Here is a 72,089-nt window from a genome sequence, read left to right on the forward strand (position 1 = left end):
TTGCCCGACCTTACCCATACCCCCTTTTTCCAGTGGCAATCAAAGTTTGTCGACCCTATTGTCCTTGTGTCCCATCCTTTTTTTTCATTTCATTTTCATTTTATCATCCATTTCATGTTCATTGTCTGAATATGGCTGAAATATTGCTGCTCGGACGTTAAACCCCAACAAACAAACAAACAAACAAAATCAACGATGTTACTGAATATTTTCCACTTTTGCCGAACTTGTTGATTGGAGGTGTAGGAGATAGATGAAGCATTATGAAAGAAAAATAAATGCTACATGGCTATACTAGGAAATAATAAATATTTATTTATAAATATATGTATCTTTCTTGTCTAAATGATTTTTTTTTAAATTACGTCACAAATTTTTTTTGTATGATACGAGGAATGAAAAATGAACACAAGTATGCTATCTTACTCAGTAATTCATTATTATTATTGTTATTTGGAGCTGCTTCGTATATACAAGTACATGTAATAGACGTTCGCGAGTTGTCAAAACGAGAACTCTGTTGTTTTAATTGTTTTCAGAGCAATTTCATTAAAATTAGTTCCATTTAGTCACTGCATGTTACTGAACGGAACAGTTGTTAGGTCCTATTTTGATTAGATCGTTTATTGACCACTTGATTGTTTGCATGGAACTTAATGTATTTCTTGTTTTCGATTTTATGTACATGTAGTAAGTTTAATTGCAGGTTTTACTTCATATACTAAATGTATAACGGAGAAAATTGGAGATAACTAATTCATAATTCTAATTTATAAGTCTAAAAAACTGTAGTTTGATTTACAGAACAATTGTTCTCACGTGGGGGGACTTCCTATATACATATATCAGTATATACAGACGTGGGGGGACTTCCTATATACATATATCAGTATATACAGACGTGGGGTTACTTCCTATATACATATATCAGTATATACAGATGTGCCAATTCTAGAATTAAAATAAACATGCTTGATTGGGTCATATTTTTTTCTCTTTCCTACATGTATGTCAATGGGCTTTCATTTCTGAGCTATACTATAGCAATGGGTCATTTTATTTCTCTAGATATTTTCTACAGTTAAATGCATAATTACTGATTTTTTTGCAACCTGCTAGAGACCTAAATGGTCTTATAATTCAAAAAGATGTTAGCTACACACAGGGAGTGTAATATAAAGTCCCTGGTACACAGTAGCATTGTATGAATTGGTATGTGTTTTTACAGACAAATATAAGATTGGTGGGTGTTTTTTGTTCAATACTAGCTGCACCCCCGCACCGAATTGTAACAAAAATGACCCCCGGGTGATAAAACAATATTTGACCATGCATGTTACTCATCAAATACTCTTCTAAATAAATCTGCTTGTACAGCGTGCTGTTTTTACCTTAAGACATTTCCACGGTACATCACAGTTAACCCTCTTTGTATGCATTTGTATTGCGTTGGTAAAATTGAGTAAATGACTCCCATTGCTTTTAGTGCAACGCTCTTTTTATGCTATACCTCTTCTAAATAAACCGTTAGATATCAAGAAGTTTTATATTTAACTGCCTTATTGTGAAGTGTAAAAATCTGTACAAATTATATAAGAATGATCGTTAATATTATTCAATCCTACGGCCAACAATCTTCACTTGCTTACATATTTTACATCAGTAGGACTGGAGAGCGAAAGCATAATTTCACGAAGTATTGGACTATTGTAAATTAAGTAAGCGGCCAACTTTGAAATCGCAGCATCAAATCCCTGCGTTCTCTGATAGTGTATGTTCCGATCAACATAAATAACGGATCAATGGGTGTTCGCTTTTTGGAACAAGTCTGGTTCTTGCTGTAATAGTTCCGACTGGTTTCCTGTTATGAGGAAGACTTGGACATTCACGTAAAGTATTTTATGTACTACTTACAGGAATATGTAATAACTCAGCTTACTAATCTATTTTAGATCTCCATCATTTCTGATATCGAAAAAAGAAAATTAGAAAAGAGCTCACTCATTTAAGATGGAGATAGAGGTGAACATGAACCCGACCTTTGAATGACTTAGCTAACATTTGTCAGAATAACAAACAAGATGCCTGCCATTTGATACCCTGTCCTTGGGCATATAATTGCATTGAAAACAATTAATATGAAAGAAAGAAGTAACCATTGCTAATGTTTATTATGGACTGTTGTATTTTCTGGAAAAAAATTGGTTGTTCGATTAATTACTCTGACTTTAATTACTTTAATTAATTGGACATTATATGTAAGCATAACAACCCATTAGGCTGGCCATGGACCAAGCTCCACGCAGCGGCAGGCGTTCGATTTCTCTCTTACTAACCGCTGGAGAAAGGCCTTTTGAAATTCAAATCATATATCCTAATTATAAGACAATCGGATAACTTAGCGTATAATTAATCATTTTTTCCCGACTTTGCAATATTCTTGCATTTTCTGAGAGGGCTAGCCGCAGCGTCTAGAGTGAATTTCGAAAGTCAAATGCCGTTTGCTGCTTGGCCATTGGCATCCTTCCATTTCTTACATGAAAAAGGCATATTTGTATACACCAGTTTCTGTGTCTTTTTACAGTCTTGTCTTATCCACTAAACAAACTTATTGACATTTGTTAAGTTAAACAGTGATTAAACGAAGGGCATGGGTAAAGGCGATTAATTTTTAGCTGGTGGCCTAAAAAGCAAAATTCCTAGGAGCACGATTCTACTGTGTTGTTCTGGTTTCGACGTCATTAGAAAATAAAAGTATTACAGTAGGACAACTGCAAGTGCCTGCGTAGAAAAAAATCCAATCACAGGTGGTTGCTGAAGAAGCCGGTATGGCGTTGTTTTTTATTGCAAAAATTAAGGAATCCAGATTTTTCTATGTAACCAGTCAGATACTGCTAAAAATCAGATTTGCCTTCTGCACGATGGATATTAGATAACCATAATTAGGTTAGTGTAAACTCAACACTATAAGAATAATCTTCCAATATCTGGCTAACATTCCGTGCCCAATATTAGTAGTTCTTTTTTGTTATATGGCAAAATCCTAAGCGACAAAGCTTCTAGACTCAACAAAGGAGTATCTTCACTAAAATCGTGAGATTTCGAAGTTTTTGATGAGCCCAAAAATTGATTAAATCCGGGGAACATGTAAATTGGAAATTGAATAAGGGTAACAACAAAATTGTCGAACACTAAACCGATTCATAATCAAATCAAGTCGAAAATAAATGTAGCAAAATAAATACTACACCACCGGCGCTGCTGGTACCGCAATGGTCCTGGCTTGGTACATGCACTTCAAACGAAATTTGTGGGTTAAATGTAGGTTTTACTGCGCGCTAAACTTCCCTGTTCCTTTGCGGCCTGACAATAATCCACAATACTCTTGTATTGTAAAAAAAATATCAGGGCAATGAAAAAGATTATGTTATTTGCCTGGTAAAGTGCTAATTCAAATAATCGAGTTCATTTTAACAATAATGCACATGTTGGCTTTTCTTTATACATTCATTGTAAGTTTTATAAATTTGTTATGTAGTTTTAATTTCAAATCATTTATTACATTTTAAGACGGAAGAGCACAGTCTTTTGGATTGTCAGTAATCATGCAAGCCCGACATGGTTATACAGCTGTCGAATTGGTTTGCGTATACATATATGTATATGCTATTTTAAGTGTGAAATTCACGGCATATGGAATGTTGACCAATTAAATTTTGCTGTCTCTTGCTAGTTCAACTATACAGTAATTATGATGCTAAGTAAGGATAACATTAATATGTTTTAATTTGATTAACAACCATCATCAAAAATGCTTAATATGTGAATTTGTTTTAGTTTGTACGAAACAATAAAACTTGAAAGTAAATTTAAAAGTATGCCTCTGGGAGTTTTAGTATCTATGGGTCGCCGGCAATTGTTCTCTCCAGTCATGAAAATTCTTATTTTTCATCTCAGGAATTTAAAAAGTTCTACATTTGTGCTTTACAGTGGCAGGCCCAAACGCTTTGAAAAGGAAAGGTGACAGAAGACAGAAGGTGACTAAGACAAAAGGGTTGATGCTAGGACATTATTTATCATATATGTGGATCAAATTTACGTACGAAAATGACGATTTTTCCTATACATGTATAAAGGAGGGGTACTAGCTCCCGGCACCCTTGATCTGCAAGTGCTTCATTCGAGTTATGACTGTAAAACAATTGGTTTATTTATGATATGTTTAATTTACTATCATAGTTTTCCTCTTCCATGTTCCATGCACGTTGACGTTTTATGAAAATACGGCGATTGCTTCTTAGAAAGCAGAGGATGATTATCCTACCGGTGCACCTGTTCCATGCTACAAGTTTTTAGTGCGACCGGGTTGCTCATTTTCTTTTATTTCTATGTATTATGTTGTGTCTGTCCTGGATTATGTATTTTTTATTAGCGTGCTATCTTCTTTTCCTTGCATTCCCTTATACAAACACTTCGTTTTGAAAATCGGTTGATGAATTTTCGCAAGCAGATTTATTGCCCACAGATCGCATTTGACCGTATTAACGATAACTTTACAGGAACAAATACAGATTTTTTTTTAATTTAAAAAGGAGAGGTTCAGATTCAAAACGTTATAAATCATTTTTGTGATTGCCAAAAGTATGCACAGTCAATAGAAACACAATTTCAATTAACAGAAAAGGCGTTCAACCCCCGGAACCGTTACTGATTAATCTGAGAAGACAGATACATTGGTATATATTACAATTCTTTGAGACTTACATAATGCACTGGCAACCATTTTTACATGCTACACAATGAAAACGCTAATCAAGACTCGAAATTAAAAAAGAAGTATACAGAGTATCAACAACAAAAACAATAAATACATGTTTGGGACATAATCTTTTACTTTTATTTAATTTCAGATCAAGGCGAGTAAAGCATGGAAACAACGGACTTCCGGGGTAAATTATAGTTGTATCTGTGTCCTTCGATATTGATCGTAAATGATTGGGAATACGAATGTGGATTCATAACTACAGCCGCGATTGTTCCGTCTGGATTTTTGAAGGCTACTGAACGTAATCCGTTCACATTATCCGTAGATGAGATTCTCACTGCTTGTGTTTGAACGACTTTTGTCATGTGGCCTATAATGTAATACTCAACTTCCTTCTTGTAGCGATCACTTCCGGAAAAAACTGTCACGACACCCCTACAATTTTTACAACCGGAAACTTGGACTTGCGGGCCCCATTGTTCATTAAGTGCAATATTCCACAAAAGAACTGCCTTAACCCAGTTTCTAGGTTGATGAATAAAAAGGTTATCAAAATTCCACACAAGATTGTCGTCAAAATTTGGAGAGCTAGCAAATCCAGAACACTCGGAGAAGTACTGATCTACACTTGGAAACTTAGAATGGAAATTAGACGGCTCTGACTTATCTCCACCGTAACAGTGCCATGCGACGCCACTGATGTATTGAGCTGCATCGTGGTCTTTTACGACGTTTTCTGGATATTCATGCAAGTCCCAATTGTGGTCCAGTAAAAGAATTCTGGTATAAATATTGTTTTGTAAAAACAAGGGCCCCAAGTGCCACTTAATTAAATCGCGCTGGATCTGCCATGACATAGTCATTGTAGGGTACCCGGATGTTTGATATTTTGGCTCATTTTGAATTGTAATTGCGTTTATATCAATGCCTTCGCTTTTATACGCCTGTATAAACTTAACGAAATATAGCGATAATGCTTGCTGATATCGACCGTCGGGATCGTAATGAAAGTCGCCACCGTATAGTGAACCAGACGATTTCATCCAGGCAGGGGGACTCCAAGGGGTAGCCATGATTTTCAGATTCGGGTTCAAACTCAGAGCCTCCTTGATTATTGGTATGAAAAATGCCCTATCCTTATTGATACTGAAACGGTCCATGTTAAAGTCTGTTTGACCCGCGGGGATGTCATTATAGGTGTAAGGTGATACGGCTTGCAGATCAGATCCACCCATAGTTATCCGGATAAAGGAAACACCTGTAAATTATAAGTTCAGGTTCATTAGTTTATGCTTACAAATGTTTTTGTATAATATGATTTTTCAACGGATGTCTCCCTTGACTACGTTATATTTCTCATTTAATGGTATTAAGGGAATGGGATACCGGAAATAGGGAAAATAACAGATTTGAAAGGAGAGACGTCGCGCACAAAGCTGACTCCACGAACGTAACGTTTTCAAATCACGTTTTACTTTTTTTTAATTGACCATCGAACATTACCTCATTTGCAAGCATTTTTTCCTGTTCACTACCTGAACCAATTTTTATATTGTATGATTACATGTGTTTGTTATAAAGAGAAGATTCTAGAGGTGATGCTGTTGGGTATTTTTAATAGAGGTTGCACCGAAAAGCTTCAAAACGCGATGTATACATGTGCAATTGATTGAGGCTATGATGAATTGGGGCTGTAGATGTAAAAGTAGGTATTGATGCAACAAAGATTTAGGTGTACAATAAATGGAAATTTTACACCATCAGAAACCAGAACAACACACTGTGGAGTAGTATGCAGAGTCGTTAGAATTTTAACGTATAGAAAACATTCCAATCGCCTTGTAATTTCAACTGTCTGTTTATAGTGAGTATTGAAGGGGGAGGTAGACCTAGGGAAAGGGACAGCTGTAACTCTTGACATGTTTGTTCCATATTAAATTTCATCAAAGTTTGTCAAGCAAGGCATTTGAAAAAACACAATATTTAATCAATCTTAATTATTTGGATGTTGATTTTATATTAATGTTAAATGACTGACAAACGTATAAATAATTTGGAAGAGTTATGTCCCTTGAATTAGGTCTACTTCTTTGTACTTGCCATGTTACCTATTCCGTCAATAGGACTAAATAACTGTCTCATGATTTCATGTCGTTTTGGGCTGTTGTAAATGACGTAGGCGGCTGAGTTCGAAAACGCGGCTCCAAACCCTTCCATTCGTTGATATTCTGCCTTGTCTATTAGTATTTCAGGGCCATTTCCGGCAGACGGATACAGATCTGGTTCCTTTGAAAGAAGCTTAGACTGGTCGCCAGTTGTAAGCAGTACTTGTACCTTGTGTGGCGATTTTGAATCAAGTAGAAAACCATAACAGACATTTACCAAAGCGATAAACGCTGCAATAAAAATGCATGCATTTGTTTTAAGCATTAAGTTTTAAAAATTTGATAATAATGTAACATATTATCTTCACAGCCAAAACAAATTAAAATGTGATTTACACATTAATTACCATAAATGAGAGAAAGATACAAACACAGCATTTTTATTTAATTTATTTTATTTTTTTTTATTATTATTTTTTTTTTTTTTGGGGGGGGGGTCTATTTCTGAATCATTATACAATAAACTTTCACTTCTTGTTTTCATACCATAACTTATATTTAGTAAGCCATAACGGGCCGGTTCCAAACACTATCTTTTTGTTTTGATGTACATACATTTTTACACATATTTATATTTGTACTGCAATCGTTTTTATTTTAAGCAACTAAAATGCATTGACGGTATATACGTTCACTGACTGCTTTCCTACCCTTACATGGACTACCTGTTTATCATAGCGTCCCTATAAGGTCAATACTTGGGACGAAATGTAAAAAGTACGTCGTATAAAATTTTAAAAAATGATAAGGATCGCAGTATAAAGACCATAAGATTACATTGATCATAAATTCCGCACGATCGGAAAGAAGCTCGACTAAGCCTTGCGATAATTATATATTATGTTTTAAATCAATACACTGTTTTTGTCTGTATATCAGGCAAATGTACATGTATTTGTTTCCATAACATAAAGGTTACTAATTATGCTGATCCAGTTTATAAAAAAAGTAAATTGTTGAACTATTATAAAGGAATTTTAATACTAGAAAAGAAATAACGTTGTTTACTTACTAACTATAGATCTTGGTCTCATGCTGCCCTTATGTGGTTTTTACAATGTAACTGTTCGGTCTTTACACATACATTATAGTTCTTATCACTGTTTAGTAAGCATACAAATATACCAGAAAATGACCTTTATACATGTCAATACTACCAGTCTGTACTTGAAAAGTTGATCAAATGTAGTAATAGTGACGTATTCTAGTATCCGTCTTTTTTAATAATCAAGCAGTTGAAAATCATTTTTCTCAAAATGGTCTTTTTTGTACCTCAATTTTATTCAATACATCTGGAAAACAACTTCAATAGTACATTTCAACTTATTTTCTTAACTTAATAAAACAAACTTTGAAGCCTATTTCTGAGGTTATGAGGTATAGATACTTCGATAATGCAATATAATTTCCGCGTTTGTTCTATTAATCTGCCACACCATATATGCAATTTGCCCGAATCTTCAGAAGGCATAAATTCGACCGCGAAGTGATTTCTTTGTTCGAAAATGTACATGTAGTATGAACTGCAATCATGATATCCTCAATGAACTTTCTTCAATTGGTGTACTGACTCTTACTTATCATATGTATCTTGCCGTTAATTGGCCTGATCCGAGTGTTGTAATTATTTGTACAACTAAAACAGCTATATCGCCAGCTTTTTTTCTCCTCTAAACTATTTTTTTATTTTAAATAAACACAATGTACCGAATAAATTACTTTAGACTTTTTAATTGCCACAATTGTTATCTTCTCTTTTAAAAGAATAATTCAAACGTCTGAAACACATCATTCACTGTCCAGACTCCTTGGTCTAATACTAGTTAAATCACGAGGTATCCTGCTTGCCTGAACTTTATTTATGAGGAATTCTATTTTGAAATTTAATGGTTGGAATATTTTTTTGTCTTTAAAACATCTGTTTTAATATTATCAAATTTAGATAATTTATCTGCAGTACTATAGGATTATTGCATGAATACTTGGAAATATTATCCCGAGTAGAATTTCATATTGCACGAGTTTACGAGTATAATTATAATATTCCACAGTATTCTTTCAATAACCCTTTAATCGTACATATGTATGGCGGTATAATACAGTCTAGTTTCAAGTTAATTTTTGTAATGGATAACGTCACAAATTTGAACTATATTTCCACTAATGCAATATGGAAATTTATTACACGCTCACGTTGCATTCTATTAGGAAATTATATTGCTATACAATAAATCAGAAAGTCACTCTCGTTCAAAGGTAAGAAAGCAGTATAACCCGTATTAGGCAAAATTAACATCATTTTTATACCTTTTTTTTTATTTTAAGATTGGTGTTTCCTTATATAGTTTTCTATTGTCCTTTCCCGCTTGCTTAATATCAGGAAATGGTTACATTCCTTTTACTCTAGTCCTGGTTCCTGGTTGCCTTTTTTTACGTTGTGTCAGCAGTTTGTCCTCTTTTTTTAAATTGAAAAGATGTGTTGAGAATTTTGCAAGTTGTTTGTATGTTAACCCGATGATACTTCCATCAGATCAGACATTATTTTGTCATCGTCACAATTTTAATTACTGATACCGATGTTTATATGTACCAGATAAGATACCAAACTTTATTAACTTATCGCTTACTCTATTCTACTCACTTGCAGTGTACATGTGTTGCATGTAGGTGCTAATTGCAGGGGTCATATTGCTCAAGTTTAAAACATGATGCCATGTTTTATTTCGGTTTTAATATTTTATTTTATTTTAATCTGTTGTATAATTGCTTGTGGACTGTGTCTGTTTCCTGTTGTCATGATGTTGTCATGTCTCTGAATTGTCCTCCTGTGTTGATGGTTAGGAATTTTGTTGAAAATATTTAATACACTTATTGGCATAACAATGACTTATATATTTAAGCAGATTATAATTTATTTCAAAGGGTAATCAAGGGAACCAATATTCTAACGGAAATCAAAAGAATTTAATCAAGGAACAAAGACCATACATGGAAAACAGACATACAACAAAGAACATAAAATAACCAAATTAATACATACTGTACAAAGTAACAAAAGTAAATAAGCAACTCGGACTCCACTAAAAACTGGGAGCATGGACCAGGTGCATTGGTAGGGTAAGCATCCTCTGCTTTCCTAGTAACACCCGCTGAGTTGCTCATAAAAAGGCAATCTAGGGTAGACGAAAGAGGAAAGGAAAATTATGACACGTTGGACAAAACAGTTCTCATGGTGCAGATGGATACACCGTAACGATCCACGAGTTCATAATGACGACCTTAAAGTAGTGATGCTTTATAGCAACATAACTTTGTTCCAGTAGCATAATTGTAGGGCGCTTAAGTCTAGCGCGATACAAAACGTGCGCGTAGTTACTGCAAGCTGCACCAATTAAGTACCAGTATATTTAAAATTAGACACCACCTTTTGTAGAAGTGATTCATGGTGTAGAAAATCTCTGCGTTGAAACGATTTTTTTCTCAGTACTTATGGTATATTTCTCCTTTTTAACATCTGAATGTTAAAAAAAAATATGCATCTACCATTCACAATATCTAAAATTCTCCTGCAAAGTGTCAATTTCATACAATGAATATAATTTTAATCTCAAAATTGCTACACTTATGATGATTTTGGTGTCTATAACGGTTTTTGGAATAAGAATAAAAAGTAAATTTGGGCTTTTTACATGCATGAATCACCTCCTGTCTAATATACGGCTACAAACAGAACGTTTTTGCGAATAACAACATAAGATAAAATAATTCTTTTTACACCTTTTTTTTCTTAAAAGCCATGTCCAATCAAACAACCAATATGATGGACTGCTCAGCTAAGCTTTAAGTGACGATAGAAATTCCCATTCGGATGAGTAGTTGTTTGTTTGTCCACTCTGTACGGTTTTTAGTGATGTTAAGGCTGATACATTATTAGTATCTGGTACTATTAAGCGTTTCGTTTAATTTGATAATAAACAAAATGATTTATTTATGTGAGTTTTTCATCATTGTCACAAAGTTGTAAATAATACTACATCCAAACTCAGTTCTTGTGTATGCAGGAACAATGCAGGTCCTATAATATGAGTGACACAGGGTAAACTTTTCCCCATCGATATCCTGTTTCAATATAATGTTAAACTCATTATGATATCAGAGGGAACATGGATTTTTCTGTATCAAAAGTGGTTGACTCAGAATATATAGCCAAATGTACCTCACACATTGACGAGATTATGAATAGATCAAAGTGTTATTCCCATTATTCTAGAGATTATATTGCTTTCTATGTTATATATGTCACTATTATCATTTCAGTTTATTTCAGTCTAGATGGACAATATTCATCTGTTAGAAAACGTGTTTGTGATCCCTAATGAACGAAATTTGTTTTTGAAACAAAGTTTTGCAAGAGCCACCCAACGTTGGCGTCTTTCATGGATATATTCTTAAACAATAGAACAGATTGATATATGATTGGCATATTAACTTGTGTGTTCTGATTAAATCATTTGAAGATCTTCCTTGGAACAACGACCTAAATTCTGTGATGCACTTTCTCGATGTATACTATTTTCTTGCAGTTTGTACATGTTAAATATATTTCAATTTTATGATGTACTTATCTATTTATTCATTTTACTATCAGTTATATTTTGTATTTTAAACAAGACTTTAACAATTACCGTTCCCATAACAAGTTCCCATTTAACGTAGTGATAATGTATTTATTTCTATGTTAGATTTCAATAAAAAATATAATTACAATAGTCAATCGGAATTCTTGAGGGAAAAAATAAGCAAGACAACACAAGTAACGGTTAATTTTAATGAAAAATAAATCGTGATTATTGAGACTTATGAAAGAACAAATAATTTAACAAGTTGTTTGAAAACTATCTAACATATTTTTAGTTACTTATAAGATACATATATCGTGGATTTCGTTGGCCCTTTTTATCCTTCAAAACTAAACTGTACTTTGATAATGGAGACAGCATTTTATAATTAGTGATTCAAATGCTACATAGCTTGAATCATACGAATAAGATATCCAAGACAAAAATACGACTTGTTTATAATTCGACTTCTATTGGTACCCCAAAATCAGGATATAATGCAAAGCGTAACAGATTAAATTTTTAAGACAATAACATATTAATAAAAAATCTTTTTATATTTTCATTATCTTCTTAATTACATTTTTTTATCAAAGAAAATTTCTAGTATATACAGCCAAGCAAAATTGGTAATTTGATTTGTTCTTGCATTTAGTTAACGTTGTCTTAAAGTGTAGGATGTGTATATCATTAAAATTAGAAAAAACGATTTTGGTATGCTTTGTTTACTGCAAGAGTAACGCATACATATTTCTTTTGTATATATTCAAAGATATACATACAATTGAAAGTGAAAAGAACCTAAAAACGGAATTGTAACTAAATTGACTATCATATTTTTTTTGTACTAAATATAAAAGTGAGTTCTGACTTTTTTAAAAGATCTGCAAAAAAGTTTTAATTCTAAGAGCAAAATAAAATTCAACATAACAATAAGCTATACAAATATAAAATATCGGCTGCCAACCAGGGCTATCAAAACAGTCGATGAAAAATGAAGGTATGTTCAATCCGGAATTTCTTTGACCGGATTCAGTTTTGGTAACTACCGCACCTTCCTTAATAGTTCGTGGTAGCTAACATCACCGTCGCCTGCAAAGAAAACCACATAGAAATAAGACAATTAGAAATTTAAGTATGCTGCATGGCCTGTGATTTTTTTTTTATCATTCTTAACCTGTATTATTTCATGCTCTTGAAATGTGATATAAAATTAAGGTAAATCTCAGTTTAGACCCATAGTTTTCCTATGGTCAATTTATTAATATCTGGGCCTCCTATCGGGAAATATATTCTGCATATACCTGTAAAGATGCACGAAGGAATAAAATTACCATCGGTACCTTTTGTACCATCACAACACCTGAAAAAAGATTTTTTTTTTGTTCATAGCTTGCGTTTTATATTTTCGGATTAAAAATATAACCCATGATCCTCCCATTTTTTTTGGTGAATATTGTTTAAAAACTGCACAGAAGCATAGTTTTGTGCCCTCCTTGTGACTAATTTATTACATAACAGTAATATCAGTATATTATTATTCAGATAGTATTTTGGCTTTAAAATAGGCAAACAGAAAATTTCAAATATTAAGTTGAAAATTTGGAAAAATAGTAGGACTGATACTAGTGTTAGTGAATTTACCCCTTTAGATAACCTTGGCGACGCGGTTCACTCTATTCTTGTAAGGGAGACGTGAAGCGTAAAATCTTATCTTATATAATCTTCATTGTCAGTAAGTAGGTCAACCGTTTTTATTGTCATGTAAATTTTCATGACCACAATATTCATATAAGCACAATTTGTGAATCGGCTCACACAGGTAGATTTAGAATTTTATTTTGAGAAGAGCTTATGAAAAAACCTTCTTTTTTTATAATGTTTGCATAAAAATAGGGAGCTAGGGTATCGCATTTCGCCAGTAGTTAGACCTCGATGACTTTTTTTCAAAATGTGCATCGTTTTAGACGACCACCAAATAATGACAAAATTCCACACTATTGTAAGTGCACGCACACACATAATAAGGGACTTTTAACCACATCGATCGACAATATGTGCAGAGGGATGTGACAATCCTGCAATCTGTAGTTCATTTTAAGAAACAGCTAATCTAATAAGTATTAAATTATTTCTTTTTGTCACCATCAGTATAATTACAACTGTTATAATTTACTTGTGTTTAAAATAATTTTGTAACTGATTGCTCCAGGATGCTGTCAACTTTTATTGCATTTTCCCAAATTCATAACATAACGACATCTTTTTTAATGTTTCGAGAAACATATGACTCTAATATAAGCACTTCTCCAAAAAAAATGTAGCAATCGTCTTTCGACATTGTTTTTTAATCCTTAGACCTATTAATTCCGAGGGACATTTAAACTTAATTATCGTTTATATTTGTTTTAAATTATCCTTCAAAACCATGTGCCATCTAACAAATTGAAAGTGCACGATTCGTTTATTTAAGATCGCATCGCAATCTACCACGCGCAATATTGATTCCTAATAAATCATTCCACAGTCATTAATCTCTAAATCACATACGAAGTGAGCAACAATTTCCGGCTCTGCATTATCTTTTCACTGACGTGTAAATCGGAATTTTACGTTAATTAGATACTTATTTAATCAATTTTGAAACTTTATTGCGACTTATATGTTTGTACAATTGGAACAAAGCGTGATATTTTGGAGTTGAACTTGTCGTAGATAAGCACTGATGCCTATTTCCTGGCTAGTACCAGAAAAGAAAGTGCTTCAATGCAATTCATTCAGAATAAGGAATGGAGTTTGTTTTCGTGTTGTAACAATGACAAAATAATTTTGCAAAAACAAAACTACCTATGCGTAGAACCCAGTGTTTGTAGTTCATTCTTGAAGTTACTTTAGTACCAAATCATATGAAAATAAGACCCTACCAATGGAATGGTAGAAGTGATTCATGGTGTAGAAAAAAAACCAAAACAAAACAAAACAAAACAAAACGTCATACAAATGAAGGTTTTTCGATCTAAATAAGTCATATTTTTCTTCTTCTTTTTCCGTATTCAGATCTGTATTTTAGAGAAAACGTATCATTCATATCACTTCTCCCTATTTCCAGAGGCAAGCAAAATTTGTCGACTTTTGTTATCATTGTGTCCCATTCCATTTTTCAGTTCTTCATCATTTCATGTTCATTTTATTATCCATTTAATGTTCACCGCCTGAATATAGAGTTGTTTTATTAATCTCAAAAGTGCAACAACCAAATACAAAATTGAGGTTGGTTATGTATTGTGTAACTGTTTCTCTATTGAAAATATTACTGACCTTAATTTTGGAGGTTTTAAACAGGCTTTAATCGTCTCCTAATTGATTTTTAGACAGGCTGCAACTTAATACAAATATGTTTTCTTACACAAGTAAGTCGGACACTTACCGTTAACATCAATAAATTTTCGTACAATGGCTTCGGCTAGTACGTCACTTTGCATAATATGTCGTACCAGATCTTCCACTGTCATTAAATCGCTGCAATAGATATCAAAATACAAAAGAAACATTGAAAGAAAAACATACATTAAATTATTTGCTATCTTTCCCCTCCTTTCTTTCATGCTGATGTGTGTATGTTGTTCGATTTATGCTAGCGTCTTCGGTTGTTTTTAAGTATTATTTAAAGGCCCATTGTTCAACATGTAGCAATGAATCTACCATTACGTTGAAATGTTCCGTATTGAACAATATTCCCTACTTGTGGAGACGGGTTCAGCCATATTTTATCCTGTTTTTGCATAGTTACCTCCCGTAAGAGCAGGTGTAATTTCGAAGTCTCTCTAATATGGTAATTTATTTTGAATATTAGACGGTGTGTCTTGTCATTTAGTTCGTTATGGTATATATCATTTTAACGATTGTTGAATGGAATTTCTTTCCTTTTGTTTCTTTACTGTCATTTTGAATATTAGACGGTGTGTCCTGTTATTGTTTTCGTTATGGTATATATCATTTTAATGATGGTTGAATAGAATTTTTTCGCTTTTGTTTCTTTACTGTCATTTAAATTGTAAAACATCCAAAAAAGAGGGATATAAAGACCTTTTATGTGTTACGGGGTCTTATGCCATATCCCTTATTTTTGTCATACTATTACGAGGACCACAACGATTACACATGTGCCGCATTTAGACATCTTTAAATGGTTTCAAATTGCTTTTCTTATCAGCCATTAAAATATTTTCTTTCATTACTCAAAAAAGATCATGTGATTAATATAAACGGCGATTGATTTGATGTTTGGTCAGGTTTCTGATATATTAAACAGTGCAATACAATCAACAATCCAGTTTTGATTAATTTGAACAGTTGTTGGATAATAAATGACCAATTAGATTTCGATAGACATTTCAAGTTAACAGTAGTGACAGAGTAATCAAGGGAACCAAGGTTATAGCGGTAATCAGGGGAACCAAGGTTATACTGGTAATCAGGGGAACCAAGGTTATAGTGGTAATCAAAAGAATGTATTTTAACACCGAGGCATTTTTTGTGCCTGTCCCTAGTCAGGAATTTTGGCCTCTGTATGTTTTGGATTGTTTAGAACTTTTAAAATATTCTACGTTATTTGAGTAAATAGATGCAAATATATCGCTGTTTCTATGTATTGTGTTGTTTTTGGGATCGGCTACAGCCGACCCAGTGGTGTAAAAGATTAATCAAGGGAACCAAGGTTATAGCAGTAATCAAACGAATGTAATCCAGGGACAAAGACCAGACATGAAAAACAGACATACACAACAAAGAACATAAAGTAACTAAAATCATACATACAAAGTAACAAAAGTAAATGAGCAACTCGGACTCCACTAAAAACTGGGAGCATGGACCAGGTGCAACGGTAGGGTAAGCGTCCTCTGCTTTTCGAGAAACACCCGCCGAGTGACAAATGATAAAACTTAAGTGTCGAAATAAACATCTCAACTGATTGCTTACAAAACACATCATAAACATTAGGGCATGCATTCAAAATCCAACCTGCCTGTATATTGCAGGCAGGCTGCTAAAATTGAAATTAGTTCGAACATACAGCAATTCAAACAAGGTATTTATGTTATCAAAGATAGCGACAAATACCCCCCCCCCCCCGAATAAAGTATAAAGGGAACAAAACAACACAAAACGAAACAAAATTTAAATGAATTATTTTTCACGGAGCATAAAAGGAATTCTGATAATTGTCACAGAATCATCATGTACTTTTCATTAAAAAAATTGTGAAACCTATACTGTTGAAATTAATAAATTGAAATGTTCTTGTCTAAATGGAAGTTGACATAGATGAAAGGAAGTTGACAATACTTAATTAGATGTCATCACGTTTGTCGTATTGTAGCTTGATCAACAGTTTTCCTTTACCATGGATCTCTAAGTGTAAGAAATGAAAAGGACACTTTAGTACAACCAAGGAGGTAAGAATATAAGTTGTGCTTTTGAAACTGATATTGAAAAAAAATAATAAATCATTTTTCAAAACGGTTAAAACGTGTATATCACTGCAAATATAAACACATTATATGAAAAAAAAATTAGATTTTTTTTCAAGCACATAAAATGTACGTTGCAGTAAAGTTTCTAGACTGGAATAAGAACGATGTAAACCTCCAATTATATTATCAATCATGTTGAATATATGTTTACATTGCAGAATTACACGTCAAAGCGTGGCGTCGAGTAGTACAGTGTTGTCTGTTATATCAATCGGTTAACTATCATTCATATACCCCAACACGTAATTAAAATTTCTACTGGATATCGTACTATTCTTTGTACAGTTCTATATATAATCAAGTGAAAAAAAACAAAAACAGATGAGATCAGTTCTTACCACTCACAAAACTTTCCTAGAAATGTTCTATTACAAATTTAGAACAGTTATAGAGTGCTAGCTCTATCCTGACAGTTCTAGCAGTAGGACCTGCTCTACTATAGAACTGTCCTGGTAGAGTCGGCACTGCTAGAATTGTTAGATGAGCTGGCTCTAGTAATAAAACTGTCATGATAACTGGCTCTAGAACTGTTCTATAAGACGGATTGATATCATTAAATGTATTCTTTATAGTATATTACTCTCTCCCAGGCCATACAGAGCTGCTGGAGTTTATCTCAATTGAAATCCAAACCAACTTAAATTTAGGCGTATTGTTACTTTCAAATTAAGTTTGAGGACTTCAAGGCTGAACCACCTGACTGTTCTTGCAAAAACTCTCCATTCAAATATGATCCTCCTGGTCATGTCGTTACGGGAGATTTTACCACCATCGAAAACAAATCCCTGCTTAATATAAATCGGAATTATAGCTTTGAAGTTCTTATTTATGCCGTCGATGACTATGCAAGAAATTCAAAGACCCCTATGTAGAAAAACATTGTCTAATATACATGACAAATATGTTGTCGTACCAGCAGACCAAACCCAAAACAACATTGCTTTTGTCTGCAAAACGTTTTATATCAAATGCTTATTATCAGAGGTAGACGTAGAAAATAATAGCAGTGATAAGACCTATACTGCTACCACACTCTCCAAAGAAGAGATTGTGGAAAACTTATGGTCTCTCTACCAAGGACGATGATTGTGATTTACCGTCTATGTACTGGATTCCTAAACTCTACAAAAATCCACACAAACAACGTTTCATAGCTGGATCTGCAAAATTTACCACTAAACCTCTCTCAAAACCTTTGACTTCTATACTCACAACTGTCAAAGAGGGTCTGCAGTCCTACCACAACACTTTTATTCCCGTAGTGGTATTAATTCAATGTGGATCCTGAAAAAAATTCGAAAGATCTTTTGGAGACAATCAGTTCAAGACTATTATCTGAATATAATAGCATGAAAACCTATGATTTTTCAACACTTATATTCCCCATACTTAGTTAAAATCCCGACTTAAAAACATTATACATCGTTGTTTTTGCAAAAAAAAGATGGTACACCTAGATACAAATATATAGTTCTTGGTAGAGATTCCTCATACTTTGTAAGAAATAATTCCAAGACATCTTCCAAATATACAGAGGAAGATGTTTAGAAAATGCTGGAATTTTTAATCCACAACATATTTGGCCAGTGTGGTTGATGTGTTTTTCAACAAACGGTCGGCATACCAATGGGAACAAATTGTGTTCCTTTAGTTGCTGACCTATTCCTTTACTCTTATAAGGCTGACTTGTAGGTGATTTGATCCGGAAGAAAGAATATCGTTTGCCTAGATCCTTTAATCTCAGTCCGCTATATAGATGACGTATTATCTTTAAACAATCCTAATTTCGGGGATTTGATATATCGCATCTACCCAAAGAACTTATAAAGGATACTACAGACAATGTAAGGTCAGTCTCATATCTTGACCTACACTTAGACATCGATGGTAAAGGAAAACTATTGACCAAACATTACGACAAACGTGATGACTTTTCATTCAGAATTGTCAACTTTCCTTTTATCTATGGCACCCCTTCAGCACCTACGTATAGAGTGTTCATATCACAACTCATACGATATGCCAGAGCTTGCCGAAACTACGCAGATTTTTTTGTATCGCGCTAGAACTCTAACTAATAGGCTTCTGGAGCAGGATTATGTTGCTACAAGATTGAACATCATGAACTCGCGGGTCGTTATGGTGTATCCATCTGCACCATGAAAATTGATTTATTCAACGGGTCATAGTTTTCCTTTTCTCATTTGTCTACCCCGGACTTGACTTTTTATGAACAACTCGGCGGGTGTTTCTAGAACAATAAACAGAGGACGCTTACCTTACCAGTGCACCTGGTTCATGCGTCCAGTTTTTAGTGGAATCCGAGTTGCTCATTTGCTTTTGTTACTTTGTATGTATGATTTTAGTTACTTTATGCTCTTTGTTGTGTATGTCTGTTTTCCATGTCTGGTCTTTGTCCCTGGATTGCATTCTTTTGATTACCGCTATTACCTTGGTTCTTTTGATTACTCTTTGATCAGATATGAATAAATGGTCTGTACGGTGAAATGATAATGCACATGTATCGGTCTTGAACAAAGAATAAATATCTGAACAGCATACGACGTTTTATCATATCCACACTCTTTAATCTAATTTGACAGGCATGTCACAATTTTTCGTGTATAGTCGACATCATTTTTAGCCCATTACTGATTTAAGAGGTTGTCCATTTAGAAACATACAGTTCCTATTTTATGGGAGACACATGGTAAGTTTTATCCCACTACATTTTTTGTTCTAATGTATTTTTTATATCATATGTTCATCTATAAGTATACAGACGTGTCGATAAATTGTCGATTTAAAAAAAACAATTTTTGTGCTATTTGACATACATATGATATAAATATTACATCAGAACAAAATAAGCCGTTATATAAAATTTCCCATTTGCCATCCATATTATAGGAGCTGCTTTTTGTTTACAAGGACATTCGCTTAATGTTCAAATAAGATATAAAATCATTTGATACTACCTTGATCATGACACTTAGACACATATTGCTAAGCAAAATCACAAGATTGATGTATTACCGTAATGGCATCAAAACTGAATCTTTGTAACACGGTGTTCATTACAGAGGAACATCAAAATATAATCAAGTTATCGAAAAAATGACCAAGAAAGTGATCTCATAACGATATACAAGGATGCCTAATGTGATCGCTAGATTTACTTTCGTCTGCATTCTTGTACAATAAATACAATTTCTTATACTTGATACTTCCGCCTCTCGGTTGTCAGTAACAGGAATCCATTTACCCGATTCGTTTTAAAGATCATTCTAGTTAAGTAAAAGATTCGTATTTTGTGAAAGAAACTAAAAAAAAAAAGAACATTTAATTGTATTTTTTTTAGATTTTGGTTTTTAATAAGGATGTCTCTGTTGTTTTTAACTCGTTTTGTAAGATGTGTATATGGAGTAAAATTTTATAAATATTATAAATACGTACACATTTATGCATGCGTCTCTATGAATAATTTCTCATCAACAAAATTATAAACAAATAACGGCAAAGATTAATCAAGGTAACAAAGATTGTAGCGGAAATCAAACGAATGTAATCCAGTGACAAAGACCAGACATTGAAAACAGACATACACAACAAAGAACATAAAGTAACTAAAATAATACATACAAAGAAATAAAAGTAATTTAGCAACTCGGACTCCCCTAAAAACTGGGAGCATGGACCAGGTGCGGCGGTAGTGTAAGCAACCTCTGCTTTTATAGAAAGACCGGCCGAGTTACTCATCAACGAAAGAGGAAAGGAAAACTATGACACGTTGAGCAAATCAGTTTTCATGGTGCAAATTGATACATCGTAACGATGCACGAGTACATGATGACGACCATAAAATTTCCATAGTGATGACTTCAATCTTGTAGCAACATAACTCTGTTCCAGAAGCCTAATTGTAGGAAGACAAGCGCGATACAAAAAGCCTGTGTAGTAACGGCAAGCGCTGGCATAACGTATGGTTTATGATATGAAAACTCCATTCGCAGGTGCTGAAGGGAAAAGGTGAAAGATGAAATGAAAAATACAGAATTATCAAAGACAAGTTGGGACAATTGAGAAACATCAAAAACCAAGTACAAAGCCATATTGTGAAAACAGGAAACAAAGACGACCTTCATACACACTTTAGCGAATGCATGTACATGTACCATTTGTCAGTTGTATTAATGAACCGTAATTTGTAGTGTGTATCCCTTCAGTTTGTAAAATGCCTTTTTTCCATTTGTCGTTTTCGACCTTTGTGACGAAGTATCTAGAGGTATAGAATTCCAGTTTTTTTATTTCATTGTATTTTTTGTTTAGATTTAACTGGAAATAGAAACTACCATCTACTGAATCATATATATTATTTTATTTTGGCTAGTTCAAAAGGGTGGTATTTTAGTGGTATACATCATTTGAAAATTGTACATTCAGGTTCTTTTCTAAAAAATAATTTACTGAATTTAGTAAAGTTTCCTTGACAGGAGTACAAAGAGTTCCTTCCCAACTGTGATTTTTCAATATGCTCCCTTACATTTGTCTGTATTCAATTAAAATGTTTATATGGAATGTCATTAAATCTTGATTACACAATACTTATATTTTACTATCTGGAGTATTAATATTTCATAATTGAAATAAAAAAAAAATAAAATAAATTTTACCAAGCTATTTTGGTATTTTTATACTTTCACAGTAAGTTTCCATCTTTCATGAAATTTGTTAAAATCGAAACCTGAAAAATCAGGTAACCTGTCAAGATCAGACATCATGTAAAGTTAACTGGTAATATTTCTTCAAATCGGTTACAATGCAGTCTAAATCTGTATGAAATCAACAACCGTCTCATAACAATGTCCAAGAACTCAGTATTAGTCCCCAAGTGTTAGGGGCGGGGTATAAGTCAAATGGTTTAAATATGCAATTGGCTACATGTATCACGCAACCCCTAAAAGCCACAGACTCTTCGAATGCATCTTGTGTGTGCACCTGCAATTCTGGTTGGACAAAATTTTAGATATTATAAAAAAATATGATTCATTTATTTATTGAATATAAGTTTTTCAAGCCCAATTTTGGCGTGTAAATGTAACTAAAATGTTTATAAGAATTCCCTACTACCTATGTACACGTCGGTAGATCTAAGGTTAACTTTGTTTAAAATTGGCTGTTTAAAAGATTAAAAGATATGTTCTGGCAGCTGCAAGATGCCTACAAAATATCAAATACTCATTTGAGGATACATAATTATGGACATAAATCTTTTTTGCAACTAACACCTCTCTCTTATCAATAAAGCGTTGATTGATTTTGGCGTCATTTATTTTCTTGCTCGTTATATTATCAAAATGAATCGCTCGCAAAAACAATTGACTTATATTGGTTGGATAAAACTTATATGCATTTTTAAAATTTCATCATTGTCTATACGATAATATAATTGTCAAACTGCTGAAGCATATTGTTTAACCCAGGTGGTGAATACGACGTTTGATAAATGGAATAAATATTTAAACTATGAGGATCAAAAATCAAAAGGTTTATGATTTGTGTTGAAGCAAAAACAAACTAACAAACTAAATAAATCAAAACAAAACAAACAAAGAAAAAAAACAAACAAACAAAAACAAACCAAAAAAAACATAAAAAAGGAATCAAAACAAAACAAAAAACATGTTTTCATTTTTTGAGAAAAGGAATTTGTAATCAAACAGGCTATAAACTCTTTCTTGCAAATTATATATTACTTTTTTAAGCTGGTTTCATCATTTTCCTGTTGGACAGTAGTCAGGGTAACCAAGATACTAGCTGAAACCAAAAGAATGTACACCAGGGACAAAGACCAGACATGGAAAACAGACATACACAACAAAGAACATATAACAAATAAAATGATACATTCAAAATAACAAAAGTGAATGAGCAAATCTGACATCACTAAACACTGGGAGCATGGACCAGGTGCACCGGAAGAGTAAGCGTCCTCTGCTTTTCTAGATACCCCCACCGAGTTGCTCAAAAGTCGAATCCAGGTATACGTAAAATTGATACACTGAAACGATCCAGAGTTCATGATGACGTTGAATCATCCAGACCCACAAAAATCCATTCATACCAAATAATGAAAAGTTTAACACACTTTTATGTCTATTAAATAATATCATCAAAGTGCATCATACGTAAAGTGTATGAGTGGAAATATACTGCACAATACATTGGCAAACTCAATTATAAAGCAAAGAATTTCTTTGCAATTGAAAAGTTAGGATACCCGACAATTTTAGGTATCTTTGGAGTCAGTTTGACTGTTCTATTTAACTTTCTTGCACTTACATGTTTTGTTAACCAGAGTCACATTTTGTAAGATTTTATATTTAACCAAGAAAAAAATAATACAAAAAAAAATAATAATAATAAAGCAATTAAATAAAAACAAGTACTATCTTTAAAAATAAAGATAGCCGACGCATTGAATTTGTTATTTTTACTTATAGTTTTCTATACTGCGTCGGAAAAATAAAATAAAATAAAAGGTTTGTCGCCTTCAGGTTTACTCCTTCAAACACTCATGTTTCAAACTGAAGCATTCATAAAGTGTTTATCGTGCCTTTGCTAAGCACGATTGAACCATTCATTCACACGCACGATATATACGTTCGTATAATATCCAATAGCAATATGATTATCTTATAATAACGTTTAAGATCAATGTGTTGTATACGGTAGGTGTTTCTAGTGAAAAAAAAGATGTGTACCTTGCTCATGCTCCCAGGTTTAGATTGAGACCCAGTAGCTTATGTTTTTTGTACATGAACTTTTTGTTTCTTCATTTTCTATATTGTGCGTGTCTATTGTCCCGTTTAGTCTAATATCCTTATAATATATTATTTTGATTATCACTCAAATCTTGTTTCCGTTGATTACTCATTTATACCAATGTGTTTCTTACATTGCACTCACCGTAAGAAGAATAAGAACTTGCCTACCTAGAATTACAACAAATTCAGATAATCTTCAAACGTCAAGTAATTCAAGTAATTGGTTCGGAGTGGTCTCTTCCAAAGAGTCAAAATTATCACTCACTAGCGACGTTGAACATCATATCGAGCGAAACTGATTAGAAACATTTTAAGAACAGATCATTGTAAAAACCATGTAAATTTTTTTAAAAGTCTGAAACATGCATGCCATAAACCTACTGATTGCACTATAATTTTCACTCAAAAAATCTCTTTTAGGTTCTTTGAATAACTTGAGATGTTAGGAGTCTTTTCAATATATTGTTACAAAATTGAGATGAGTGTCAGATTTTTTTCCATAGAATGATTATTTGGGCAACATTTCAATGAAGTTATAACTCGTTTTATGAAATATGATGCGGAACATCTACTCCTTGCTCCTCTTAAGGTACACATAGACAAGTTAAACTTTGAAGAAGCGGATGATTGTGTACCAAGTTTTACAAATTTCCTGATTCTTTCAAAGACTGATAATTAAACAAACATGATTGATTTTGACTGCAGACCAGAGATAGCATAAATCAGAAAATGTAATTTTATCTCTCAGGGATACATCATTACGCACTATTAACTTTTTGAATGTATCAGACAGAAATATTTGACTACGGTTAAAAGTGACTAAACAGAACGCATTTTTACTACAAACTATTTTAAAGAAAAAGAAATAAAGTTGTTCATTTCGCTTCCGTAAGGTTTTTGCATATTTGTATTTTTAAATCTGTTACACCCCTTCAAACATTCACGTTTCGAATTGAAGCATTCATAAAGTATTTTTCGTGTCTTTGCTAAACACGATCGGACTGCTCATTTAAACACACTATAGCAGCGTTCGTATCTACAATAATAGAAGCGTGCACTTAAGCGCACAACTGGAACGTTCGCATACAAGCATGAAACAGCGTTTGGATACATGTACGATAGAAGCGTTCGTTTAAGTGTACGGTAGGAATGTCTGCATACAAGCATGAAAACAGCGCTTTAGACACATGTGCGATAGAAGCGTTCATTTAAAGAAGTTTGTCGATATTGGTCATATATATCACGATATTACAGATGCTATCAAGTCGTATTATAATAATGTTGAAAACAGTATGTTATTAAGAAAAAGTATATGAATTAATGCCGTGTTTAAGAATCTACAGTATTAAAAATATAATTCTACATGATATATTATAATTATGCATTAACCCGATTAGTTGTAGGAAAAAGAAATCTTACGATATATTCTTTAAATCGTTATTTTATTTAGGTGTCAACCAGAGGGTAACAAAGAGAACATTTTGTTTTCCGTCGATTTTGTTTAGACAATATAGGTTGTGCTTTAACAATAAATCTACCGCGAAATTGTCTAAATTTGCACTTCAAAATATCGGGACTAGAAAAGTTTCTGCCCGTTTAATTACCCCGTTGGTTATCGTGCGTCTAGGTATGGAGAGTGTGGGAAACCTAAACTTCAGAACGGGTGTTAATGAGTTCCCTAGCATATTGTCATTGAACAAGTTCGATATTGTATTGTTTAAAAATTTATTGTATTAAAATTGTTTTATGTTTCTAGGTATTAAATTATAATGATGATGTTAGTAGGAAGTTACTCCTTGACTCTCTCGTATTGCAATTCGTTTTCTTTTGATATTCTTATTCATTTATTGCAGATATTAGTTTTTTTTTCTATAAGACAAGAACATTGTTGCAATTTGGTGCGCTCTTGAGCTATAGAATATTACATTCACTCGAGTAAAATTATTGACGGCAAATTTTACATTTGAAAGAGTAATCAAGGGAACCAAGGTTATAGCAGGAATCAAAAGAATGTAATCCAGGGACAAAGACCAGACATGGAAAACAGACATACACAACAAAGAACATAAAGTAACTAAAATCATACATACAAAGTAACAAAAGTAAATGAGCAACTCGGACTCCACTGAAAACTGGGAGCATGGACCAGGTGCACCGGTAGGGTAAGCGTCCTGCACAGAATTGATCGCAGGTTGACACATGGTAGACAAGTATGTTATTTAACCAATTAATTTATATAATGCAGTGTAGCGTTTTTAGCACTGTTTCAACTTTTTACTTAACCACAGTGATTTGTATTATGATTTGTGTTGTCATTGAATGTTTGTATCACTTTGTTCTACGTTGTTTAAAAATAGAGAAAAAAAAATGATCGTGGATTGATTAAAAAAGAATCTTGCCTACAACAAAATGACCATGTATCTTTGTGACTTATGCATCAATTAGTTGAGGTTATAAAACTCTAAATTTATCAATATAATAGGGTAATTATGAATTTTAAGCTCATTTATAAAAAAAACTGTTCAAAATTTAAACAAACCTATGGTAGCTTTTAAAATTTGAAAAAAATAAGAGTATTGATTCCCGCACCTCCTACTCAGTGTGTCAGTATTCTAAAATTATTATTTTTTTTGTTTTTTTTTTTTTGCACAATTTAAAGTACGCCCACATGTATTTCAATATATTAAAATGAATTCGTACATCTTTACAGCTCTATATAACATATACCCTCATGGACTAATTTGTATTACTAAGAACAGGTCTTAAGCGATAAATGCGCAGGGATCGTTAAAAATAATTACTTTTCGAATCTCTTATGACTATTTGGGGATTTGATATGAAACACATATGCAATTACAAAGTTCAAATGACTCAGCTAATATATCGTTTTGTTAATATATTTAAGGAAATATTAGATTATAACACGTGCGTATGAAAAAAAATAGAATGTACTGCCGTAAATATTCGAAACCATGTCGATCATTGCTCAGCCTAGTTCTGAAAATAAAATATGCACTTCAAGGAAATACATTATACCAATTCAGTAAAAAGCTGTCTTTTCCGAAACTATGATTAATGTAAATTTGTGTTATGCGTTTATTGTAAAATATTTTCTTCGTATTTTTATGTTTTCAAATCATTTAATTCATTATGAGAAAATAATTTTGTAGGTGAGCTAATGAACATTTTAAGAAAGTGTAATAAAAATATTTGACATGGTGACATGAATATAAGGTATTCAAAGCGGTAGACCTAGGGTAAGGGACACAACTCCTGTAAATTTTTGGAACTTTTTTTTTCTTCAGTATTTTACATCTATCTCATGTAAGCGTCAAAGTAACTTGGACTGATTTCTTTCTGTTTCAAATGAAAGCGGATAGGCTTTGGTGAAATTTATTATGATGAAACATATCAATGAGAGCATATGCAACGGTGTTTTCCTGTAACAAAGATTAATTTTAAATCATGTTTTATTGTGATATACACATATGTCTTTATTTTTCAATGTAATTTCAAAATACACACCCTGTTTCAACAATCGTAGCATATGAATTTTAGTTTTGGCAAAAAATTAAAACAGCATTTTTTTGTCAAGTCAATTGCACGAAAAAGGATAACACGAATACCAAAATTAATTAAAAATGTAGGAAGTGAACACATAAAGTTTCTCATCTGAACAGATTTCCCTTCCCGATCACTCTGTACTTATCTGAAAAAGGCAATGGACACTAACAAACTAAACGGAAATCCATTATAAAGTGTTTCCCGATTAATCTAATGCTAATTGTTAAAAAACGCTTTTTTTATAATGAATGATAATTTTGAATTCCTCTAAGCAATTCTCAGACTGTATAAGAATAATCAAGGGAACTAAATTCTTGAGGAAATCGAAAGAATGTAATCAAGGGACAAATACCAGACATTGAAAACAGACAAACACAAACGTACACTAAATTACCAAAAACAAAATAATACAAGTGTTGACATATTTCTGTAATAGCGTTTATAGACATGACATAGGCCAATCAAGCAGTTCCGGTTTGGAACGATTGGTTAAGGTAGACACCATAATCAACCGATAAAATACAATATCATCATTCATTAATTAGGTAAGTAAACAATTTGATTGAAAAGCGCAATCATGCTTTTGAGTTATTGTGACATACTATACATCATGGTTTCATTCACTGCAAAGTTTCATTTTGACGCCCCTGTGACCATACATTGCAATAATCATGTCTCATCAATAAACATTACAATGACCATGATTAAACCGAGAATGAAAAACAATGACGGAAGAGGCTTGTTACTGACAGAAATCTCCGGAGATGCCACGCAGTGATAAATAAGACAAAAAGTACAAGCTTTATACCCCATTAGAGGATATTGAATTACAGTTCTGCATCATTTGATAAAATTGGCGGGAACAAGGCGACAGTAGCTAGACCATGTTGGATGATGCTATAATCCTTCTATATTCCCGGTCGATGATAATGGAATGATTCTTTAGACAGCATAGCGATGGAGTAAGAAGAATAGATGGATTAATATCATGATAAAATATCCATGCCTAATTAAACGTAATATACCTTCTACTATTTATACTTGGTATCTCAACCTTGTATATTGTAGTTAATACCGATTAAAATTTCAATTTGCTGTTTAATTGGAGGATTTGATTTACGGGAGTCAGACATGTGGAATAAACGGACGATGTAAAACAAAACAAAAATATATATTCTTCTAAAGTCACTGGTCTACTTCTATAGAAAAGAAAGTTTAGAATGAGTAAGTTTTCATATTATGATATTTATTACTCTTTAAAAACTACAACCCAGGGCCAATGCCTCACGCTGTAAGATTCAAAAATAGAAACCCTTGGTCGAGTATTCGAGGCAACGAAAGACATAGGTCATTATACGAATTTCGCTGTTGATACCCTTATCTAAAGGTCTTCAGATTATTGATGTCTTGTGTGGTTTTTTTTCATTACTTTATGCACTGCTCAAATTTTGACACAATAATGAATAGAAACATGTACGATTTCCCATTTTTCGTCCTGATATTATCATTTGTTAACGGACTCTTTTCAGCTATTCCTTTTGTTATTGTCTAGAGTTTATCTGTACGGCAATTTCGTTATTATCCTCCACCAAGGTAATAATCTGGCAAATGATTAAACGTCAGACTTTGTTCAGAAAATGGCGTCGCAAAACATGTACTTATTACACCTAGAAAACACTACATAAAAACGATTTTTCCCGGATGGTGTGTGTCGAGAATGTAGTTCTACTGGTTGAAAAGTCCTCGTAAAGGCTTTTATACCCAGAGTAACTTGTTTCACTCAGTTTCTGACTAGATATGGTCTGCTGTACAAATTCAAAAGCTGTAAATATGGGGAAAAATCGGCAAAAAAAAAACATTTCGTCAAATGTCTACTTTGACCTAGCTCGACACCAAACATAGGTGAAAGATCTATCGATGATGCCTCCCTAATTCACATTTTCACTACAAACGTTTCAGGGTCGTCATATTGTACTCGTGTATAGTTATTATGTATCCATCTGCACCATAAAAAACGATTGTTTATCGTATCATACTTTTCTTTTCCTCTTTCGTCAACTCTTGACATTTTATGGGCTATTTCGTGGGTGTTTCAAGAAAAGGCAAAGGACGCTAATCTTATTATGCCCTCCGTTTTAGTGGAATCCGGTTTGCTCGTTTACTTTTGATTTAGTGTACCTGTTATTTCGCTTATTTCATATTCGTTGTTGCGTATGCTTATTTTACCCTGTCTTGATATTGGGTTTGGATTTTGTCACCCCCGCTCCATTTGAACCGTTCGAATCCTAGGTAACTTGATTTCCCTTGATTACCTTTTTGATAACAAATCAGTTGTACCTTTCTCATATTTCAAACATTACAAATGTATAGAAGAGTTTACATACATTGTCAAATACATACTAGTAATTTCTTCTTTACCATCATCAATCTTACTAATTAAATATACAGGGATTTCATCATGAACACATTTTGTATTTATAAGTAAATAATAAATTGTTTTGTTTTTTGTTAATTTTTTGCTTAGAATATCCTTAAATGTATCGGCGAACAACGTTTGCTTTGCGTTATGTTCATCTTGAATCATCATGAATTTTAATTGTGGGTGAAATCTAATATAAAATGTACAAGATGTTGGATATTTTTCCTGAATTAGTAGCAGTTTATTCCACACAAAATAAACTCTCTACGTAATAAAGGGAACACATTTACGTAGCTGTCTTTGTAAGAATCATGCAAAATCTGGAAAATGTGATACACCATATTTTTATTTTTGTAATTAAGTTGTTTTATGGGTATATACTATGAAATGCGTATTTATTTATTCCAATCTGCCTGCTCTTAGAAGATAATCAATATTGAGAATTCAGTAGATTCTATTGTATTTTAGCTTCAATTACAGAGTTATCTCCCTTAATTTTGAAATCTATAGTGCATTCTATACAATTTGTATCTCCTAAGAACACGGGTTTTATGAGAAACTACATGCTAATGTCTGTTTACTATGACATTTTAAACAAAATATAAAAAATAAAAATAATAAATAATTAAAAATAGTAAAACATTTTTACCAATGAATCACATTTTGCATGATCCTTAGCTGGAGTGCTACATAAATACAATTTGATATTTGAAAGCTGATAGTCAAAGGCGCATCAAAGTAGACCAATGAATTATTGTATAAAGATTGGGGTTACATAAAAAAAATATATGTCAAATTGACTTTGAATGCTTAGAATATAAGGGTGCGTTCGATGTAATTTTCAACTATTCAATTATTCCGAGAAAATGGTTTAATTAGCTGAGATCATGTTGGTTCTTCTATGCATCATTTACTCTTCAAAGTGTATTTGTTAATTGTAAATTGAAAGGCTCTACTTCTTAATAATTGATTTTAAATTTCTTGTATTTGTTAAATAAAAATTATCGCGCGAAATTACGTAATTTAGTATAATTTTGATATCTATTCAATTTCAACAGAAAATGCGAAAATTAGTTTCATTTCAACGTTGTCAAAAATGATTTAAATAATTTGAAAGATAAAGCCCGAAGTGGTATGATCATTTAAAACAAAGGACAACATGCATGTTAAAGGGGGCACTTTTTCGAAAAGAATCAAATATCAATTTGTACTGTTTCTTGTTTTTTCCAAAACGATCTTAATTTTTTTAGAAGAAACATAGAGCAAATAGGCAATCATGCAAGGTATAGTAATTGTTTTTAAGAAATAAGAGATGCTGTATGATTGATCAAAAGAATGTCAGCCACCCAATACCAAGAAACGAACATTTTAACTTATACGGGTCACCACATGGTCTTCAATGATAGGCAAAACCCATACATAAAGCAAGCTGTAAATGGCCCAAAATTGATAATGAGAACAGCCACCTGACTACAGGTTCTTGGCTTTTGACAGATACATTAAGTATGTGGCGGGATTAAACATGTTTCTGAGCACTCAACCCTCCCACTATTCTGGGACAGTGGCGGGAAGGTAACCTGCTTCAACTATATCACGAATGTACCGAAAATCCTTCTCAACAAAAGTCGTTTTGAATTCATTTATTACCAGTTTAAATGTTGGTTTGAACTTTGGTAAACCGAAAAACTTTCCAAACTTACAAAATATTCAAGAAGTGGTTCGGTATAGACTGGTTTATCTGGGAAAGTTGTGAAATACAAAACGTCACTGAAAAGAAAACAAGTATACTATAACTATCATTTTGACAACTTATAACTCCTACAATCAGTTTATGAAAATAGTTTCATAGGTTTGATGGAAGACACATTTCGTGAAAAATGAAAAAGAACTAATGTTATTTTTTTTTCATTTCGAACCTGTCACATCTTGTTCAACCTAATATTGAGATTTGCTTCCATTATTACTACAGACACTGTGAAGTCAGCATCATATCTTGACCTACACTTAGAAATCGATGGTAAAGGAAAACTATTGACCAAACTTTACGACAAACGTGATGACTTTTCATTCAGAATTGTCAACTTCCCTTTCATCTGTGGCAACATCCCTTTAGCACCCGCGTATGGAGTGTTCATTTCTCAACCAATACGTTATGCCGAATGCAGAGCTTGCCGAAACTATGCAGACTTTTTGTATCGCGCATGAACTCTAACAAATAGACTTTTGGAACAGAGTTATGTTGCTACAAGATTAAAGTCATCACTACAGAAGTCTTCTGGTCGTCATCATGAACTCGTGGATCGTTATGGTGTATCCATCTACACCATGAAAACTGATTTATTCAACAGGTCATAGTTTTCCTTTCCTCGTTTGTCTACCTCGGACTTGACTTTTTATGAGCAACTCGGCGGGTGTTTCTAGAAAAACTGAGGACGCTTACCCTACCGGTGCACCTGGTCCATGCTCCCAGTTTTTAATGGAGTCCGAGTTGCTCATTTGCTTTCGTTATTTTGTATGTAGAATTTAATTACTTTGTGTTTTTTTTTTGTGTATGTCTGTTTTCCATGTCTGGTCTTTGTCCCTGGATTGCATTCTTTTGATTCCCGCTATAACCTTGGTTCCCTTAGTTACTCTTTAAACAAGAGAAATCAAGGAGTCTACCGAAAATCAATACAGTGTAGTCCAGGAACAAATACGGGACAGGGAACAGAGACACACAATAAATAACATAAAAAACTAAAATAAGACATATAAAGTTAAAAAAAAATATGAGAATCTACTAAAAACTGGAGGCATGACCAGGTGCACCAATAGGATAAGCGTCCTCCGCTTTTCTTGCAGCACCCACAAAGTTGCTCCTAAGTAGTCAAGTCCAGGGTAGACGAAAAGTAACAGGAAACTATGACACATTGGACAAATCACTTTTAATGGTTCAGATGATACACCGTAACGATCCACGAGTTCATGATTACGACCATAAAATTTATGAAACATTATGTAGTGACTTTAAACGTGCAGCAACATAGCCGTGTTCCCGAAACCTTATTGTAACAGCTCTAGCGCGATACAAAAAGTCTGTGTAGTAACGGCAAGCTCCGGCATAACGTATGAGTTGTTATATGAAAACTCAATACACGCGTGCTGAAGAGAAAAAGGGGGCTAAAGCTCATGATAACACTTTTTCGTAAAAACCCCGTGCAGGTCTTGGTGTCAAAAGAATAGGCCTGCAGCAGCGCTAAGCTTGTCGTAAAAGGCGACTTAATAGTGCTCAGAACCTTAGCCGGGGGCTAGGGCGCTCTGCCCACAGAGTAACTGGGTTGTGTGCCCCAGGTGGTGGAATGGTGTACCCCTGGCGTGTTACATGCTGGGGTTGTCAGGCTATAATACGGAAAACCTGACCGCAAACCATAGTGGTGCACCGTGTTGGCAAAGATGCCACCGTCCTCGCACCTTAAAGAACCCTGCTGTGGTATTCTCCCGGAGTAGGAACCATAGCTCTCCGCCACAGGAGGCTAAATTGCCCCACCCTCCCCACCTCCCCCTATTTCCAGTGGCAATCCAAATTTTTGTACCCCATTATGCTTGTGTCCTATCCCATTTTTCATCTCATCATCATTTCATGTTCATTTTATCATCCACTTCATGTCCATCACCTGAATATAGATGAAATATTGCTGCTCGTGCGTTAAACCCCAACAAACAAACAAAACAAATATTTCGTTAAAATTATAACAAAGAATGATCTAATTAACTAGTGCTGTCCTACTGGTTGTCTGTTTTGTAAACGTATTTGCATTACAAATCTATCGTTCAAAATGATGACATAAGGGCATTCAAAGTTAGTTGCCATTTTCACGAAACCCAACGACATCATGTTACTGACCTAAATTTGCCGAATGAGCTTTTCATATTGTGCATAGACAGGATACGTAACGAATTAAGTTATTATTTCGTTTTGATTTTCTTAACTTCCCAATACAAATTTGTAGAGGCACCAACTTAAGATATGAGGGACGGCCTGAGCAACAACTAATTAAATTGTGAGTATGTCATCAACGTAAAATTATTAATTCAAGAATTCAAGACTGTTCTTGTCAATGTGCAATAAAGAACTACACAATAACATTGTTGTACAAAATCACATATACCATCTGCTAATACAAATATAATACATCCCTCATGAATTATAATTTTATTTTCTATGGTAAAAGTGTCGTTTACATCCGTTATATCGAAATATTGTAATGTATTTTGAAATTTTCCTAGAATTTCATATTCGTCCTTTGGCAATTTGCTATTATGATACTAAATAGATAACTTTAACAATAATGAGAATACAAATGCTGTTATTGATGGTAGATTTATATTACAAATGCTAAATGAATGGTATGACTAATATTCGACATAAACACAAAACAATCTAAACATTAGTCAGTTTTGATCAAGTTCAATATGAGTTGATCTATCCCTAAAATCAAAATCCTGAACCAACCTTTGCCCAAAATGATAATTGATCAGATCTTTATACAACCCTTGATAAATGAAGATCGTTTTCATCTTTACTTTACGCCTAATCTTAAACTTTGAATAAAAAACCAGAATTTAAACCGAGTTTATCGCTCAATTAAAACGCTAACAATTATAACATATAAATTTGAATAATTTACACCACATGAACAATTATGCTTATGCAATTTAGCCATAAGAAAGGATAATAAAGCAAAATTACCCACTGAAATGTTGATAGTATGTATTGTACTCTGAAAAAAAATATTAATGGCGTCAGTTCCAAAGGGTTCATTTACATCGTACCAAGTTTTGGTTGTGACGCAATAAACCGAAGTATAACTATTCTTTCATTATTGAATTCCTACAAATATGATATTGTTGCAACAGTTTATTTATATTATGCTTAAGCATCACGTCCTCTTACACCTTTTTACTTATTTTGTAAGATTTAGTAACCCTGGTTACGATTAATCCAAGAGCACAGACATGCAAATATTTTTATCAAACCCTCTGGTATAAAATTTGATAGGGACGACTTGACGCTTCCTTTTCCTTGATTTATTCTACGGTAAACACCATTTTTATGATGAGATTGTTTATCGCATAAAAACAATAAAATGAAACGTAATGAATAAAACTAAGGTAAGTAGCAATCAAAGTATCATATTCATATGAAAATTGTTTTAAGCTTGTATAGTAAACAATAAAATTTACAACTTAAGTCATACAACACGTCAAGTCTTGAAATAATGTTTTATTATACTCATGCTTAACCATACATTATATGCACTTTCGTTTGATTGTCTAGACTTTAACATTAAGAAAATGCATTTGTTTTCAAATTTGGTGAAGCAAGGCATATTTTGTTGATTGAATGGGTTACATTGTTAGCATTGATTTTGAACAAATGTGTTTTAAGCTTTGTCTCTGTATTTCCAACGGGTACATTACGAACACATTTCAAGGCAGCTTTAAAGGTAAAGGATATTGAAAGTATATTAAAACCTTTAATAGGAATATTTCTGGTGGTATACAGAGAGTTTTTTCGTCGGAATAACATTGCAATGCTGGAAAAGAAACGGTTTATTGCGATTGTTGAACTACGTGTTATTTCAATTCATCCCAAGAATATCGAAAGGGTTTCGTCAATTTAAATCAAAAGAGGCAAGGTGTATGTTTTTTTTGCTGTTGTAAGATTAACTGAGTCGGTGAGCATTTTGAGCTATAGTAGAGCAAAATTAAATCAAGAAAATAATTTCAGAATGGTGCTCATCGCCACCTAAAACATTTCGAGCATCAACCAGTCCACATAGTTGAATATGCAATTAGTTCCCAATTTTCACATCGTCAACTTGTATTAGCTATCAAAAGGGAATAATTTGTTTGGGTTGCATAATACCATCATATATAACTTAATTTGAAATATTGTCAGAGATATGAGTTATTAAATGGTGAGCACAAGATGATACTTAAATACAAATACATGAAAGACATCAGAAATGTTTAAAACAAAAATTTAAAATAATCCATCAACATAACTTTTGTTTTGTTTAACAGACTTATTTAAGGCCAAATAAAATAAATCGTTAAGTTCTTTTCCCTTTCCGCCTTCCTGAAATTGACAAAAATAAATAAAAATAAGGCGAACATTTCAAAATCAGAATTTCCCGTCTCGTCAGTCAACTGTATTAAAATACTGTAGCACACTCATCTTTCATTTCTTGGTCAATGAAACGACATGTCTTCCCTATGGATATTAATTAAGATCATATCTATACTTTTAATAGATTCAATTAGGCTAGCAAATATCATATGGTAGGACACATAAATTCCTCCAACCTGTTTAGTAAAGGGCCACGTTTTGAGCTGTGCATCTCTGGAGACCTTTTGCATTGTTTAGAATCGAACGTAAAGAAAGTTACTGTTCTTAAACTGTTTAGTTGAATATTTTAGTGAATATATAACTCCCTGTACCAAAGAAATGCATCAAAAAATAATTTCTATCATATCTATGATTATTCAAATACTAAAGTAGTACAATTACAGTGTCAGGCGGACTTGTTTTCTTGACCATGTTTCCATCAGTGTCCAACGCTTAAACAGACTGACTTTGAAACTTGTGTATTCATATTAATATTGCTTATATTCTTTTACAACTATCAAATGTTCAACGTAGGACAAATGATGACATGACAGGTCAATCACACCATGCCTATGGTAAAACGTTACAGATTTACTGTAACACCGTTATATACATATCATTTACAGTCATATATAGAAAGGGAAACTTCCGTTTTTATTTTTATTTATTTGGTAAAAAATCTAACAAAAAGGGAGTGTATGCCGTTCAACAATTGATAGATTTACTGTTTTTTTTTAAAAATCTGCATAATAAACTAGAAATTACAGTTGTACAGTTTATAAGTTAAATATGTTTTTATTTTTGGGAGGGTATTCAATGAGTTACTCGTGTCTACGTCGTTTTGCGTTTCTGTCCTTTGACAAAATATGCATTATTCAATCTAATCCAATCAAAGTGTAATATGACGCATTTTAACGTTTTAACAGAAGGTCTAAATATAATATCAAAGTGACAACTGATATCTTAATCCATTTGCATCGATATTTTGAAATAAAACCATGGATTAAAACGAATATTTAATTGAAACATTAGCAAAGCACCGTGTTTTTTTTTAATAGTTGTCTGAATTAGATGTTTAGTAAATTGTGCAATTAAGTTTAATTACAATGAAAGCATTTTTTAAAATAAAAAATAAAGATCAATTTGGCAGATAGTGTTTCTGAATATACATATATTAAGCCAAGCTTAACGTGCCACAAAGCAATATACAGATTTTCAATACTTGGCTATATATTAATTATCAAGTGTGTATGTCTTATTAATATAATTTTCATGAATGGACTGTTCAATATCTTTTGAAGTATTTGGCTAGCGCACTTTTGCTTCCCTCTTCAAAATGTGTATCTACCCGGCATATCAATCAGAAAAAATCTACATCCATAGATAATTGTCAAAGCAGAAATTCTAGTTGTCTAGCAAGTATTTTTCATGTTTCATTGGATAGATTAATTTATTATCAATTTCATCTTTAAAGTGGAAACAGTTTTGCACTACGATATACACTTTTGACAATTTTATTCAAAAGACCCGACCATGCAAGTTGATTAATGCTTCATTCCTGCTGTATTTGCATAAATGTCTTTTCATAAATTAAAACAAAATAACAATACACTACAACAAATTCCTGCACAGCACCTGTACAATTCTCGAAAATCATTCTGTGTAGCTGTAATAGTATTAAAGACACAATTTAACCGGCCCAGCAGTCTGATCAAAATTTAAAGGTCCCTGAATAGGGTGTTTCAGTTGTAAGTCAGAACATACATTCACCTGTGTTTTTTGTTTTTGTTTTGTTTTTTGTTTTTTGGTTTTTTTTGGTCAAGGAAATAATTGAGATACCTGATGTATGTGAAACTGAATTAGTTTGCAATCCATACAATATTACATATTCTAAAACAATATATAATATATAATATGTCTTCTGAAACGAAAAACGTTAAAAAAAATAACGTATAATATGGTCATTTTGTTTTAAAAGGCCTTGCCTATAGAGGAATATCGATCCCTTGTTCGATGTACATTGCATGACTCGATGAATGATAAAAATACACTTGCCAAAAGTCTATGCCAGCAAAACAGAAATAAAAACGGATAATTCAAACTCAAACTAACAAACTTGTGTTTTAACTAATTATTACATTAAAACACTATTAAAGTGTCTGGTTCTGCTGTATTAGCTCCCAATAAAAATGATGATTTATTAATTATGCTTAACAGCGGTATGACTTTATAACAGTTACGGTTTTAATCAAAATAACCCAATGTATCATTAAAATTAAGCATACTTAACACCTGAGGCGAGCTATCAAATGAAGAATTAATTCTAAATATTGATGTTATGTTTAGGCAGTGAAAATGGAGATGCAATGCACTACCGATTAATAAAATGCAAATACTGTGAGTAAATGCTATGATACGGTATAGAAGGAGACGTTAAATCGACTATTAATCTACAATAAAATGGAGGCTAAAACATAGACGAAATAAAGAGTCTCGATTCAAATTTTACTCATAAAGTTCATTAAAACTGAGTAAAATGATTTGGTTGATGTGTTTATCTAAATATATATTTAAACTCATCTACATGTTTTATTATACCAATGATAACCTAATAAATTGTGAAAGAACAGTTTAGTCATTTAGGACAAATTAAGAACTGAGGGGACCATGATTCTAAGGGAAATCAAAAGAACGCAAAACAAATAACATGATATTACTAAAATATCGCGTATAAATGAGCAACTCGAACTCCATTATATCCTGGCAGCATGGACATGGTGCACAAGTATGGTAAATATCATACCCACCGAGGTATTTATTATTAGGTTTAGTCGGGGTAGGGGAAAGAGGAAAGGAAAACTATGGTAAGCAAATTGGTGCAAACGGAAACAAAAAATTGAAAGATCAATTAAATTGATACACACAAACACAACAATCAGTTCACCATAAACTTTAAGGATGTGCTGAAATCCTAAACTTAAATAATCAACGATCCAAGGGAATTTGGTGAAACCACGAGAGTTTTCATCAATAAATACAAAAAATCATTCATTCTACAGAGTAATAGTGACACTGTTTCACAGGTTTGTATTCGCTTTATTAGTAGATATGAAATCAACAATTTTTCTTAAAAAAAAGCTCCCAGTCCATAAAGGGAAAAAAAAACAAAAACAAAATAACCAGATTATAAGGATTAATTTATTATTCATCGAAATCGTTGCTGTTTTGAACTATATTAATTGTTATTGTATGCATGCATAGATGACCCATTCTGATATTGGATTTGTATTTACCATAATTTAAGAGCATTGTGCACGATCTGGATGGTGTAAATTGTCAAGTTTAATAAAGCATGTATAGTTCTTGATTTGAAATAACGCTGTTGTAGTCAGAACAATGCAATAACAGTTTAATATGCACATTTTCATAGCAATTTCTCAATACATTAACGCTCAGATTTGCTCAATTTCAAATTTTGAATAATTGAAAAATGCTAAATCTGAAAGGCCTTTGTATGCATCCTAAACCTCTTATTATTACACTCGGTCGAGCTATACAAAATTATTTCATGGAAATTGAGTTACATGTGTACAAAGGAAAGAAATAAAATTTGTCCTTCATCTTCATTTTATCACTTTGCCATATTCTGTTATGTTCGTATTGGATCATTTGTGTGAACTTTTCAATGGCTTATAATCTAAATATTTTGGTAAATAACCCTTTATATAGGATTTGGACTTTAAAATAGGGATTAGGTTAGTAGGTATTGGGGTTTGTTATTATGTTTTTCAATAGAAATCGTAGTTCTGAATTTGATTGAGACGAGGTTTTCAGAGGATCAAAATAAAAGGTATCGAGATGGTACTGATATGTCTTTAGAAAAAAATATAAATGATTTATGGAGGTAGATCTAGGGTAAGGGACATTGAAATCTCTTGAAATCAGTGATATGTTTGTTTCATATTCAATTAACTGAAGCCTATCACGCTTTCATTTGAAACAGAATGACATCAATCCAAGTTACTTTGATGCTTACATGAGATTGGTGTAAAATTCTGAATACAAATGTTCCTATGATGTGTAAGAGTTGTGTCTCTTACCCTAGGTCTACCTCCTTAAAATTGAAAAAAGTCATTTGAGTATTAAAAAAAACACACAATAAATACGTGGAAGTCGGACAAAAAGTATGTTATAAAATAAATTGGGCTTTCGCAGAAGCTTGATGGTAGTTTTTTTAATAAAATTAATATTAATTTAAAACCAAAATGAAATAACATGAAATACTGTAAATAGGTATGTTCTAAGGTATGTGTCAATTGAAAAGACCGATAAAATAATATATTCTATCAGGTGTTTCCTTGGTTTCTTAGTTATCATTTCATCTTCCGATGTACAGTCGCTTCTCCAAAGCTTTTACTCACACTACCTTTTCAGTTATTAACAACACCAGTTTATACATATTTGAACAGTATTACTGATATAGTTTTACAGATTTGCAGTGATCATAGTCGAATCACTTGAGGCACAACTTATCAATGTGCGGAGGGAAACGAAGTATAACGGAAAGTAGTTATTAAATATGTATGGTTGTATGCAATGAGTCAATTATTTTAATTTCTCGAAATCAATTATCTCGCAATTAACAAATAGTACTTCAAAATAAAGTTTATAAACTAATGCTTTGTTATTCTTTAACATGTATTTGAATTGAACGAAGAATCTTTAAAATAGTAGTCCGTAGGAGTTTCCAGGCCAGCGTCAGTTTATTATAGCTCACGTTTTGCACATAATTAAAAAAAAAACCGTCCTCCAACAAAAAGGGGTTTTCTACTCTCTCCCGTTGGAACCGCCAATGAATAGCTAGTGTAATTACTTACTCTTTATCTATATCTTCCAGGTAATCTGTTAATGAAGGATCTGTTCGTTTACCAAACCCATGTCCCATTCTGTCATGTACACCTGCTAAAAATCCTCGTTTATGCCGTATCAATCCTGGTGCACTATCTACGATAACAACCCATAAACTAATTAAGGCAAGTACTCCACAGAATCGCATGGTTAAGTGTCTTTCTTGTTATTTCTGAAAAAAAAATAAACAAGTTCTAATTACATGTTTGGAAATGCTCACTTATTTACAACCACGAGTTAAACAGAACAACATATTTGGTTGATTGTCATTGTTAAACGATTTAAAAAAAAATAATACAAAATTTGGATCTACAAATGAACTGCTATTGTTCAAATCAGATAATTAAAAGTATACATAAAATATTGTTTGCTCTTAGTTAATTTTAGTACAAACTGAAATGTATTTTGGTAACCAATTAATAAATAAATAAAATACATTAAGGATAAATTTAGAAATATTTGAATCGAGATCCATACATTGTGTATTATTGGTCATGGTATTGCATTATTGTTAGTGTGATTTAAAATCTTCTTGGTTACATAGGGACACACAGAAATATTCAGGGTCAAAAATGTTCTAATACTCAGAAAGGGAGGTGATTGATACATTTAAAAAACCCTCACAAAACTACTTCTTGTTCTAATTCCGCAATATTGACCGACCATATACATGTAGTCAGTCTTGGGGAAAACAATCTTTATTCGGTGGGTTTTCTACACGAGCACTAACATCTTCTACAGACAGTTTCTGTATTTTGGTATGGAATGGTACTTACATTTCCTGTATTTTTGTATGGAATGGTATTTACATTTTCGTTTTAACAGGAATCAGGTGAATATTGACTTTGGTTCTAGAAAAGCAGAGGACGCTTACCCTACCGATGCACCTGGGCCATACTCCAAGTTTTTAGTTGAGTCCGAGTTGCTCATTTGCTTTTGTTACTTTGTATGTGAGATTTTAGTTACTTTATGTTCTTTGTTGTGTATGTCTGTTTTCCATGTCTGGTCTTTGTCCCTGGATTACATTCTGTTGATTACTGCTATAACTTTAGTTCCTTTGATTACTGTTTGCATATGTACCTATTTATGTTTACTTGTAATTGGTTATTCACAAGATATATTATCAATAATTCGCGTACTTTCCAGTTAGATTGCAGATGTACTCAGATGAGTCACAACATTATTTTTATCCATATTGAAAAAAAGTTCTGTGCTGCAAATAAAGATTTTACCAAACTGATTGTACTTGAAGGAAACTATAAAAGATATAGTTTGAATTGTTATTATAAACTAGCTGCCAAAAACTCAAGACGATATGCACTTATTCCACATAACAGCTGATAACAAAGCCTTAAAGTCAATCTTACTATATGTAAATATAATTGAAAGATAACGTACAAACAGTATTACCACGAATATATCTTTTGAAGACTTTTTATGTGCTTGTGTACTATTGCTTCCGAGTGTTATAGGTTAACTGTGGATTGAAACAAAAATGATCGTTTTTAGAAAGCTTTTTAGATTATCGGTAATTAAACAAACAGAAACGCTACTGATGGACTATTTGAAACTTGCCCCCTGATTCATAGAATCACCTTTGGTTAATTAAAATTATCGAACTCTCCTCGCGGGAATTAAATGTCAAAATATGATTGTTTTGATGAAAAACAAACATTTTTCACTTCAAATTGTCTCTCAAAAATATCCATATAATGTCTATTCAATTGATATATAATTACTTGGAGCTTTGGACTCGATAATCAGTCACAATGTCATGAAATATTATTTTCATTACAGCTTTTCAGATCATTATTTTTCTCAATCTAATGACGGGGGCGTTCATTGAATGTGATCTAGAGTATTTAAAATATCAAAAGAATTTAACACTCTAACCTTTTTCACATAACAGAAACTTGTTAAATTGATAGTTGAGATTAAGTTAAATTAAAGTTGTATTTAGTTTGTAAGTTAATTCATAAACCAAGCAATTTTTGTTACTATTTTTGTAAACCTGTAATTGGATGTGAGTGATGCGAAAATTACACGGTATTCAAGATAGTCATTATCTATATGAATGGTCATACTGGAATGAGTTATTTGTTTGTAGTAACTATAGTATTGTTAAATACAAGTATTATTTTTTTTAAATATATTATACTCGTAATCAGTGTATTAATTTACATAAAACCTTCAGGAAAAATATTTCATAACAACAGAGACTAAACTGACTGTAGCAAAAGCAGTAGGATATGTATGACTCGTCACGTGAGTCCGTGGTTTTATGTGAATGAGACCTCATTTACCAATCAAATGCAGTAATATACGGTATTAACAGATCATTGAGCTCAATTTTATTAGCAAAGCATCTTTTCGTGTATAAATATCGATAAAAATGACAAATATGTAGTTTTGCATGATAAAAATGTTAAGAGAAGCATAAGATAAAACAATTTGCATAGTTATTCAGCGTTACGAGATCCTGGGCGTAAACAATAAAATGCAGACGGAATGGGTCTTCGGATTGCATTACGTTCTACACCAGAAATTCCGGAAAGGAAATAAGGAAAATATAATGAAGCTTACAAGCCCTATAAAGTCTTAGGACGTACTAAAGAACAAACTAAGGGGAGGGGATTGGGTAAGCAGAATTATTCTTGAAAAGAAAAAGTCATGTAAAATAAAGAACATTTAAATTTCAATCATATTAAAAAAAGGCCTGAAAAAAATTTGAAATTGAATCCAAACGAAAAAAATATAGACTCTTTGTCTTGTTATATACTCCTCCTGCTACCTATCGAATGCCTTGTGAAGTGACAGGGGAATACTATTTGTGATGTGATATATGGTAATCAGTTATCGTAATTAGACCAATATAGAGGTGTGTCACAATTCCTCTTCCCTACACGCATTTGTACTCTCCATATGCGATGACCAGAGCTCTTTTAAGTATAGCTGAATAACAGGAAATCATTGGATATTATCTAATATGATTATTGTAAACGCACGCGTACATGTTATATTCAATGCAAACTTAATGGATCAACATTTAAATCGGTAGTATGAATGCCTTCTTACACAAAGGGAAATGGAAATTCTAACTTGAACGCATATTTGAACATAGAAAATATTGATTTTGGATTGAAAATATATTGCAATAATGTACTATTCTTAAAAAAAACAAAACTACTGACATAAAATTGCAATAGTGATAGCTTGTATAATGGATTTTAAAATACTGATGCGGGAGTTTTTTTGCAAATATTGAAAATCACATTTCCGACGAAATTGCAACAAATAATACACAAAAAATCTCTTAATTAACATCGTATGTCGGAAACTGAGTTTAATACAAATCAACACTCTGTAGATTTGATAGTATTTCTAAAAATAAAAGTGTAATTTGGAAGCAGTAGTGTTATTTTCAACATTTGTGACAATTTAAATATATTTGTAACTTTTTTTATTTGTCTATTACGATCTACATGTCAATTTTCCATTGAGGCTGGGAAATGATTTATATACACGATAGAGTATACTTTGCAGACATTACATGTACTTTTTAAACTTAAGTAAACTAAATTTTGTTTACGAAATGAACGAAGTCGATTTGTTCATTAGACTTCTGTAACGTATTGTTTCGTTGGTGTTTTTCGTTATCTTCGCGCAATATAACCCAATGATAAATTGAAAAATTCTGCAATTTTAATCTATAAATTCTCATTTATATCCACGAAACGTTACGGTCAGCAAGGACATACTAAAATAAGTCTTTCATATTTTCTTGATAGTCTAGGAATGGAATACAATTGACAAATGAAATGCTGTATTGTTAAGAGAAATTTGTCTAAATGCAATTATGTTGTTCAGGAAAACAAGCATCACTTGATAATTATCCTCTTGAAATATGTGTTGTTTGAAACCAATTAAAAGTACATTAATCATCAGTGTTTCAAGAATTACTTGTACAGTACATCTTTATGAAATTTGTCGTGTATTCATAATTGAATTTTTACTATGCTCGTGAAATTGTCGCATTTGTAAATATTTGATACGTATGGGTTATGGCAGCAATAGATGTACATGTTTAACTTATTTTTTACTCTTATTGTTGTTTTTTAAGTTTGCGTTGACGAATAGGATAATGAACAGTATGCGCTTAGCGGCCAGAGGTAAAATTGCGAAAAAAATCTATGATAGCCAGTTTAACTAACTCTTGCCATTGTTGAGCGTTCGATAAATACAGAATAACGAATGTTTGAAAATCGAGAAAGAAATCGTCACAGGTAAGGCGAGGTGATCGAGATATTAAAATTGACGTTGTTTTGTTAATCGGCGAAGTCACAGTTGATTGACGTACCGTTATCATTGACAATAGTCAATGTTTTTAAGTAATTACCTGATACAGAAAATATCAGGGAGCCAGGACAGTTAAAAAACAATAAAATTGACAAAAAATGCAACAAATATTTATATTATTAACAATTCTAGCCATAACTTAGCTAAGTATTGTCTGCTGGCTAGGTACAGATTATTACTTTATTTTTTCTTAGAATCTGTCGGTTATCAAATTTAGAAGTAAAATCTTCTGAACCATGTTTGATAGTAAAATGGCTTAAGGGCATATTTCAATATTTTTTACCTTAAATCAGCTCAATATTGCGTTCCGAATAGGATAATTTCTTGTGTGAAACCGAACATACTTAAACAAAACAAACTAACCATGAAGGACAATTTTTACATATTAACTTTTTTAATGATTAACTAACCTCTGACTTTTGATATAAAACTTTGTTGTTAATTGCGCTATTTAAATTATTAACAGTTTCCAAAATATATCATGATTGTATCGATGTAATTCTATAACTTTTAATTTAGTTTTAATGTACCTGATTATATGAATTAAATGATGTACAATTCTGCACGTGCACGTTTGCTTTTGTTATAGTGCATAATGTTTAATTAGATATTAACTCACTGAGTTAACTTCATTCCTTGTATAGTTATTTATCTAGAAATAAGTGAAATTATTTACTTTAATGTTTCAAAAATTTGATTACTATTTTAAAAAAAAAAGTAATGATAAAAGATAATACTTACCGCACCAAACTAACGGAAAGGTTTAAACGACAGAAACCTCGAAAACTGATCAGATTTTAAAAACTTAGTAATGTATATCTCACACGAAATTAAAGTATTTTCTTAGTTTCTCCACGGACTAATAATTAAATTTGAATATGCCTCCGTGTTATAACTTGTCGTTATTGAAAACTAAATGTTAAATCACTGGTTACACGTGCTTTTGTAATGTCACAAATAACAGTCATCTTTCTGAACGCACATTTTCAAAAATGAGAAATTAATTATTTAATTCGTTTTAATGGACTTCAGGTTTAACTACGTGCTATCCCAAAGAAAAATTTAAATTGTAACAATACCAAATGTTTGTTAAATACTTTAAGCTTCTCATCAACCAATCGATATAAGCGTATTAATTGAATCCTCGTTTTGGATGTTTGACACGGTACTGCTTTTATTGATACTACGCATTTTGTGATTGGTCAAATTATTAGCGTCTGTGACGTTAACGGGAGTGACTTCATTCAGTAAAGACAAATTTGATACCGCGAACGTAGGTTTTTAAGGATGCTTTTTGTGGTTCTATTTAACGAGGTAATTTAGTGCAATTTAGAATATTGAGTTACCCGATGTCTGAAAATGGTACATCACACAATTATGTACGTTGGTAATAAAAGTGAAAAAAATTTTAACCAAATATATTTTAGGAATGATCTGAATTCCAAACGTGGTGCGATTTCCGTATTTTAAGGACAATTAAAGATTTATTAGAATGATAATCCTTATGCCAACACATATTGGAAATTTCATATTGTAAATGCTATACTTAAATTGATACAATAAGATATGGAATTCGCAGAATAAACTTATATGATTTTTATTGTTATAATGTTAATAAGTTCTTTTCTTTAAATCTTCATCAAATTTATAAAAAATTCCGAAAATATCTAAAAATAAACATGTAGTAAAACGTTACACGAAATAAACTAAGGATGAAGGTGCACCATTTAACAAAACAGACGTAAAAACACGAAGTAAAAACAAAATGTACTATTACAACATGACAAAACTGTTTTAAGAACACTGAAATTCGTAAATTCATCTATGCCCCTCGCCTTAAGGGACATAGCAGCAGAAGAAACAAACCAAAAAGACAAGAAAAAAAAAAAAAAAAAAAAAACACGAGACACAAGACACAAAACACAATAAGTTAAAATTACAAACAGAACCTTACGTTTAATATGTTTGAACACTTTTTTAAAATTTACAATTGTTGATGTTATGGATATTTTTAAAGTTGTTTGAAGGAAGCATACATATTTGCCGACGGGAAGGGCCGGTCAATTTAAACGTGCATATCCCATTCTTATGAATGCTGCTAGATTCCTTTAAAGGCTTTTACCTTAATAGTATCAGATGAAGAAGAATAAGTCAATGCTAACTATCAATCACATTTCGAACGCTGCGAATGTTAATCTTAAAAAAACTTTTGAAGTAACACCTCCATAAAATTATTGAAATTTGTTCATAGGTAAGTAAATAGGTAATAAGACAAATTAATTAGGCAGGTTAATTAAACCGAAACCTGACCGATTTTCAGTAATTGACTGGTCAACCTATTGATTTTACAAATAACCACTGTAATAAATGAGCTTTAAAATAATTTTCATATCATCTGGGTGTCGTTAGAATATACATAATTGATTTAGTGAAAATAATATCCTATCGAAATAGTTGTAATTTCGAGGAGTTGTTAATTATCAATTTGAATAGATGTTAAAGAGACCTACTGGGAGTTTGGGAAAATCCCACAATGATGAGTTGATACACAAATATAAATCTATGAGATAACAGAAAAATAATAAAATAAAACACAATTAAAACTATATTCACACATAGAAACCATGAAACAATTTTTTTTTCAAATTTTGCAATATTTCATACTTTTTGTAAAAGTAATTCAAGGACATTTTCGCTAAAAATTGAAGACTTCATGGATTATTTTGTCATTTACCACCACGGCAAGTATTTTCAAAGGTATGATAAACATAAACTGTTTTGAAAACAGACATATCAAAAATTTAATATATGGACAAAATGATATAATCCAACAACTACTAACACATGAAAAACACATAATAAATGGACACGTGCTCTTAATACACTATGAACATAGTGTTCCCAATAATCAAAACAAATAAAATTTGATCTTGCAAACAATTGTTCAATATATGTTATATTATTGGGTAATTGCATGAATACTGGTGAATATTGTCGCGAGCAGAATATTATTTTGCACGAGCTTGCGAGTGCAATATAATATTCTGTGAGGGACAATATATACCAGTGTTCATGCAATGACCCTTTTATTATATAGTAATATATATTTCAGTTAACATTATACTAATTTGTTGGATATAATGCATTTTACCACGTGGTATGTGTTTTATTGCACTAGTTCAAATATGATGCATAATAAATATATGAACTAGTGCAATATGAATTTATGATTGTTTGCTAAATTGTAGTAAAATTGAAAGGAATGCATTTGTTCTTTGTTAATATGCGTCAAGGTCACTGGCATAGTTTCGATGCTCCGGTGTTCATTTTTCTGAACGAGATACTTTTACAGCAGTTTTAAGTCATTTTTTGTACAATTTACAGTATATTTCTTTTTCTGCTTGTCTATAAAGCCTTTGACTCCTTGTCGGTCAACTTCTAATACAGCATTTTTTGCCTCCTCTTGTGGTATTTCTTCCAATTCCGTATTTTGTAACAACTGTCAATATCCCAATCAGCCATTTTTTTTTAGCAAACGACAAAAGTGCAATAATTTTTAAAAACATATTCGGAGCGTCTCCGATTTTTTTTCGGATACGAATGAAAGTTTTCATGCAAATACCGGGATATATTGCATGCTTTGCTTTCTATTGATTTGAATAGGAAAATATTTATTACTATATAATAACATGAAATTCACTAGCCTTCATGCTTACTTTTATTCAAACTGAGCTATCGTACAAGGTACAAACATGATCTATAAGTAAAACAAACGAAATGTCAGAAAACACGATTTTTATAGGACTTGTGTCAAAACCGTTTTTACATTTTATCATTTACACAACTTCCGGTACAAATAATGTTTCAATTGATTCTAAATCAAATCCATTTTACCAATAAAACAAGGTTCTTTGAAATTATTAAGCTTCCGCAAATATCAGTTTTCCATTGGAAAATATTGTTATGTATTCACAGAAATTTACAACTGAAATTGATGAGTTCCACCTAAGTAGTTTCAAATGACGAAATTTCAGTTTAAGTTTGCTCAATTAATCTACATGAGCAAAGCAACAGGGAATAAAGGCTTGTTTACATAATTGTTTTCTATCATTCTGAGTATTTGTAAATTAGAGAAAATTGTTCCTAAATTTGAAAATGGCTATTTATTCTTCGATTTATAACTTGTAGCATTTTGATTTTAATGCCTTAGCAAGGGTAATGCACTACACGGAACAGGAAATGTATGGGTTATCGGGTTATTCTGTACTTTGAGGATACAAATGTGGATGAATTAGATTTGTCGAACATGCGTATGTGCAGTTTGTTTTCAACCGAAACGTGTAATATTGTTTTTAAAAGACGAAATTTCGGAACCATGAAGTCTTTAAAACTAACTGATGGATCTGATACATGATTCTGTTTATATTGTGTTATACGGATTGTATTTTAATGATAATTTCGTCTGCATTATTACCCCAGTTTCTTTACGTTAAGGAGGTGGACCTGGGGTAAGGGACATCACTGTTAAAATCATTGATATGTTTGTATCATATTAAATTTCACCAAAGCCTTTCAAGTCTTCCTTTGAAATAAAATGAAATCAGTCAAAGTCACTTTAATGCTTCATGAGATTGATGTAAAATGCTGAATACAAACGTTCCAACGATTTGTAAGAGTTGTGTCCCTTACCCTAGATCTATTTCATTAATTTAAAATTGTGTTACATGTATTGTCCACCGTAATGCATAAATCATGGTAGTGTTATGGTATAGGTATTGCACTCCTTCTAAAATATATCAAATGAAATTATAAACTTGTATTACATTAACAAGGAATCAAGATTTTATTTTTGTTTTATTTACAAAGACAGCAAATTGTATCATTTGTTAACCTTCTCCGTCGGCGTCTGTTGGTTCTTTGTGTGTGTGTGGTGTTCATTCAATGATATGACAATAATGAATTTATTACCACTTATACTGCAACATTGATAATATCACAACTTGTTGAACTAATACCACAAATACAATGACAAATACTTAAGTATCTGAATTTGTAAGTTTCCATTTTTTGCTTTTCCATGCTGAAATGATTAGATATAAATATAAACTATGTTTTTTTCATCAGCCTGAACATAATCAAAATTTATCACAATTTACAATATAAAGCCTGTTAATGTTTGAATAGATGTCTGTATCAAAATCATTTTGCACGGAGTTCTCTATGTGTCTTTATGAAATTGATTTCTCTTGTTATATACGCGATAATGGACGGTATTATTTTGATGGTGTTGGGTCACTTTCCCGGGGTTAAGTGTTACATGACTTTGAAGTCAATCCTGAAATATTACACCACATCCAATTTGTGATAGAAGTAGTCAAATGGAAAAAATGGATCATACATTCATTTATGAATAAAATTGTTATAGATTTGGATATGGAAAACTTGTTGTAATGTCTGCTAGTGAGATTGTTATATACACGAAGTTATGTTTTAAGATGTTTTAAGTTGTAACTAAGCAGTTATTATATAACACATTCACGCTGTCAAATTTTCATATAATCATTTAATGATTTATTCAATATTCTTTAAATTGCGAGTTTAAGCTTAACGTTGATGCAAATCTTTATTTAAATGCTGCATTTCAATAGAAACATTTTGATTTTCTATCAAGAGAGTACTACCAAATCGCTGCAGTAGTTTCATTTGTTGATGACACAAGTAGATATGAATAAGACAAAGCTAACATATATTTATAGTACAGAATAGTGAAATTATAACTTCAGAGTCGAAGATCTTGCAACCATATTATATTCATTGTTTGTGTATGCTAAAGTGATTAACAAATGTACTACAGGAAACCATGTTTAATCTTAACTTTGTTTAAACTTAAAATTTGATTTACTGACAAAGTAGACTGAGTGTAAACAATACCATAATATGTATATACATATTTCTTAAATGTGAATATCAATAAGATTAAGTAATATGCTTTACGTATGTTAAAAATACATCGATTCTGGTGTTAAAATATAACGTGTAATTGCAGTTACGCTTTAGATTGTTTCAGAAATCAATGGTGTATGCTTTTCAGTGCTTCTAATTGGAAAGCGTTGAGGTCCCCGCTCTTTAAATCGGACGCCTGTACTGATATTTGATAGTGTGAACGTCTGTTCTCTTAATCACGTGCACCTGAATTGGAGAGTATTCGTGCTGTTAACAGCTGTTCCGAGTTTATATCGTATATATGTCCCTGTTTTTTGTGATAGTGTACACTCTTGCATTTCGCTTGTACTGAGTGTCGGTATGAAGTTAAAGTTTTAGTATTGTTATTAAATGTTCCTTTTTACTTTTATCGTATGGCTTTTACCTGTGAAGTACAATTGTAATTATTTTCGTATTACAAAAAATCACCATAAATAAATTGCATTGGTTTGAGTTTCGTTGTTAACAATGAAGTTGTTATTACTACTACTTATCACAAATTATGATATCTACATCAATTGACTTGGATCTAAATATAAAATGTAATATAATAAGAAAAAAATAGCCATTTGTAAATTAAAATTAAGGAAGGTTGAATTTAATAATTTTGGTATTATGAATCCTTCTGATTGCATTAATGGAATCTTCACTGATGTATGAATTTTAAGTCAACTTGTTTATAGTAGACTACACATGTACTTTCAATTGTTCTTTATTTCTCTATATGTTTGTGGACATTGGTTTTGCAAAGTATCGTGATTGTATTTTAAACACTGCCGTTTTCCCCCTAGCTAAGTGGCAAAGACAATTTGTCAATGTTATCGTACGTCATCATCACCCTAACTATGTGATAATGATAATTCGATAGAATAGAATAACGCCCTATCATTGCCGTATCATTATATGCATTTTAATGTAAATATTTTTTTTTCTCAAAAGTTACATATTTAAAGACGCGATAGATTGTTTTTTAAAAGAGCGGAACATAAACAACGTAGTCATGCAAAGCTATCATAAGTCCGTAAACCAAGCCATCCTCAGAACACTTTGTAACCTTTAACCTTTCCCATTCATCAAATTATGGTTTTATATTCATAGGCTCCCACCTTTTTAAATTGATTTATATTGTACTACATAACAGTGATTAGCCACTTAAATAGTAAGAAACAATAACTTATTCCAAAAGGAAAATTTGCTCTTATATTAATATCCGGATGGGAAGTCGGCAATACTTCTCCGGATATGCTTGTTCCGGAATTGATCAATATTATATTTGTTCTTCAAATCAATGCCTACACTAAAGTCTTTGAAGCTTCAACCAATTAATCACATAATGAAGATGATTGGCTAAAAAGGATCTCGTGCTGTAAAAACCATTAATAACACATGACAGATGCTTTTCAGTTTCATTCTTGTCGACCTTTGATTCAACGCTGCTACGAGGCAGATTAATTTTTAGTTTCGGATTATTTTGAAGGTACGATTATTTATTTTTGTACTTGAATGCGTTGTCATATTTTTTTAAATACAGTAATACGTCCATCAGTGGTTTTATTGATTATTTTGGGAAGGATATTTTAAATTCTTTCAGGCAGACAAATTATCTTATTGGCATTAATTATTCAACGGTTATATGAAAAAATCACCGTTACAGTAACGAATTTAAAAACCAGAAGGTTATTTGACAAAAGGATTTTATAGATTTTTTTAGATAATAACACAATTATTGAACATTAAATAGAGCTTTAAATGAACGCTCAAAAGAAAACTAAATTTCGCACGACTTTAAGGGTCGATCATTGCGAACAAAATTTTCAAGGTATACATAAATATATATATGTATTAAAATACTTTAACCAACTATTTTCAACACTGAATATTTACAATATTTCAATTAGTGCTGTAATTAACGATTATACTAAAGTTGTTCCTTTTGTTATGCGTTGTTATTCTAATCTCTGGACATTGGTGAAATTTAACAAGTTTAAGGAGGTAGACAGATTGGAATAAAAAATATATACATTTGACTATATGGACTCATAAAACAACTAAATAACAAAAAAAAAATTGTAGCCTTTTGAGAGTGTATCACATATAACAAAATGTTCATGATTCTCAAAAAGACCAATAAGTAATATGTATTTGTTTTTCCTTTTATTTTAGCATTTCAGAAATATATAGTATGCGCTGTTGTTTATTTGTACAACGAGCATTTATGCTTGTGATTTTTGTAATTGAAGTTGTAGGTAACGGCACATAACTCATGCTATTCGCAAAAAAAACTTACTTTCACAATTTTATTTCAATATGTTTTTATTTTTGCAACACATCAACAAATGGTACTGAAATAATAATTACAAAAACAAAGCAAAAAAACAAAAAACAAAAAAACAAAAAACAAAAACCTTTTAATGTAGTTAAAGTATATGATACATATGTATTGCTGTTAGAGAAAAACTTATATTCCAATTTCAGTTTTTGTCGGATGTTTGTCCACTTATTCAAAGTTATCCTCTACGCTAACAGCATGACACTCGATTGGAAATGAATGTCTTCGCCATTATGTCAACACTGCCAATTAATGTGTGTTCGTGTCATTATTCGATTTTTAAGTTTATTTTGAAGGAATGTAATCGTTCTGTTACCGTGGAATTTATTACTTTTGTTTTCGAGGCCTATCAGAACTTACTCAGAGGTGTGTTTACACTTATTACATGCCATTTGGTGATCTCTATTTACTATTTGAATAATGGTTATATGATGATGCATTTGTGGCTTTTCATCTGTTCCCTTTTTTATTCCAATGTTGTTTGGTTGTGTTCGTTTTATTTGTTGTTATTTATGTATTGTTTTTTTTCTTCTAGCAAAAAAACATCCTTCAATATTGAATTAAACCCTTTATATATTAAGATTATGTAACATGGGACGGTTGTTTTCATAGGCAACACCTCCACTGTAATTTTAAAGCAAATTTAGTCAAATTATCAATCCCATGTTTTAACACTATCGAATTGAAAACTGTTTGATGTTAATATTGTGTTCATAGATATAAAATGCGCCACTCAAAATACCACCAAATTTATCAATACTAAGTTGTATCTATTTTATTTTACATCAATGCTCATCTATTGTTAACGAATTTATATCTATTAAGCATATGAGCAACAAACTAAGGAGCACCTGTATGTACTGTATGGAATAAATGGGTCTACGTCTGTTTAATGTGCCAGTAACATCGTTATTTAGCCTTATGAACCATATATTTCAATATAAAAAGGTGAACATTGAAATTTAAAAAAAAATGAATATTGAAATATTTAAAACATAGTTATTACTTACCTGCTATGATCATGAATTTACGATCCGGAAATGACAGTTTGTTCCGTCAGTGGGTCTCTCTCTTAGAATCATTCAGTATATCAAATGAGTTATCTCATCATCACAATATAGCTGTCCAAAACGATAATTGTTGATTGAACAGAAATATATAGGAGATAGAAAACAACGTGAACTATGAACTTCTTGACTAAAGAGATTAATTAGGCACTAAATACCTCATTGATTGTTGGAAAAATTGAGAAATTCGTTGCAAATTATTTGTAAATGGTTTACGCTTATTAGGTATCAATAAGCGCAATATTGATATCATTTTATATTTCTCTTTAATATTTGAAGCTATGATGCGATCAAAATCGTAAATGAAAAAGTTAAAGATCACTACATTTAATATCTGAACACAACATCGATAGGACATTTCGAAACATTTCGTGCTAAAGATGTATTTTACCAAATACTAAATATTGTGCCAGATAAAGGATACTACAGACACAGTGAAGTCAGCCTCATATCTTGACCTACACTTAGAAATCGATGGTAAAGGTAAACTATTGACCACATTTTACGACAAACGTGATGACTTTTTATTCAGAATTGTCAACTTTCCTTTCATCTGCGGCTCCTGCGTATGGAGTGTTCATATCACAACTCATACGTTATGCCAGATCTTGCCGAAACTACGCAGACTTTTTGTATCGCGCTTGAACTCTAACAAATAGGCTTCTGGAACAGGGTTATGCTGCTACAAGATTGAAGTCATCACTACAGAAGTTTTATGGTTGTCATCATGAACTGGTTATGGTGTATTCATCGGCACCATGAAAACTGATTTATTCAACGGGTTATATTTTTACTTTCCTCGTTCCTCGTTTGTCTACCCCGGACTTGACTTTTTATGAACAACTCGGCGGGTGTTTCTAGAAAAGCAGAGGACGCTTACTTTACCGGTGCACCTGGTCCATGCTCCCAGTTGTTAGTGGAGTCCGATTTGCTCTTTTACTTTTGTTACTTTGTATGTATGATTTTAGTTACTTTATGTTCTTTGTTGTGTATGTCTGTTTTCCATGTCTGGTCTTTGTCCCTGAATTACATTCTTTTGATTACCGCTATAACCTTGGTTTCCTTGATTACTCTTTGTATGTTGATTCCGCCCAGTTTGCTCTCTTAAATATCTTCATTATTTCTTTTGATAATCTTTCAGGATTATTAGATCACATATCTTCGTTATTTCCATGCTCATCCTTATAATAAATCGTATGAAATACTGTTTTGGTAATACATATTATAAAATAATAATGTTCGTTACTTGTTTCATAACATGTATAACTTGCTCTTGAAATGTTTCCGATTGACCCAATGACCCCATGATATATAAAAAATACAAATATAGAGATAAAAGCACGAAATAACATGAAAAAAAAGTTAGATGCTTCTTCATCTTTTTATTTTTTTTAAATTAATTGTCACACACGCCGATATTGGAAGGAAGGTGAGCGTGTCAGAAGTATACAGTTATGATTATTGGTATAAACTTGACGTAGAATACCACAACAGAACCTGATATCACATAGTTCAAACGTATACATTTTCTTTAAGCCCTCTCAAGATCTGTAATCTATCTTTTCATCCCGACTTAATGCCTTCAGCTGTCTATTGAAGAAAGGGATGATTACAGGGAAGAAAATTGGTCAGAACTTCGTGTTGGTCTCGGAGGAATTTGTAAGTTAACAAAAGCTCGATTATTTTCTTTCACCTAATTTCACTCTGTCTGAAAAAAGCTTTATGTTGCAATATTGTATAGTATCATTCGAATCTGTTGGTGATGGCTGCCATCCATATATATATATATATATATATATATATATATATATATATATACCACTCTATTCGCTACACTGCTCTATCGAATAAAATTATTTCAGGGAAAATAATGTTAGCACATAAGGGTCTAAAACATTCCCAACGATGTTAGAACTATCAAATTTGCCAAAAAAAAGTTTTGGTCGTTCCCTCGTAGCACTTGTACAGCTGTGACATCTATGGCAACACCGCCTACACAAAGTCCAGCGACCTAGACCTCTAGGCAAGCTAGGCTATATACAAATAGAGCTTTCGCTGGAGTGATCTAGGGCTGTAATTTAGTACACGATGTATGGTAGTACGGGACAGTTCATCTAGGTGTTATTATATAGGATAGAAAATCAAATTAATGATACATGTCACAACAAATCAATATCATACAAACGTGTCAGAATGTAACAACTCTATTCACTCCACGGCTCCATCTGATCAAATTTATACAGGGAAGATAATGTAAATAAAGAAAGGTTTTGAACAATGTTAGAACTGTTAAACTTGCAAAGCATATTTTAGTCGTACCTTCCGCAGGATTTGAACGCGTATCGCTGTGTCATCTATAGATCAAATGATACATGTCACAATAATTAATATTATACATAGGTCTCAGAATGAGGTGACTCAATTCGCTACACTGCTCCATACTACCATACATCGTGTACTTAGTCACAAAAACGATCCCGCGAAAAAGACAACTACGTTTATGTACAAGATCGTTATGCAAATGTTGTGATGCAAAATGCAAATAAAAATGAATTTAGCATCGCTCATTTATAAATTCACTCAGTAATTGTTTGTTCTATGAAGTTAACGTAAAATATCTCTTAAATCGAAAATTGAATTCAAACAATTCCCCTTAAAAATAGATTTGCTGCTAGACAACCGTCACATTATAGCCAAATGCTGTTATAGCATTTAAAAACAATAAAGCCAAATTATTTTAATTAAATCCAAAGTTTTTATAAGTTTCATAGTCACAGTGATGATACAATGTTACAAATTATAAGCATTAAATGGTCGGAAAGGATTTCTGCTTCAATTAATTTTATCTGCATCACACAGTTATAACGTCATGCAAATGTTCAGAACGACGACGTAAACACAAATATACCAACAATGTGTATAAACCAAAATTATCGAAAAGGATATGTGTTATTAATGAATTGCATGTGTTCTTGATTAATTTATTGCGACATCAATTTGTCTTTTGAACACTTCTCTGATATAATATAAACAATGTCCCAAGTTATGGGTGGAAAATGTCACCCGAAACAAATTTGGGCAGTCTGGCTTATATTATATTCAATATCATACCCTTCGTATTATGAAACTACCATTTCATTTACTACGGGAGGCTAGGGCTTGATTAAATGTTTTTTTTTTTTTTTTTTTTTGGTTTTTTTATAATAAATAAAATAAGCAAGATATTTTATTGTCCCTATATGTTTTTGCTGAATAATTAAAAAACGAGAAACGCCGAAGAAATCAAAATAGTTATCGCCAAGTTCAATTGGTGCTGCAGTATGAATTTGCGGAACCATCTCACCCCTATGCACAATCGTTACGAACTCTTTGTACCCTTATTTACAGATTTTAAAGTGAAATACTGATTTTTTTTTTTGTTTTTTTTTTATTTACATATTATTTTCTATTGTCAAGAAATAATCGTCCAGTGTTAAGGTTTGAGCGGAGGTATGAAAAATAAATGGAAAACGGACCGGAAAGGGTAAAACAATTACCGATTCCAGCGGATGGTATTCTTTACGGAAGGGAAAATTTTTCATGTTCCTACACTTGCTGGGACAAGCTGGTATGCTCGAAGGAAAGGAGATAGACTAGAATATTTCATCTATGTAAACCAATGAAAAACGTGGAATTTTATATTAAGTATAAACATAAAGTATAGACATAAAGATATATTAAAATCTCAAGAAATTGTTTTATGTTCGTTCTATTGTTGAAGGTATATCTTAAACATTTGATAAGATAATTCACCGACGTTTAAACGTTTAACATCAACATCATTAGAATGTTTGTGTAGAAGTCTTCATTGTCAGATGCTATGGGACTTTCAAACTTAAAAACTACTATGAACAGCGATATCTCGTGCGTCTCTTTTTTGCGGTTGATGTACTTAACTTGTTTTATAATACCGATATATTCAGAACAGTTAATTATTTGCACAACAGTTCTTACCTGTACGACAGAAATATCAAAAATGATACTGTCGCTAAATTTCACGATGATTTTATTTATTTTATAGGTTATCTGTTGTTTTGTGTTAAGTACTGTCTCATCTACTCGATACAGGTGCAGGTGGACAATAATAAATTCATAGAGTAATTACCAAACTTTATCAGTCTTGAATTTTCGATTACGTAAAATGTACATGTTTTTCTACACCTTCAAGTATTATGTTCTATGGACAAAATATAATTTTCACAAGTACTGAGTAAAGCGTTGTTAAAAAAAAAAAAAAAACATTTGTCAGGATCCAATTGAACTGCACGGAATAATTCCTCCTATATTTGATATTTAAAAATAAAAAAAAATGTAAATAATTGTTATAATCTTAATCACTGTGTATCGACATATTTTTGACGTTCGTTTTAAATTAATCCAACCACATTCTAATTATTTTCTATGTAAGTTTGAAAGAGATATGGTTCGGTGATTGGAAAATGTAATCCCCAATACCAAGCTGTGGTTCGATTTTCACTTCTTAGTGTCAAATTTGACATTTCAATTGACGATATTAATTGGTACGGCCAGACCATTTACCAACATCCGGTTTGAGTTTCGAACTTGTTGAGGGAAGGTTTAACAATCAGTCATTTATTTGATTAATTCGTATCTGGTTCTTTCCATATTTAGAAAAAATGAGGTCTTTGATTTCAAGTGCATTCGATATAATGTGGGAAAAAACGGTTGTTTTACATGGAAGTAGTTTTAAGCCTTGTAAATATTTCTAGAATATAATTTCTTAATAAAGAGGGTCAATTGTAAAGCAGAGGAATGCCAGGATACGCAGGTTGCATATGTGTGCGGATGTACGAATATTAAAACATAAACAAATTGAAATGAATATTATTAACATTTCATCAATTAACACTGCAAACAATAGAATGCGAGACAGAACATACTATTTTTGAGCAAATGCGCCCGAACGTGTAAAAAAACTTCACGTTCTTTCGAGAGCGAGGTTTAATGGCATGCTTATCATTTGTTAAATGCCTCTGATTTTTTAATTTGAAATGTACAATACAAAGTGCAATGCACAGGTAACGCGTGGACCAGAAAGTTGTCCTTTTCTTGCTATGAAAAACAAATCGCTGTTTTAATCAGAATAGTTGAACCTGCAGCTTACATTACCTATCACTATATTTGGTGTGTTGGGTTTACTTATTTTTTATTTATTTTGTTATGTATTAGTTCTCTTTATTGTTCACTTAGTTATTGTTCATATCTTTCCTACTTCTTCGCCTTCTAATTTTGCTATTTCGATAGGTGGCAATTCCATGCTGATACAATGATTCAAAAGTGTTTTTTTTTTTATTTACAAGGTGTAATACTCCTTTTCAATTTGAACACCTACAACAGAGTCCTTCTTAATGATGAAAACTTAACAAAAATATAAATATGATTTCTATTCATTTTGACAATCTTTTAGTATTTTTTCAAACAAACATTCTGCATAATGTTCTTTGTGTTGATTTACAGCAATTAAAAATGTCAATGAATTTACGTTAAACCTGGGAGTTCTATTCCAAAGCAGCGGGTATACTTAATTCATTATCTCAAATAATGATTGAAAATCGTTATATCGTTTACTATACTAAACAATCATCTGGAGTAAATATTGTATTAAGCTTAATTGAAACGATACAAGCAGTTTTAAAAAATTCAAATTACTTGTAAATGGCCATTTTGGGAACTATATCATTTTTATACAATACAATGCCTTGTTCATGGATAGAACACTATATCGTAAACCGACAATCCTTCTCAAATTCATGAAATCCTTTACATAGAATGGAGGATTCCCAGAACATAATTATTTGATCATTTCACCTAGATTTCAAGATGCATTGCATGAATTATTTGTGGTTAAATCGTGTATATTATGTTGTACATTCATTTGCCTAGATTGAAAATCAAGATAAGTTTGCAATTAAGAGTATCAAGTATTGTTCATCAGAATGTTACTTAATGTATTGGCATACATATACCATAACTTTATTTTATAATTACAAATTACTCGAATTGCAATAGTAAAAATTCGCATCTGCATAATTCAATAGTTTACATCAATGAAATTTGGGGGGGGGAGGGGGTTGGGTGGGGGGGTGGCATAGATTTCTCAACGCAATAATCCATGCATGCAAATATCTAAAGTACCCGTAACTTACAACATACAAGGTACATGTACATGACATATAATCTGATTGTACATATTGAAAATATGTTTTTTTTCCTTTGTTTTCATAGAGAACGCCTGATTTGTACATCGGTTCAATTTACATGCAGATTTGTTAGCACAAATCACGTCTACCATTATAGCATAATAATTTGGATTAGTAACTACCTTTTTGTTAATCACAACAGCCAAATAGCCAATCTATTTGCCTATCAATCAATTGATTTTTTCCACACTTAAATGCTATTTGATATCAATTTTAGATTTTGTGAACGGCGGATTGAAATTCTTGTTATGATGTTTCTGCAGTAGAAAGTGCGACAAGCTTCGAACATCATCTGACTATCGAAATTTACTGTAGACGCGTCCCCCAGCCCTCTCAGAAAATACAAGAAGTCAGGAAAAGTGAATAATTTTACGTGACGTTTTCCGATTGTCAAACGACGTGTGATTTGAATAATGCACGAGAATTTCGAAAGGCAAATGCAGTGGTTAGTAAGAGAAGAAACAAAAGTCTGCCTCTACTAGGAGTCCGAATTATCGATCTTTTGTATACACGGAATAACTGCTTAATCAACATAATAAAATTTGATGCCTAAGCAGGAAAACCTTGAAATCTAAAGATCGTTTTCATATTTCTACATTAATGTAACTTATTAAGCACTTTAATATTAAAACAAGTGCACTGGGAATCAATTTCAATGATGTATGGTAGACTTCATGAATCATTATACAATATGCAGCTACAAACACTGTAGTACAGTCAGACACCTCACTCATGACGACATGCTAGATAAAAGTTCATTAGATTTTAATTGTTTAGTTTTCTGCTGTCATTAATTTGACGCTCTATCGTTGTTGAGTACCGCTTTTACTATCGCTCGTTCAATCTAATTCGACAATAGATTTTATCAAATGCGACACATTTATTGGACGTAATAATTATATATCATTCTACATAATCTGAATTTTTTTCAAGAAAAGTACGTTTTAAAGTTAAATTGTGAAAAAAATACCTTCATTACGCAATGAAATTTATTCATAAACATCGAAATCTACACAGTGCATTGCTAACAAACGGCTATGTTAAAATGTCAACATATATCTTTGGTACCATTCTTGTTCTCTGTTAATCTTTTTTTCCGAACAATTTAAAACTGAACTCAACGGCGTCCTGTATATGTGTAAACAAACATAAATATGTTAAAAATCGTTCGGCGGAAAGTAACGTAATTAGAAATGATATATGAGAAATGAATGAAATTTAACGCAGGCGTACAGAGTATGCAATCGAAAATATTGCATCTTGGTTGGAACATTGTCAATGTAACATGGCGATGAATTATAAACAAAGTCAGTTGTTATTTGATAACAAATAACTCTGTCCCTCATAGACAAAACCTTAAACCTTACATGTAACGACTTCATTTTATAACATACACCATGTTTAGGATGAAGACCTAGGGCAAATGATTGGAACGTTTGTATCTAGCATTTGACAGCAATGGCATGTAAGAATCAAAATAATTTGGACTGATTTCATTCTGTTTTAAATGAAAGTTTGATAGGTTCAGCTGAAATTGAATATGATACAATCATATCAATGATTTCAGTAGTTATGTCCCTGACCCAAAGTGTACCTCCTTAATAAACTCTTTATTTTTTACTCCCTGTTCTACATTCCCCATAATATCCGCATTCACTTCGTGTCATACAAACTATGGTATTACTTAAAGTAAATGTCATATCTTAATATTCGTCCTCACTCGGACTGTAGATTATAATTATTTTAAGATTAATGCATGCATCGACTGTTTTTGAACTGGATTCTCTTATCAATTTTTTTTTGAAATCCCCGTCCTCCATATGATATCCCCATTCCCTATTCAAATATACCCATCCCTCAATTAAAATACAATTGGAAGCTTTCAAGTTCTGTTATTAGTGACGCAAACACAGCTCTTGACTTATATAAATTTCTGATTTATCTAATATATCATCCCTTATATCCCATTCTCCATTGTCTGAATCCAAATTCAGAATGACGATTCCTTAGTCCATATAGCGAAAACAACATTGCATTTTTTTTTTTTATTTTATTACTTCATTTGGTATTGTAACTACTACTTTTAATAGAATAAAACAAAGTTTTATTAGAATATTCTAAAACTTCTTCTCTCCATTCATTATATTCACCCTGAATACAAAATCTCCATTCCAAATTCCCAATTACTGCATTATTTTACCCCATATACCATAGCTTCTGAATTTTACCCCATGCATGTACTGCATCAGTAAACACAAGATAAACGCAAGTCCTTTCTTATGTAAGTTGTTATTCAGATACAACATTAGGCAGTTAAGGTGATCATCAGTATAATAAATCATGATATAGAGCATGTAATAAATTTAATATTCCAGAGAAAACAATGAGCATTCAAACTTTCTATTTAAAGCAATAAATCGACGTTACAAATCACAATGTTTTATTAAACTTAAGATAAATGTCAATTTGATTCAATATTATTGCGCTCGGTGCTTGTTGCTTTACAGAGCTGAAAGAGTGCATCGATCTGTTTGTTAAAGAAAAATATGAAAAAAATACACTCACTGATTTGCAGGATTGTATTATCATGTATATAATACTACCACTCTGTTCAAGTATCAGACATAAGAGTGGCTTTTTATGTATATCGAACTTCAATTTAAGACCATCAGAATATATCGTTCATCCAATACTACCTCGTTTTCTTTTTCCTGAGGTCAAAGCCTCAACACGATAACATAAACAAAACAAAAACGAATGCAACAATCAATTTCCATGCCATCGTACACTTGTTGATAACAATTATAACAGTAGAACAATTTTAAGGACCAATAAATAACAGTGTGTACATATAGCCATATATCTAAAGAGAAAACAAGTTTTATATTCCACGTTGATATTATTAGTGTATACCAATTGGTTTTAGAAATGGAATGGAAAAACAGAAGAAGATGGTCATTGTTTGTAAATATTGATATATACGATACATGTACGTCTGGCAATTAATACAATTAATTTTCCTGAAGGTTAAGTATATCTAGTTCTGATGCATTAGTCACAATTTTGAAAATACCGTTCCGTCTACGTAGAATAACCTGACATTATTTACCTCCTGCTAAATTACTATTATTATTATTATTATTATTATTATTATTATTATTATTATTATTATTATTACATTTATGTTGGTACCATTGTTATTCAATTCAAATAACTACAATTTGTCTAATATTAATTTGCAGGTACATTGCATTTTTTTATATTTTTATTTAATTGAATAGATATATTTGTTTGAAATGACTTAAATAGACCACGCCCATTTTTCGTCTGTTTTGATTGGTTGGTTTGTTTATTTGAATGTTTATTTGTTGATTTTTGCTCTTATCCCAAATTTCCGCTATTTATTTCATTTGAAGGGTGTTTCAACAATAAATCGAAATTGATACAGCTGATTTCTTATTATCAATGGCGAAATGTTTTATTTTTAATTAATTTTTTTTATTTATTTTATTTTATTTTTTTAATTTTATTTTTTTTTTTTTTTTGTCATTTCTTTTATTTATAGAATAAAATATTTCCATCGTTTAAGTATGCGTAGTTTACTTTGAAATCAAAGTTCTCTAGTAACAAGTCACAATTGTCTTTCTGGTAATATTAGCATTTGCTATCACTGATGGTATCCTGTTCCTTGATCGGACTTGTGCAAACTCAATAGAATAATTATAAGATACTACATATACCGTTCAATTGTGTTCTTTTGTAATCAGAAATCTAATTTATAATATTTAATCTCAATGTTCCTACTTTGAAGTTTTTTTTTTTTCATTTCAAGAGATTTATCACTAGGTTAGCTAAGATTAAGTAAACACAATTTTGTTTTTTTAGTCTCAATCGAAACTTTCCATTCAGAAGTGGGTGTCAAATTCAGCATTTAGTTAAGTGCCGGATCGGTAGTATTCATCGTAAAATTTATTGTCATAACTGTGCAAAAATCGACATGGTTAAAATGGAATTTTATCTGATTTAGAAAAAAAGTTCTTTTGAAGGGAAACAATATTTTGTTATTTAATATTTCGTTTGAAACGGATAAGGTTCATTTAGTAGTGTTTAAATTACATAAAACCACTTTGATAAATCGGGAATTTCCCATCCTGAACAATGCCATTATCAAATTTAAAAAAAATAGCAATGATGTTTATAGCAAAGTTCGATACGCTGTCCACGTATTACAAGGAATATATGTAATCTATCATCAGTAACAATACAATATCATATGTTACAGGATTATACTCTAAAACTTAGTTGTATAAGGAAGTACTCAAACCAAAACTATCGAAAAATGAACCTTAGGTTTCTACCATGAGAAAAACAAGGAATAAAACAATGAAACGTTTATTGAAACAATGCAACAAATGGATTAAACCAAAGGGAAAATAATAACGGAAATACAATACAGTCATATGTATATGTGTCAAATCTGAAGACATATGTTAGAATCAGTTACCAATGTTACAGTCTCTTTCAATTTGATAAACAATGGCCAACATATATGAGCGATTTGGAAAGATTCCCAGTCTATTCGGGTTTTGTTATGTCATGATAGATGTTGGCGCATTATCGAGCTTTAGATCGTTAATCATAATGTGTTTATTATCTGAAATTGAGTCAAAATTGTTTAAGGTTTCTGAGAAAGTGGAAACTATACAAAGCGCGAGATAGTGCGGCCATGTGCACGTTAGTTATTCTAAAAATATCTTTGGCGGGCAACATGCTGTAAGTTAGCAACAGTGAATCTGAATATCAACCCAATACGGGTTTATTAAATATAATATTTTTGGCAATACAAAACCATCGTTTTAGGCCAAGTCTTTTGTAACCCACATTCAACAATATCCTTAATATTATCATTCCAGTGGCGTTGTCCTTGACCTTCTATAATCATTTCAAAGGCATTAAGCAAACAAATCAATACGATATTGCATCAATTACGTCTAATTGCTTTACTGATCACAATGAAGAGAACTAATAAACGGCCCTTGACATATTGCTGTCTTGACCTGTGCAGGGGGTAACCTGTCCTTGATATTTGGGTCGTCTCTAATTCGCTTTATTCTTCTTCTCAGACAAAACATACATGATGTAGTGTTTAACACTGGGACAAAGGTCAGCAATTGTACTTTTTTATCGCAATGTAGTGAAAACATGCATACAATACATTGCAGGATAGAATTGTACGACCTAATTAGAACCAGGAATTCATTTCAAGAGCTATGGTATATTGAGTAATATGAGATGCGATTAGAAAATAGGGATCAATTGCGAGATGAATATTTTGATTTCGGAGAATACGATTATTTGTTTGATTTTTTAAAATTTTATTTCAACCTTATAAACATTTTAAACAAATTCAAAGTTTTAATAATGATGAAATTGTAATGATAATCCATTGATGACTTTTTTGTAGTAAACTTTATGTTTGTATAATGATGTTTTGGGATCAACTACAACCCGTCCTGTGACCAATATTTAAGACCAATTGGTGGATTTGGGTTGATATTGCTATCCCGATGGGATTTTTGTTTCTTTGAAATATTCACAATACCTTTTCTCGCTATATGGTAAATGGTGTATATTGAAAGTAAGTGCCATTCAGATGTATGAATAAAACGAATCTAAGATATATGGAAATAAAATATCTTTGTATTCAGAAGTCCATATATAATGTAACTTTTTTATTTTGTTTTCAATACTCTTTATTTAGTTATATTTGAGCTAATCACTGTGCCGAAGGTTTTTTTTTATTTTGAACGAACCCAAAATAAACTATAAATTTTATCAATTTTCAGTTCTCCTACTTTTGCAAACATATGGTAATGTTTAAGTCGTGGGATCATCGTCGTCGTTGCACGACGTATTGAATTTACTACACGAACTATGTGCGCAATGCATTTATAAAGTTTAGAGAAGAACTGACGCTTCATTTACGAATTTATATTTTCTTACGTGATTGACTGAAACTTTATTGTTTTAATATTCTACCAAAATACAATGATCTAATGCTAGTTTTGTCTTAAATTATCGAATCAGAAATATGAGTGTGTCTTGCAAAAGTAGTATTCCAAGTAATGGTACCATGAATTATGTATATATATCAGACTGGAGGAGATTTTTGTATGTCAGACACACTAAATACACTTATATTTCTTATTAAGAAACCATTGCAGACCACTAAACAGGTCTAAACTAGTCATTTCGTTGTTACACTATTGAGTAAATGCATTTTGTATCACATGAATTATAGATAAAGTTGGCATTTTATAAGAGTGAACAATAAGAATAATGAGAAAAACAATGTAGGATTTTCTGATATACACAGACTTAATGGAGTATAGTTCCGTCAATCTATGACCTGTATAGGTAGATCGTCAAAGCATCGTTTGTTTAGTGGCTTCGTTGTATCTTGAATCATCTTCACCATTGGTATTATCTGAATGACGTATGGCTTTGTAACTTTTTCTAGTTTGACGTTCTTACATGTAACAGGTTTTGATAAGACAACTTTGGTCGATTTTTGAATGCTATATGAGCAGCACGCGACATGTTGGGTGTGGCTTACTACCCACCTTAATCATGTAAACAAACACACGTAACATTCTGATATGTATCAGCTGTTTTCATTCATTTTAGTAGCGTGAATGAACATCAAATTCATATTTAATGATAATATTAAACGTTATATTTGGAACAGTTATATTATATTCTTTAAAATCACTCGGTAGCATTCGCGACATAGCACCTGTGTCATCATGAATGAAATCAAACATAAACAATTGTCAATGAATGAAAAATTGTACCTGTTCATATGTGAACACCGTGACCTTATAACCCAAGACTATTGCCATATCTAACATCGTTCTTTGATTCGCCTTTTCCTTCATTATAAAAATACGAAGCAAAGTTTAACAAGCGAACATTTCTACAGACATAACTAGTGTAAAATGTACAACTAAATATGGACAAATATGGTGGGTCTAAGGTTAACTCATCAGGTCACGAAAATGCCAAAAAAAGTATTGTCATTGTCCTATTAGAATCGAAATAAATCACGGAAACTCCATTTAACATTGTTTCACGACAGGCTATCGCTATCGCTCGGGGTAAAATGATGCGGCATAAACGATCAGTCCATGTTTGAACAATGATAACATGGAATTTCCGTGATATTTTTCTTAAATGATTGGTATTCGTTGTTTAGTCTTTAAATTTAGGCAATGTCCAATTCACAATTAGTTTTGATACCACAGAATCGTTACCTTATAAGTTTGTTTTATACAAATATATACAACTTATAGTAATATGACACATGTTATATCTAATCAAATTGACTATTTCTTTAATTTATATTGTAATTCCATATGGATATTCATCAATTTCGTGACTTATATAAAAATAAAAGATTATTACCATGCGTTTGTTTAATGACCAATCAAACCTTTCTTTTCTTAGGAATGTAAATGTTATATATTAGAGCGCTATTAACCTCGGAAGGTGACAAAGGAACTGACCACGACGATAAAAACATGACCGCCATATAACCTGATAATCGGACTAATCAGGATTAAGGTAAATGATTTCGATTGCATACAATAACAATGACGATTATTAGGTAAGTATACAAAACAAAAACATAAATCGCCTTCATTTCAGATCAAAGAAGACAATCTACTCTAATAACATTGTAGTTGTAGGAATGTAGAAGTTGATAGGAACAATTTTCCTATTCAAGGGGGAAATGAAATAGGTGGAATATTATAGTAAAAGCAGCCTTTGGTGTACAAAGGTCATACATTCGCTTACATAAGAGTGTTAAAAATAAACAACTAATTTGTATTATGTAATATGTAAATAAAGAAAATTTCAAATTCTAACCTGCTTCAACGGTCTTTAGGCCACAACCATGGCAAAAAATGATAAACAAAGACCAAAACATCGGCTCATAGGCTTTGTCTATTTAACTATGAAATATTAGAATAAAAATAAATCATAGAACCTCCAGTAAGTCGTTGTATTACCATGGGCAGGCAGGCCATTAATGTCGTAAGTTAACCCTTAGCTGTCGCTGGGGGTTAAAGATAATGTGACATAAATGTGCACCCCGTGGTAAAAAATTGTAAAATAGAGTTTCTGTGATTTATTTCCTAAACAGTGTGTAGTCAGGGATGGTTAGCTTTTAGTTAGCTCTCAGAAGCTTCGTCATACTGTTTGAAGTCAGAAGAAACCGGAACATTTTCACTGCAGTTATTCTTGCACTCACCTGACAACAAATGACCACGCCCGTGAAGTCATTTAACTGATTTACAAAAAATACTCAACCAAAAGTGCTTAGAAATTTGATTCGCGTCAAGACTGCGAATGTATATGTATTAAACAAACAGTATTACAATGTATACTTACAAAATAAATATATTTCTCGACGGCATTTGTAATGAAATTATGTTTTCATTATTCATTTATTTGAAAAACTTACGTTTAATGCTTTCAGAAAAGTCGGGATTTTCACTATCAAGATACCAGTTGGCGTACAAAAAAGCATGCCTATCATACAATGAACATAACTGAATTGAAGAAGTTCTGGGTCTAACCACGTAAGAGAATACAGCAAATGTCGATGAGAAAATAAAGTTGTCATAGATAAGTAATTTGTAAGGGTTAAATACAGTTAATTAATATTCCAACTTTTATTTTATTATTGTCTGAAATAATTGATTAAATTTCCATTTCATGTCCTACCATTACATATATTAAACAATAAAAACTAGGTTTCCTGCTGATTGGAACCAATATTGTATTTCTAATCTTTGTTTTCCTGCTTTTTATGTCCTATTTCTCATCAAAATTTAATTCAAGTTCAGGACAAACCATTCTGTTTTCATAAATTGAATTGGCGACGTTTGACAAAATAATAATCGGTAGTGAAAACAAGTTCAAGAAGAAATGGAAATGGATGATGCATTTAGAATCATACAGACTTAAAATATTGTAATATATTTTTAGAATGGACACGTTTCATGTACTGTGCCTGAATTTGATGACATTTCCATATTACAAGGAAGATGCGATTCGGAAATCAGCCAGGAGCGCCGAAGTTTATGGACTTGGGAGTGGCGAATGGATAACATTTTAAAATATGTAGGCACACAAGTTTAAGTAAACAGTTTTATTCTACAATTAAATGTAATATAGCATATGCATGAGTAGAACAAAAAATCGTTGTTTTCGAATTATATTTGGCATTTATGAATGTGGCAATGCTGAACATAAACAGCATAGTTCGAATCGGTTAGCGTGTAAGTACTGTTTTTCGTGGGGTACCGCTTTTCATGGATTTCGTAGGTAGGCCAAACCACGAAATTGTGTTCCCAACGAAAAGAATATGTCCATTGACTACTCATAAACCTCAAAACCACGAATTCAAGAATTCATGAAATTGTGTTATTTCCCTTGTCCACGAAAATTGGTATTCACAAATTAAAGTATTTTCGCAGTATTAGGTATGTCGGATGGCGGTGGGCATTTAATAATCGCTCCAAGGGATATTCAGAATGGAGGAAAGTCAAAACGTTAGAAAAATAGGATAAAATTTCCCAAGAAAGTAAGTATTCTAAAGAGCATGGATATCGTTTTTTAGACTACTGAGATGCACTTTGTCAGTAAAAATGATAAAGGCGTTTGTTTTGATTATATCAAATTGAAAACTTAAATTAAACCTACTCAGATCAGTATTAAATAATAAAGAATGACGTATAATGGATTCGTAATTTGCAGTTTTTGACAAAATGTATATGACGCTTGTGAACCACCTTGTAATAATTATTTATGTTTTGCTTTGCACTACATGTACAACAACTCTAAACAACATGAATGAAACTGTCGAACTACTATATATATGAAACAGCAAACCCAATTTTAATCAACAGAAGACAAATATGAAATCGTGAAATATGTTTGAGGTACAACACTGCATGTCATTATTCATATTTGTGATCAGAAATTCATGACGTGTAAACATCTTTCAGACGCTTGAGGAAACATATTATGAAATAATATCATAAAAACGTTTCGATGATTTTGATCTTAATGTTTACTTTATCTGTGTAAACAAAGTAGGCGGCATATTCAGCGCAATTTAATTAGAAATTGCATTTGATTGATGTTCATGGTTTGCCCTTCTATTAAAGGATATACGAAAATAACGCTCGAAGTTATGGATTACCACTAAATATGGTGCTGCTCTTCCAAGCAATTACTGTAGCTTATCGTTGATATGGTAACATTTAGAAGAAACTTACATAATGATTTATTCAACTGGAAACACCTTCCACACTTAAATGAACATGTTAAAGATCAATATAGGAAGGCACTTTCTTTGATTAAGATTTATTTATTTGCAAGTGCTCACCAATCGGCATAGAAGAATATACGCAATACTGATAAGCGGAAGACTAATAATGTTCACCACAAAAAAAAACAAATGTTATTATGTTAAATATTCCCGTATTAGTCCTGGAATACACTTAGTGACCTGTGAAAACATAAATTTTCTTCTTTTCAATCATTCTTTCCAATTCATACAACCGCCCCATAGGGCCTATTAGTAATTTTCAAACCGACCCAAAGACAAGACGATCAAAACAATAAAATTTATTTTCCTCGATGTGAGAAATTACATAATCAATTCGTTATCGTTCTAGATTCTATATTTTCACGTCAGCTATATGGGTCTGTGTAAAGATAATATGTTTGTTTTTGATGCATTTTGATGCATACAAATAGACATTCATGGTTTCAATAAAATGTATACGAATCGTGTAAGTTGAAAAGAATATCATAGTCACATTTACAAATTGATATATACACATGTTTGTCATTGACATCTTTAGGTGATTATCATAATGAGTCGCATTCAAATTTGCATATACATCCGTATTCCAGAACATGCATTTCCCCGAACCATAAAGTTTCTTCATATAATTATGGCATATCAGACGAAACAAAAGTATGTTTAGACTGAAATGAAATTTTCAAGATTCGAAAACATTCTTTGGAGGTAAAAATGCTAGGAAAAAAGAAAATTGAACGAATA

The 72,089-nt window shown here is 31.9% G+C and overlaps 2 protein-coding genes across 3 annotated transcripts; both read right to left on the bottom strand.

Annotated features, from left to right (window-relative positions):
- Positions 1-4,874: 4,874 nt before the first annotated feature.
- LOC148599577 (uncharacterized) lies at positions 4,875-8,072 on the bottom strand. Its single transcript, XM_088559072.1, has 3 exons — positions 7,943-8,072; positions 6,874-7,161; positions 4,875-6,023 (listed from the first exon to the last, which is right to left on the bottom strand). Exons 1-3 carry the CDS (start codon positions 7,962-7,964, stop codon positions 4,912-4,914), a joined length of 1,422 nt encoding a protein of 473 aa, XP_088415198.1. The 5' UTR covers positions 7,965-8,072; the 3' UTR covers positions 4,875-4,911.
- Positions 8,073-11,744: 3,672 nt separating this feature from the next.
- On the bottom strand, positions 11,745-54,778 carry LOC148599578 (uncharacterized). Of its 2 annotated transcripts, none has more exons than XM_088558042.1 (4): positions 54,630-54,778; positions 40,922-41,124; positions 14,977-15,068; positions 11,745-12,641 (listed from the first exon to the last, which is right to left on the bottom strand). In XM_088558042.1, the coding sequence occupies exons 2-4, from the start codon at positions 41,098-41,100 to the stop codon at positions 12,595-12,597; spliced, it is 318 nt and encodes a 105-aa protein (XP_088414168.1). In that variant the 5' UTR covers positions 41,101-41,124; positions 54,630-54,778; the 3' UTR covers positions 11,745-12,594. The 2 variants fall into 2 exon arrangements, with proteins under 2 accessions (XP_088414168.1, XP_088414167.1); XM_088558041.1 differs by lacking the exon at positions 54,630-54,778 and adding an exon at positions 46,050-46,408.
- Between the last annotated feature and the right edge of the window lie 17,311 nt (positions 54,779-72,089).

The sequence above is a fragment of the Perna viridis genome, chromosome 13 (genome assembly GCF_037379345.1).
Source record: "Perna viridis isolate PV_CMFRI_1.1 ecotype Kerala chromosome 13, ASM3737934v1, whole genome shotgun sequence".
In the NCBI taxonomy this organism is placed as follows: Eukaryota; Metazoa; Mollusca; class Bivalvia; order Mytilida; family Mytilidae; genus Perna; species Perna viridis.

What these genes read in the sequence shown, in the direction of transcription:
- LOC148599577 (XM_088559072.1), bottom strand. Translation starts at nt 7,964, where the DNA reads ATGAGACCAAGATCTATAGTTA. An exon ending in GAGACCAAGATCTATAGTTA is followed by an intron (nt 7,162 to 7,942) that starts GTAAGTAAACAA and finishes TTTTTATTGCAG; the next exon opens with CGTTTATCGCTTTGGTAAAT. An exon ending in TAGTCCTATTGACGGAATAG is followed by an intron (nt 6,024 to 6,873) that starts GTAACATGGCAA and finishes TATAATTTACAG; the next exon opens with GTGTTTCCTTTATCCGGATA.
- LOC148599578 (XM_088558042.1), bottom strand. Translation starts at nt 41,100, where the DNA reads ATGCGATTCTGTGGAGTACTTGCCTTAATTAGTTTATGGGTTGTTATC. An exon ending in CTGGAAGATATAGATAAAGA is followed by an intron (nt 15,069 to 40,921) that starts GTAAGTAATTAC and finishes TATCTATTGCAG; the next exon opens with CGATTTAATGACAGTGGAAG. An exon ending in AAAATTTATTGATGTTAACG is followed by an intron (nt 12,642 to 14,976) that starts GTAAGTGTCCGA and finishes TTTTCTTTGCAG; the next exon opens with GCGACGGTGATGTTAGCTAC.